Genomic DNA, 72,089 nt, shown 5'->3' on the forward strand with positions numbered 1-72,089 from the left:
TCAGTCCCTCACCTAGATGGCTGTTCTATGTGTCAGTCCCTCACCTAGACGGCTGTTCTATGGGTCAGTCCCTCACCTAGACGGCTGTTCTATGTGTCAGTCCCTCACCTAGATGGCTGTTCTATGTGTCAGTCCTTCACCTAGATGGCTGTTCTATGTGTCAGTCCTTCACCTAGATGGCTGTTCTATGTGTCAGTGCTTCACCTAGATGGCTGTTCTATGTGTCAGTCCTTCACCTAGATGGCTGTTCTATGTGTCAGTCCTTCACTTAGACGGCTGTTCTATCTGTCAGTCCTTCACCTAGATGGCTGTTCTATGTGTCAGTCCCTCACCTAGATGGCTGTTCTATGTGTCAGTCCTTCACCTAGACGGCTGTTCTATGTGTCAGTCCCTCAGCTAGATGGCTGTTCTATGTGTCAGTCCTTCACCTAGATGGCTGTTCTATGTGTCAGTCCCTCACCTAGACGGCTGTTCTATGTGTCAGTCCTTCACCTAGATGGCTGTTCTATGTGTCAGTCCCTCACCTAGACGTCTGTTCTATGTGTCAGTCCCTCACCTAGACGGCTGTTCTATGTGTCAGTCCCTCACCTAGACGGCTGTTCTATGTGTCAGTCCTTCACCTAGATGGCTGTTTTATGTGTCAGTCCTTCACCTAGATGGCTGTTCTATGTGTCAGTGCTTCACCTAGACGGCTGTTCTATGTGTCAGTCCTTCACCTAGATGGCTGTTCTATGTGTCAGTCCCTCACCTAGACGGCTGTTCTATGTGTCAGTCCCTCACCTAGACGGCTGTTCTATGTGTCAGTCCTTCACCTAGATGGCTGTTTTATGTGTCAGTCCTTCACCTAGATGGCTGTTCTATGTGTCAGTGCTTCACCTAGACGGCTGTTCTATGTGTCAGTCCTTCACCTAGATGGCTGTTCTATGTGTCAGTCCCTCACCTAGATGGCTGTTCTATGTGTCAGTCCTTCACCTAGATGGCTGTTCTATGTGTCAGTCCTTCACCTAGATGGCTGTTCTATGTGTCAGTCCTTCACCTAGACGGCTGTTCTATCTGTCAGTCCTTCACCTAGATGGCTGTTCTATGTGTCAGTCCTTCACCTAGACGGCTTTTCTATCTGTCAGTCCTTCATCTAGGTGGCTGTTCTGTAAACTCTGACACAAATCCATCAGAGCTCTATTTTCTATTTCCCTCACTTCTCTCAGTGTTAGAGATAGAAGTGGTGGAGGTTATTATACATGGTAGAGAGGAGAGGGGGTAGAACATATAAGTTATTAGGGGTGATAGAGAAAACCGGCTGTAAATAAAGAGTAATGGATCCTTTTTGAGCTGTAGAAGGGAAAATTGCTCCAGGAATGAAGCAGCGTTGATACATGAGAGATAGAAAAGGCAGCAGCATCCTGGATGTATTACTGCGAGGAACATCTGCTCAACATGAAAATGTGGGATCTGGATCCGGCTGACAACTGATAATCTTGGGGGTCTTAAATTGACAGAAGGACTAAAGATTTAGTGCAATCTTATTTAAATAGTGGCAACCGATAACATATGTAAAAAGGAGTCCATAGCTTTTAATGAGAATATCAGTGTTTTTAATTGTCTCTTTTTTGTATTAACATCTTTTTCCTTGTGTGAATGCCTGTGATCGAGAGGAGTGCTGTGACTACTTTGACGTTCCCTGATTTTCTTTTTTCAGAAGTATAGTTTCTAATTCCCGTTTATTATTCTTATGGCTTCAGAAAAGTGTAATAAATGTAGAGAAGTTTGTCCAAGTAACATCTTCTTTTCAATCAGCTGTTAATCAAATTTTCGACCCAAAGAGTAGAATTTGCCATATTTTACCTATAGAAGCAGCTAAAGTTTGATAATTCGGTTTTATTTTCTTACATACAATATAAATTGCCATTTTTTTTACTTCCTTCAAAAAGGACGTTGTGTCACCACCAGTGTTCGAAAAGCTTCTTAAAAACTAAAGATCTTAATTCTGTAGGTACAATCACATTATTCTTTAGATGCTGCTCTAACGTTAGTCTCTTTACGAAAATATGGACAATTTAATGTTTAGGCTTTTAATCATCTGTGTAGGCTCAGAATTATAGTATTATTATTATTATTAACGGCTTTTTCTCCTATTATTAAAAAATAACTTACATTTTTTTTTCAGGATAAAAAAATATAAACGTATAAATAAACATTACTTGTGCATTCTCAATAGGGGAAATTAATTAAAGAATAACTGTTGTTTTATATTTTTTTTCTCCATGTATAATAATACATGTGAAAATAAGAATCTTTGGAATATATGTGATCAGAGAAAACTTCTTCTGTCTCTGCCAGAACTGATAATTTGTCCTCAAAGTTCTCAATTTAGGGGAAATCTGTCTTTGCAAGACTGTAACCGTCATTTCAGGCAGGATGTCTGTCTCTGCCTCTAGGTCCTGCCTTCTCCATAGAATTTTAAAAACACCAACTGCCATCTCAGTAATGAGAAAATCTGTATAGATTTTAGCTATGAATTGCGAGTAATCAGTCCAAGAGGAAGAATAAAGCAATTATCTCCATTAACATATCATCTAAAGTTTCTTACTTTCATGTGTACTGTTGATTTACAAAATAAAAATTAAAGCAACGGTTACTCTTTAAAATGTGCTTGTAAAAGAAGCTCTCCTCCTATCAAAATTTGTATTCTCTTAATATATTACAGTTATCATATTACATACCACTGAGTACTTACAATTGCCCATTTTGCCTTTCTACCCAGCTAATTCTTCTTTTCCCTATTAGGTCTGTGACATCACGTGATTAAACACTGACTAGCTGAATCCTTCTAAGTGGAAGAGGGGAATGACAAATGGCGAAACTTCCTATAACCCATTTATCATTCCCCTCTTCCACCACTTAGAAGGATTCAGCTGGTCAGTGTTTAATCAGTGATGTCATAGACCTAATAGGGAAAAGAAGAATTAGCTGGGTAGAAAGGCAAAATGGGCAATTGTAAGTACTCAGTGGTATGTAATATGATAACTGTAATATATTAAGAGAATACAAATTTTGGGTTATAGGAAGTTTCGCACCCAGCAGTTCACCCCCAGGTACATTCCGCCTCCGCACATTTCGCCCCTATCATTTGCCAAATGCTGGGGACGAAATGTGCAGGGGCGAAATGGACTCAGGGGCGAACTGCTGGGGGCGAAACATCCAAATCCTGATAAATGAAGGGACAAGAGGCTTCCTGTTTCTACATAGCAGAGCAGAGAAAAGAGAAGAATTATCCAGGTAGAAAGGCAATATGAGCAATTGTAAGTACACAGTGCTATATAATATGACGATTGCAATATATATTGAGGATAAAAACTTTGATGGGAGGCGGAGGGCTTCTTAAAAAGATGGAGCAGTTGCCCATTGCAATCAGCACTTAGAGGTACTTAAAGAGGTTGTTCACTACTTTTTGATTGATGACCTATCCTTTGGATCACTGCAGGTCCGCGTTTGATCAGATATTTGTATCACGCTCCCCATGTTGAAAACATTGGACTGAACTTGGATGACATCTTAGTGCGGTCCAATTTCCACGCACTGACAGAATGGAGAAGATGGAAGCATTTTTTTCTCCATCTTCTCCACATCTGATAGAATCAGAGACACAGAGTGTCATTTCCATAATTGTCCCGAGTCTCTCGGATGAGAAAATCTACCGTCATCAGCACCTGATCTAACAGTAAGAAAAGGAAGTTCTGTCGAGAGGTCGCTGGATCTGTAGGTCTCCAGGCTTCAGGATATTGTTTCTCTGCACAAAATCTTTTTTTGAAGGAAGTTTTTCATCCTTGGTTTAGAACTTTGGGCAAGTGCTGCAAATCCGGACAGCCACCCCAATGTCGTAGGTAGTCCCCGCTCCTTACTGATGGAGAGATCCATGGTGTTTTCTTGAAGGTTTCTTGAAGGTTCCTTCTTGTATCTCACACCTTGAGCATTGGTTCGCATGACCAGGTACCTGCAGGGCTGGAGGGCGCCTTTAATGTGGCCAGAAGCTGGATTTATCACCATAACAAAAAGTGCAGCATAATAAAATCCCCCAAAAATGAAATGATCGATGCCTGCTACATCTGATCGCAAAAAGCCACATCCAAGTAAAGCTAAATTGTAATTGAGACAAAAAAGGTAAAAAAAACAAACTCAAAACACTCTAGAATTACCAGAATTCATCTCCTCCGCTGCTTCTTGTACTTGCTCGCTCTCGGGTTTTCAGTCGTAACATTTCCATGACACTTTTAGCATAAATGTCCCTTAGGTTTACATTGATATCGGACTCAGTGCTGATGTTTTTCATTAGCTTCTTTAAGGCCTCTCTTTGCCTCAGAGCTGCCTCCTTCATTTTTAATGTGAAGTAACAAGCAGCAAATCGGTCGTTGATAATAGCTATTGGCAACGCTAAAACTAAGATCCCCGATAAAATGCACAAAAACGCCACAATTTTACCAAACGTGGTATCCGGTCTGATATCTCCGTAGCCTACTGTGGTCATGGACGTTGTCGCCCACCACCAGGCGCTGGGGACACTGGTGAAAGTCGTGTCAGGGACGTTATGCTCAACAGCGTATTCCAAGGCGGAAAATATGGAAATGCCCACCGACAAGAAGAGGAGTAGAAGGCCGACTTCTTCATAACACTGAGCGATGGTCATTCCTAAAGACTTTAAACCTGAAATGCGAAAAGACAAAAATAATTAATTATCATAAAAAAAAAAAAATCTAAAAAAACCCCCCAAGGACGCTTTGTATCAAAAATGGAGCTAAACTTGTCCATGGGTTGTGTCTAATATTACATTATAGCTGCATAGAAGTAAATGGTGTTGAGCTGCAATACCACCCATAACCAGTGAACAGGGGTGGCGCTGTTTTTTTAACCATGATCATTAATATTTTATGGTCATATTCTTTATGGTTAGTTTTATCATTGCTTTGGACTGGGTGCTGAGAAATAAGGAGGGTGCCAAAAAGCCTCTCTGTGTTGATCAAAAAAGAGGACACCATAATATAGTGGAATAAAGACTAATTCCTGGAGAGAAGAAATTCTGCATTTGTAATAAGCTGAACTAGAAATATGCATAGCCTTACGTCAAGAGCTTTTTTTTTTTAACTTTTTCTTTCATGCTCTGGTGACTATTGATACATATGTATTTCCTTTTGACCGTGTTCTGCCACAGACCTGCTCCTCTGGGAAGATGCGGAGAATCTTAATAACCGAGCGCCGGTGGCATCAGCGCTGCAATAACAGCCAAGGTTAAAGGACGAACAAACGTATTTCATAATAATTAGTTTCTCACGTTTTTAGGCATCGCTTCTACGTAAGACATAGATGAAGATGCTTTAATTATTCATGTTTGGGGCCAGGAGGAATCTAGTAGGGATTAGACTGAATGTCATTGTGCGTTTATTTTTATTAATATCTTATTGATATTTATTGATGTTATGTGAAAGTTATAGTTTTTCTTAGTTTGAAAAATATTAAACAAAATTACGCTTGAATTTCAGATTTCTAGAAGAATCTTCAACTTTGTAATATATCGTAATGACCAATTTTTCCTCCTTAGGCCGAGGTCACACTTGTGAGAAACTCAATCTCAATACCCGACACTGCCGCCGGCACTCGGGACTGGAGTGTGCGGCTGCATGTATTTTTATGCAGCTGCACACTCCGGTCCCGAGTGCCGGTGGCAGTGCGGGGTATTGAGATGTGAGACTTGTTCCGAGTTTCTCGCAAGTGTTATTTCCAGGTCTATTGCTCGTAGTCTCTAAAATCCTGAAATTCAGTACTGGATCCTGACTCCAAACAATCTCCTCCGTAGTCAGATTGTATTATATCGGTAAAAACTCCTCTTACCCCAGCTGATTGTTCTCTGCCATAATTAAAGGGGTTTTCGCCCAATGAATAAATGGAAGACCTGAATATAAATAAATGAAGACTTCTGAATAACTAATGGATCCTGACTACAGTCTTCTCTGTAGTCAGATCGTACAAATAGGTTACCCTTAGTCTCCCATTAGACAGCGCTATTCTGCTGATTAACTGCTCAACGGGGTATTCCCATTTTCAAGATGCTATCCCAATATGTAATGAGTGAAATAATAATAATAATATCAAATAGCTTCAGTTAGACATGTAGTATAGTTCTTCTGATTCGCTATGTCACTTACCCCATGTGCAGGGCATTGCAGTAGCTCAGGTATCCAAGGTTTTGACCACTCATATAAGTTATTTAGTTGTTACCTAGGCTACTGCAGTGGCCTGCACATGGGGTTATGGACATAGCTAATTAGGAGAACTATAGTATGTGTCTAATTGGAGGATTTTGCTAATATTATTATTATTACACCATCTACATCTTGGAATAGGATATTTGAGCTGTAAATACCCCTGTAAGGTCTGCCTTAAAAATTGATAAAAAATGCAGGCTACAAGTCATTTAATGACAGAAATAGTGTTTCTCTACTTGTACATGTGACAACTTATTCTGTAAAGCAGTTTTACCCATAAAATTCAAAATAAAGTATAAATTATGTATAAAGAACTATAAAAAAAGAAAAAGATCTCGCTAATAGCAGCGAATCCGTATTTGGATCTGGAGCCATTTAGGTGATTTTTCCTGTCAATCCTGTATCGGGATCAGTGATCTATATGTGATCACTTTGGCCCCCACTGAACAGAGTAATGGCGGTCCTGAGTTGCTCTTTTCCATGAACTGCAGCGAGTCTGAATGTAGTGCTCGCATACAAATTGCCTCTTCACTGAAAATCAATGGAACGGACAGAAACGGCAAAAATACAAAATCTTGTACAATCAATGTGAGTCATTGCTCTACAGGAATAGTTTGTGCATTCGTATTATACACGGCTACGCCATTGGTGATGCATTGCAGGACTGAATTGAACGTGCTGAAGGCCAGGTCATATGGGTCGAGTTGTGTATAATATTTCGGCTGTAGCCTAAGGCCTCTTTCACACTTCCGTTTTTTACAATCAGTCACAATCCGCCAGGTTTTGGAAAAAACGGATCCGCAATTTTCTTTTGAGGATCCGTTTTTTTCCCCCATTGAATTTCATTAGTGGCGGATCCTGACGGATTGCTGTCCGTTGCATCCGTTTTTGTGAGGATCCGCCGTGATGTTGCTGTCCGTTTCCATCCTCAAAGATTTTGAAACGGAGCTTGTAACGTTTTTTTTCCCAGCGGATCCTGCAGACACTGAATTAACCCGAAATTCTGTCTGGGTGCCGGAGAAAAGAAAAAAAAATCTCTCTCTCTCTCTCTCTCTCGGCTCATACAAGAGCAGAGAGTCTTCCACTGAACTCAACATGACGGCACTAACAATGATCCTCAGCTTATTACTTCTTATAAATCAGCGCATTGGGCGACAAGTAATTTTCGACCACATCATCGCCTGCTTCACTGATCTGCAACTATGGTATCCTTTATTAGCCATAATATCATATAGGGCTGAGGAATTCTGGGAAAACTTTTTTATTTTTGCATTTTGCGGTTTTGACAATTTTAATCTTATGCCATGCAGGGGCGTAACTAAAATTGTTGCAGAGGTTGCCATCGCAACCGGTCCTGGCAGGTGAGGGGTCCGCCGATGCCAACAAATACTTTAGCTGGATGTGCGTCCTCGGACTCACATTCTGGTGAAGTGTATTGTGGCGCACAGACCAGGTGGGTCAGAGGCCAGCAGCTGACGTCGGCATGCATGTGACTGACGGCGCATGGCAGTGACATCATACGCTCCCGTCGCTTGCACGCTAAAGTCAGCTCACGGCTTCAGAAAAGGACGCGGCATGGCAGGGGAGTGGGGTGAAAGTGAGTGTATTTTTTTTTCTATACATTAATGAACAGCAGCAGAATGGTGGACATGTAGCTGGATGGGGAATATATACCAGGATGGGGCCCAGAAAAAGGGACATCTACCAGGATGAGGTGTATATATACCAGGATGGGACCCAGGAAAAAATACATATATACCAGAATTATGGACATATATACCGGGATGGGGCCAGGATGAGGGACATACAGTGGCATGTAAAGGTTTGTGCACCCCTGGTCAAAATTACTGTTATTGTCAACAGTCAAGCAAGTTGAAATGATCTCTAAAAGGCCTAAAGTTAAACATTACACATTTCCTTTGTATTTTAGGCAAAAAAACAATATTTATGTATTGTAATTTTTTACATTTTAAAAATTACAAAAGGAAAATGGGCTGATGCAAAAGTTTGCGCACCTATGGAGATTTGTGTGCTCATATTACTTTGACCAAGGTTTCCGACGTTAATTAGCCTTTTAGGGTTATGTTTTGTTTACTATCATCATTAGGAAAGACCAGGTAATGCAAATTTCCCAGCTTGTGCCAAAAAACAGCAGCCATACATTCTTCTAAGCAGCGATCTAGCACTCTGAAAATGATGGAGGCCCACAAAACAGGAGAAGGGTATAAGAAGATAGCAAAGGGTTTTCAAGCTGCCCTTTCCTCAGTTTGAAATATAATAAAGAAATGGCAGTTAACAGGAACAGTTGGAGGTCAAGATAAGGTCTGGAAGACCAAGCAAAATTTCAGTGAAAGTTGCTCGTAGGGTTGCTAGTGAGGCAAATCAGAACCCTGCTTGACGGAAAAAGACCTTCATAAAGATTTAGCAGACTCTGGAGTTGTGGTACATTGTTCTTCTGTTCAGAGACACCTGCACAAATATGGCCATCATTGAAGAGTCTTCAGAAAAAAACCTCACCTGCATCCTCACCATAAAATTCAGCATCAGAAGTATGCAAAAGATCATCTAAGCAAGCCTGATGCATCTTAGAAACAAGTTCTATGGACTGATGAGGTTAAAATAGCACTCTTCGGCCACGATGATCAAAGGTATGTGTGGAGAAAAAAGGGCACAGAATTTCAGGAAAGAACATCTCGTAAACCATTAAGCATGGGGGCGGATCAATTATTCTTTGGGGTTGTGTTGCAGCCAATGGCACAGGGAACATTTCACAGGTTGATGGAAGAATGGATTCAATGAAATTTCAACAAATTCTTCATGCAAACATAACACGTCTGTAAGAAAAATGAAGTTGAAAATAGGATGGCTTCTACAAATGGATAATGTTTCTAAATACATGACAAAGTCCACAACAGATGACCTCAAAAGTGACAAGTTGAAGGGTTTACAATGACCCTCACAGTCCCCTGAGATGAAAATCATTGAAAATCTGCGGCTAGATCTCAAAATAAGAGTGCATGCAAGCTATCCAGGAATGTCACAGAACTAGAAGAATTTTTTAAGGAAGAATGGATGAAAATCCATCAAAATAGAATTGAAAAACCCTTGTGTGGCTACAATATATATATATATATATATTGTGAGAATCATGTGGGAATAGTGGATGAGAGCAGGTATATCTCGCCCAGATTCCTTTCCTATGTGGCCTAGTCTGGTCAGTATCGCACCTGCTTACTAATGGATAATGGGAGGTGGATATAAAAGGATGCCAGGTGGTTGTGTGAGTGTCTCAGCCTGGGAACACAGAGAGCCTGTCTGTGTGAGAGACACACGTGAGTGAAAGCAGTGTCCACTGCAACTGTGGTTTGGCTGGATGGGAGAAGCCCGCCAGTTGGTAGTTAGGTTGTCCATTGTTTAGTTAGTGCCGGACAGGCAAGGATTTGTTTTATGTTTTATTTCTTTATGCATTGCTTTCACCATTAATAAACCTGACCCAGTGTCAGTTATACCCGAATCCCAGCGCTGCGCCTGAGTTTCATGCTGAACGCACGTGACCTTTGACCCCAGCAAAGGCGATCCCGGAGTGTTTTATCACATTGTGGTGGAGAATGTGGGCATCACGTTGCAAGCATGAGCATGGAGGACGTGGTGAAAGTGCTGGTACAGTCCACAGCCGTCCAGCAAGAAGCTAATCGGGTGATGATGGCCCAGCTGAAGGAGTTGGTGGACATGACAGCTACCGATCGTTCGCTTCTCCAGCAGGTGGCGCAGCGCCTGGCAAGCCTACATGAGGTTAACCTGGAAGCCGAGTCGAGAGTGATTCACGTGAGTCGGTACTGGCAGAAGATGACGACCGAAGATGACGTCGAGGCATACCTGACCACGTTTGAACGGACGGCGGTGCGAGAAAAATGGCCGAAGGCACGATGGGCCGGCCCGATTGCCCCGTTTCTTTCCGGTGAGGCCCAAAAGGCGCATTATGACTTGGAACCTGAAGCTGCGCAGGACTTTGACAAATTGAAAGCCAAGATCTTGGCCCGGCTGGGAGTGACGACCGCTGTCCGTGCACAGAGAGTGCATCAATGGACTTATCAGCCGGATAAACCACCGCGGTCACAGATGTTCGACCTGATCCACGTGACGAAGAAGTGGCTACAACCCGAGGTGCTGACAGCGCCAGAGATAATCCAGAGAGTCGTCATGGACAAGTACCTGAGAGCTCTACCTCCAGCCCTGAGGAAGTGGGTAAGCCATGGAAATCCTACGACGGCAGATCAACTGGTGGATCTGGTTGAACGTTACTCCGTGGCGGAAGGACTCCGAGACGACGCTACCCCACCTCGTTCTTCATCGTCTCCACGTGGAACCGGTAAGACTGTTCCTGGGAGTAGGGGAGATGGAAAAATCCCTAAGACAGTGGGGGAGGAAAACGGGACTGCCCGCACTGCGAGGCCGAGAGTAACGAACTATGGTCTAAGCAAGGGGCCCGTTAGGTGTTTCCGCTGCCAAGAGATGGGACACATTGTTGCGAACTGTCCGCTCACTACTGAACCCATGCAGTGCGACGTCACAGACTCTAAAAACCGCATGTCTATGGTTGCACGGGTAGTGAGTGTGAATGCTGGTCAAAAGGAGGTGGAAAAACACTTGTGTGATTTAACTGTTGATGGAAAAAATGTGGTGGCATTGTTAGACTCGGGAAGTGTGGTGACTCTGGTGAAGGCCAGTCTGGTGTCAGCCCCGACTGGACCATCAGACAAATTTTCTGTAACGTGTGTGCATGGAGACACCTGTTCGTACCTCACCACAGTCATATGCATCACTACTTCCTATGGGTCTGTGCAACATAAAGTGGGACTCGTCCCGGCGTTATTGCATGATGTTATCCTGGGCCGGGATTTTCCCCACTTCTGGCAATTGTGGGAGAATCAGTTGATACCCCAGGGTAATAATGTACATGATTCGTCTCCCCGGGCGCGTGTGGGTCCCGAACCCCTGGAAGAGGTCTCCCCGGAAGACTCGGGGGAAGAGTCTGCTGGAAATGACCTACAGTTCCCGTTTTCAGTCATGGCGGGTGATACGGAGGAGACCGGGGAAGAGGAGGAGGCCGACAGCCGTCCACCTCCCCGTTTGCCGGATTTAGAAGTTCAGAAAGATGACTTCTAAAGCGAGCAAATAAAGGATCCTACCCTTTCTCAGGCTAGGACAAATGTAAAAGTGATAAATGGGGTACCCGTAGAACCTGGCTCTAGGCTGGCATATCCTTACATGGTTCTGGAGAATGATTTACTCTATCAGATAGAGAAAAAGGGGGAAGACACGGTGCAACTATTAGTCGTGCCAAAACCCTACCGGCGGCAGGTGCTAGACCTGGCCCACGGACATGTGATGGGAGGTCACCTGGGTGTCCAGAAAACCACCGAAAGGATATTACACTGTTTTGTTTGGCCCGGCATGCATCACGATGTTCGTGTATATTGTGAGTCTTGTCCTGACTGCCAAGCCTCTGCACCTAAGCCCCGGTTTTGTAGCCCTTTGGTACCCCTACCTATTATTGAAGTCCCGTTTGAGAGGATTGGGATGGATTTAGTTGGGCCCCTTCCACGGTCTGCACGTGGACACCAAGACGATTGCCAAGGAACTGGTGCATGTGTTTAGTCGGGTCGGTATACCAAAACAGATACTAACCGACCAGGGGACCCCCTTTATGTCCAGGGTAATGAAGGAGCTCTGCCGATTGTTACAAATCGAACCGTTACGCACATCCGTGTATCACCCTCAAACAGACGGGTTGGTCGAACGGTTCAATAAAACTCTGAAGCAGATGCTGAGAAAGGCGATAGACAAGGATGAGAAGAACTGGGACTATTTACTTCCGTATTTGCTTTTTGCCATTAAGGAAGTGCCCCAGTCTTCCACGGGGTTCTCGCCTTTCGAGTTATTGTACGCCCGACGTCCTCGCGGACTGTTAGACGTTGCAAAAGAAACCTGGGAGGGTCAGGTAACTCCGTTTAAAACGGTGATAGATCACGTCACACAAATGCAGGACCGTATTGCGGCTGTTATGCCTATCGTCAAAGAACACATGATGCAGGCTTAAAGAGCCCAAAAAAGAATCTATGATAGGGGCGCCAAGATCCGTACGTTTGCACCCGGAGATAGGGTGTTGATCCTGGTCCCCACGGTGGACAGTAAGTTCCTGGCAAAGTGGCAGGGCCCCTTTGAGATTAAGGAAAGAGTTGGTGAAGTAAACTACAAAGTATACCAGGCAGGTAAACGGAAACCTGAACAGATTTATCATGTAAATCTGATAAAACCCTGGAAACATCGGTCTGCCTTGTCAGCGGAGCTGGCCCGTCCCGTCTGCTCGCATACCGTACCGGAGGTACGGGTTGCAGAGACTCTGCCGGAGCGGCAAAAGACTGAGATCAGGCAGTTTCTACTTCACAACCAAAAGTTTTTCTCAGAAAAACCCGGGCAGACTACGCTAATGAAACATGAGGTCGTAACGGAACCTGGTGTCACTGTTCACGTGAAACCCTACAGAATTCCGGAAGCGCGCCGTGAAGCCGTTTCCCGAGAAGTGAAGGCAATGTTAGAGTTAGGTGTCATTGAGGAATCGCACAGTGCTTGGTCCAGCCCGATTGTGTTAATTCCTAAACCAGACGGCACAATCCGGTTCTGTAATGACTTCAGGAAGCTGAATGCGGTCTCAAAATTTGATGCATATCCTATGCCCCGGGTCGACGAGTTAATAGATCGGTTAGGAAAAGCCCGGTATATTACGACCCTAGACCTAACAAAGGGGTATTGGCAGATCCCTTTGGCAGAGGCTGCCAGAGAAAAGACGGCATTTGCTACGCCGGAAGGTCTATTTCAGTATGTGTATATGCCGTTTGGACTGCACGGAGCACCGGCGACCTTCCAGAGACTGATGGATCGAGTCCTGAGGCCGCATAGGCAGTACGCTTCGGCCTATTTGGATGACATTGTCATTTACAGCTTGGACTGGGAGACTCATCTCCAGAAAGTACAAGCTGTGATTGACGACCTGTGGGAGGCAGGTCTAACCGCGAACCCCAAGAAATGTCATATCGGGCTAGAAGAAGCCCGGTATTTGGGGTATGTAATTGGGAGGGGTGTTGTTAAACCCCAGGTTGATAAGATTCAGGCGGTTCAGGACTGGCCACAACCTGTCAACAAGAAGCAGGTGCAAGCCTTCCTGGGGATCGCCGGCTATTATCGCCGGTTCATACCCAATTTTGCAGCCATCGCTACCCCCCTGACGGATCTTACAAAAGGGAAAGACTCCGTCATGATTAAATGGAGTTTAGCGGCTGAAGAAGCCTTCCATGGCCTAAAACGGGCACTTTGCTCTCAGCCCCTACTGGTGACTCCGGACTTCCGCAGCGAGTTTGTGGTACAAACGGATGCCTCTGATACCGGTATCGGGGCCGTACTCTCACAAGTGAGGGACGGAGTGGAACACCCAGTCCTCTATCTCAGCAGGAAGCTGAATAAACACGAGCAAAGGTATGCAGTCGTAGAAAAAGAGTGCCTCGCCATTAAGTGGGCTCTAGAGGCCCTCAAATATTACCTGGTGGGCCGAAAGTTCAGGCTGATCACTGACCATGCCCCTCTCAAGTGGATGCACTTGAACAAGGAACGGAATAGCCCGGTGACCCGGTGGTTCCTTGCCCTGCAGGCCTACACTTTTACGGTGGAGCACCGCCCAGGGGTACAGATGGGGAATGCAGATGCCCTGTCCCGAGTGCACTGTTTGGCGGGTGTCATTGCTCGACCGGAGTGGTCTGAGCAGAGGGGGGGATATGTGAGAATCATGTGGGAATAGTGGATGAGGGCAGGTATATCTCGCCCAGATTCCTTTCCTATGTGGCCTAGTCTGGTCAGTATCGTACCTGCTTACTAATGGATAATGGGAGGTGGATATAAAAGGATGCCAGGTGGTTGTGTGAATGTCTCAGCCTGGGAACACAGAGAGCCTGTCTGTGTGAGAGACACACGTGAGTGAAAGCAGTGTCCACTGCAACTGTGGTTTGGCTGGATGGGAGAAGCCCGCCAGTTGGTAGTTAGGTGGTACCTTGTTTAGTTAGTGCCGGACAGGCAAGGATTTGTTTTATGTTTTATTTCTTTATGCATTGCTTTCACCATTAATAAACCTGACCCAGGGTCAGTTATACCCGAATCCCAGCTCTGCGCCTGAGTTTCATGCTGAACGCACGTGACCTTTGACCCCAGCAAAGCCGATCCCGGAGTGTTTTATCACAATATATACACTGTTCAAAAAAATAGAGGGAACTCTATTTCATTTGCAACAGGCTGTTTGTGTTCCCTTTACTTTTTTGAGCAGTGTATATATATATATATATATATATATATACACACATATCTACATATATATATCTATCAGGATGGTTGTGGGATAGGGTCAAAATCTTGCACCGGAACCCATCAGACTCTAGTTATGCAACTGATTCCATGTCTTTATGAATCTTATGATGAAGAATTTTAGTGGCAAGGAATGTTTCAACAATAGGTACCAGAGACAGACGAGAGAAGAGCACTCAACTTCCTTTCTAATGAAGTTATTCAGGAAGTCAGGCTTCAGAAACACCCATTTATCAGATGTTATCTGTTAGGAAAGCTTCGGGCAGCCATATATTTTTGCAACAGAAAAAATGTTATATTGCATACTATATATTGTAATGAATGACTTGCAATGAATATATGGATTGTTTAGGTTTCTAGAGCAGCAGATGGGCTCCAAGCAGGGAATTTGCTTCTGTAAGAGGCTTGCGGATTGGCCCATTATGGCACTCTGTAAGAGAGTTATGCAGCAACAGTGACAAACTTCATTCTGGGGTTAACCAACTTAAAGGAGATGTCCAATATGTTTACCCCCAGTACAATAATAACACTTATACACGAGGTCAATATTGTTGGTACCCCTCGTTTAATGACAGCAAAACCCACAATAGTCACAGAAATAACTTGAATCTGACAAAAGTAATAATAAATAAAAAATCTATGAAAATAAACAAATGAAAGTCAAACATTGCTTTTCAACCATGCTTCCACGGAATTAAAAAAAAAAAAATAAAACTCATGAAATAGGCCTGGACAGAAGTGATGGTACCCCTGAAAATAATGTGACAAAAGGGACATGTTACATCGCGGTGTGTCCACTAATTACCATCACAGGTGTCTACAATCTTGGAATCAGTGAGTGGCCTGTATAGAGGGCTACATATACTCACTGTGCTGTTTGGTGACATGGTGTGTATCACACTCAACATGGACCAGAGGAAGCGAAGGAAAGAGTTGTCTCAGGGGATTAGAAAGAAAATTATAGACAAACAAGTTAAAGGTAAAAGTTATGAGACCATCTCCAAGCAGCTTGATGTTCCTGTGACTACAGTTGCACATATTAATCAGAAATTTAAGCTCCATGGGACTTTAGCCAACCTCCCTGGACGTGGCCGCAGGAGGAAAATTGATGACAAATCAAAAAGACGGATAATACAAAAATACAAGTGGTAACAAAAGAGCCCAGAAAAACCCCTAAACAGATTAAAGGTGAACTTCAAGCTCAAGGAACATAAGTGTCAGATCGCACAATCCATCACTGTATGAGCCAAAGTGGACTTAATGGGAGACAACCAAGGAGGGCACCATTGTTGAAAAAAAATTATAAAAAAGCCAGACTGGAATTTGCCAAACTACATGTTGACAAGCCACAAAGCTTCTGGGAGAATATCCTATGGATAGATGAGACAAAACTGGAACTTTTGGCAAGGCACATCAGCTCTATGTTCACAGACAGAAAAATGAAGCATATCAAGAAAAGAACACTGTCCCAACTGTGAAACATGGATGAGGCTTGTTATGTTCTGGGGCTGCTTTGCTGCAACTGGCACAGGGTGTTTAGAATCTGTGCAGGGTACAGTGAAATCTCAAGACTATCAAGGGATTCTAGAGAGAAATGTGCTGCCCAGTGACAGAAATCTTGGTCTGAGTCACAGGTCATGGGTCTTGCAACAGTATAATGACCCAAAACACACAACTAATACATCCAAGAATGGCTAAGAGGAAAACACTGGACTATTCTGAAGCGGCGTTCTATGAGCCCTGACCTAAATCCTATTGAGCATCTTTGGAAAGAGCTGAAACATGACATCTGAAAAAGGCAACCTTCAAACACGAGACAACTGGAGCAGTTTGCTCTTGAGGAGTGGGCTAAAATACCTGTTGAGAGGTGCAGAAGTCTCAATGACAGTTACAGGAATCGTTTGATTGCAGTGATTGCCTCAAAAGGTTGTACAAGAAAATGCTAAGCTAAGGGTACCATCATTTCTGTCCAGGCCTATTTCATGAGTTTTATTTTTTACCTCTGGTGCTGCTCCAGTGGTGTTGGCACTTGCTCTCCCAGGACTCTCATGACATAATATTCCCTGGGGCCAATCAGTGTTGGCTTCACTGTCCCTTTCTTTAAACAAATCAAGACATCGAGACAACCTGAGAGCTGCTGCTGCCCTCTCATTTCATCCAAATGTCAATTATGTTCCATAGGAGAGTGAAGCCAGCGATTATTGCCTGCAGTGATCGCATGACATAATAATGTGAGTACTGGGACAGGCAGTGCCAACACTGCTGGAACAGCGCTGGCACTGGAGGTGAGTTTAAGTGTTATTATTTTACTGAGGGAAAACATTGTGATCCAGAAGGGGTTGTCCGAGTAGTGAAAACCATTTAACTTTTACCAGAGAGGACCCAAACCTTTAAGAGTAGCCCTGTGAGCTCTGTTGTTCCCAGAACACCAGTTTATATTTTAGTTACTGTTGTTTCTGAATTTTTTTTGTAGCATCAACTCCTTTGGTCAGCACTGGATAGAGTTATTTCTGTCTCAGCTGGGAAAGGCAAAAATGGAAAAACATTTAATGGTTACAGGTAATAACACTTAGCTTGGCGGTTGCGGTCTGTGGCATACGGCTTATTGTTACAGGGTTTAATGCACAGCTTTGTGGTTAAAACCATTGATCTTCAGTTTGGCCAGACCAGGGGCAACTACGACTCGTGGATCACATCTGGCCCTTTGGACCTCTCTGACCTTTCCCGGCGCCTGCGCACTGCAGTACACTCTGCTTTGCTCTCAACAGGGTAGCGCAGTGCACCTGCACAGGAGCCGCGACGGGAAGCAAAGAAGAGGATGTCATCGTTAGAAGATGGGAGGCGCCGGACCGGACCGCCACACCCTCCGGACCAAAACTGGACCCGAACCGCCCCTGGGAGAGTATAATATAACTCGTTTTTCTTCTCTTTCAGGTTACATCGGGGGCTTATCTATAGCATTACAGAGTGCTGTAGATAAGCCCCTGATGGCGATGCCAGCAGCTGATACTCGAAAAAATAGGTGACAGATTCCCTTTAAAAGAAAGCACCAAAATTAAAAAAAAACAGATGTCTGTCTGGATTTATCACAAATTATTAGCCAAATACAATTAATTGATTCTTATTCAAAATGTTGAGATTTCATAGGGGATTTTCTTTGGGGGAATGAGGGAAACGGAGTGGAGGGTGATGGTGATTGGACAGAGTTGAAGGACTCGCATGACCAGATTACTACTGAATAAGCAGAGGCACGAGTGTATTTCAAGGATGAATTTATTTTCTTTATACATTTGCATATTATTAATGTGAGTTCTGGGTGTTCTGTACGGAGCAAGCTTTAGGATCCTATTCTCTAGAGACGTCTGTATGCTGGATTCTGGGCTCGAGGTTCTCCTGGGAATACAATACACACTTCTCAGGCATTCAGATCACTCCCACAAGGGAGCACTGGCATTATAATCATTTCTAGAAGTAAATGAGTCGCATTCAAAGCATAGAATCTGCTTAAAACCACATTTACAGGCAGAACACCAGTTACGACTGTAATAAGACTAGAGGGAATTCCTCATCAGAAAATAGCCGATTAAAAAGGTGTTTTTTTTTCCTAAAACATATATATATTTTAATATAATTTTCTAGAGTTATTCAACAATAAGTGTTGAAATGTTGCTTTTTACACTTGCCACCATAAGGGTTAAGGGTTTGTGCACATGTTAAAGGGAATCTGTCACCCTTTTATTGCCCTATGAGCTGCCGCCATTGACATCAGGGGTTAATGCTGTAGATAAGCCCCAGATGTAACCTGAAAGAGAAGAAAAACACGTTAGATTATACTCACCGGAGCGATCAATAACGAGCTGACGTTTTTAATGATACCATTTTGGTGCAGATACGTTCTTTTGATCGCCCGTTATTGGGCAAAAAAGGGTGACAGATTCCCTTTAAGTATTTGCTGCAGACATTCTTGCATAAAAAACTTGTCTCTTGGCAGGAGAAATGCTGTAAAAAAATCACAGGTTTTTGAAGTATTTTTGGGGATACATTTTGGATGCATTTTTTCCTTGTCATTAGACTGAGTGAAAAATGCTGCAAAAATGTTGATATAAAACAGTCTCAAGTCTGCAAGAAAAAATAATCATCGTGGGCAGTTTAGAAATCTCATTTACTTTACTGATACAGTAAAATTCTGTTTTTTCGTGGAAAAAATGCTTGGGAAAGAGTGGCAAGAACGCAACATACCCTAGTTATTGGCTAACACTGGGAAAGTGGGAAATTCCTTTTAAAATGCATTTAGAGCCCCTCAAACACCCACAGATGGGGCAATGCATGAAATGACTATTCCTCTTTGCACTTAATAAAAATAATATATTTTATTCGAAAATAATCAAAACCGCACCAGATCCAACAGGAAGTGAAGGTGCACCCCGTATCGATTCGGTGATGGAGGTGAGAACCATATTGAACTGGAGATGAAGCTGCACACTGGATCATATAAGAGGTGAAGGAGCACACCGCATCCAATAGGATGTGGAGATTCACACTAGATCGAATAAGAAATAGATGTGGACAACATATACAATAGAAGGTGGAGGTGCACAATGGATCAATAGGCGATGGAGGTGCATACTGGATCCAATAGGACATGGAGGTAGACGCCTGATCCAATAGGACAATAAGGTGCTCACCGAATATAATAGGCAATGGAGGTGCACGCTGGATCCAGTATGAGATGCAGGTATACACTGGATACAAAAGGATGTTGAGGTTCACATTAGATGTCTTAGGGGTAAAGATGGAGGTGGTGGCGGTTCATACTATAGCCAATAGAAGGTCAAGGAGACCTCGGGCTGTCATGCCAACATACCGTTGACCCAAGATCACATGACGCGGTTCACCGATGTGCATATTTCCGGCACGATTGCCGGAAGCAACATTTAAAAGCCGCTGTCGGCGTTTGACAGCGGCTTTTAAGAAGTTTATAGCCGCGGGTGGATCACGATTCCACCCGCAGCTATTGTGGGCACATGTCAGCTGTTCAAAACAGCTGACATGTCCCGGGAAAGATGTGGGCTCACTGCCGAGCCCACATCAAAGGGAGGGAGTCCGACATTGGCGTAAATATATGCCTGATGTCGGAAAGGGATTAAAAATACAGTTCGTCCTGCAAAGCACAAGACCTCATGTGGGGACATTGATAGAAAAGTGTAATAGTTATGGCCATAAAACTCCAAACATGAACAAATTAAATAATTGCCTTCCCTTTAATAATATCAGTGTCCTAAAGGGGATAGAAAACAAATTGCCTGTAAAAATTGAAAATAATATGTTTTCCTTTATATAAGGTAATTATTTAGAACAGGATTGTCTGAGACCACAAAAAAGTTTTTATTTCTAAAACCAGCACCACTTATGGAGTTGTTGAGGACTCTAAGTTCACACTGGGCATTTTTGCAGCTCTTTTTATGCTAATTTTCAGCTGCGCTTTACAGTACCAGCAAAGCCTATGAGATTTCAGAAATCTCATGCACACAGCTTTGTTTTTTTTGTCGTCAGTGTTTTGTGCTTTGCATGGTTTCTAGGACATAGAGCATGTCACTTCTTTCAGCGCTTTTTCAGTGTTTTTCACCCATTAAAATGAATGGGTGGTTAAAAAACGCTGAAAAAAACACACCAAAAAGGCAGGTATCAGGTTTTGATGCATTTTTTGTGCCAAAACCTCATTCTATAGAATCGGCCTTTTTTTTTTCAGCACTAAACCTTGCTAGAGACAAATCTAGCATGCCAAAACCGCACAAAAAAAGCATAAAAAAGCACAACAAAAAACAAGGAAAACATGCTTTTTTTGCTGCAGCTTCTTTCCTGCCAAGAGATCAGGTTTTGCTGCAAAAAAAACAAACGCTCAAAAAACACCTAGTGTGAACTTACCCAAATATTGACAATAAGTTGTAAATCACAGATTAGTGTCCTAGAGTGACTGATCTCTCCCTTTTCGTGCACACTGGAAGAGACCTGTCACTCCAGGGCGGCGGTCGGGTAGAAGCCTTTGGTGACCCGCCTCTCTGCCTAGTCTTCCATGCTACTTGGTTCTTGGCATATATTGGAGCATGTTTTTCATTTTTCTCTGAAACGCCGCAGCATTTCAGAGTCAAACATACCTGGCTGAGATCATTCAGCCACTGCCCGATACATACTGCCCATGGACCGGTCAGCATGTATCAGCTGTCAGGTTCCCCTGAAGTAGGGAGGCTGGTGCAAGCCACATGTTGCACACCTCTTAAGCAGGATGTTTTAACCCTTTATTCACTTTATTCAGCTCCTTCAGGTGAGCTTTGTATACTATAGAACATCTGCACCACATCCTGAAACAATGGCAATAACTACTATATACCACCTGTGCAATAGATGGGGTATCCTGAATACAGGATCGGTTTGTTACAAATCCATAAATCAAAAAAGGTAACAAATCCCCCAACTTATTGGATGTACTTAGCACCCAACATGGAAAAGGCTATGGTACCAAAACACATCAACCTAAGATCTGCTCATGAAGACCACCTATAATTACTACCATCACAGACTGCAGGAGACAATCTAATAGGTCATAGTTTATCAACATGGCATGTTGTATTCTTTAAGCTTCCTAACAAGGCTTATAAACTTTCCATGATCTAGATATATACAGTCATCCCTCCCCAAGCTTCATTTACATCCCTTCGATGCTCTTCCTGTCTGAATAGACTACTAAATGACTGCTGATGGACCAACATGTTGCCATACACTGGTCACCAGCAGGAAAATCCTGTCATATGTTTAGGACCATTTGACCCTCTTCTTTGAAAATATCTAGCAAAATACTGCAAAATATTAAAATCACACAGTGACAATTATTTACCTATTTTAACAATCGAAGAATTTAGAAAGCAACAGCACAGAGTGCCAAATAGTGTAGTCTATTAGTCAAGCCTCCATGTCCTTCTATCTTACAGTAAGTATTACTTAGATAAGAGGGCCATAAAGTGCCTAAAAAATCAAATCACAGGAGAGGAGTGCCATAGACTGACCAGATAATTGGGATTTATTGAGTGTTGGAGGCATAAGCGCTCTTTGCTGTGAATCCAACAGAGAGTGATAGTGGAGGAATTTGGAGGAGACTCTGGGACCTTTGGACTAAGCTTACTATTGCTTAAAGTGCCACTTATATGGTAAAATTTTTAGTTTTTATGTAAAAATCCTACCTAGGGTATCACACAAAGTGGCCATCTCCATGGGAAACCAGAGGTATAGTGTGTTTCATGCAAAACTGTGATTCTGTGTAAACTGTATGTTGTAACATATTGTGAGACTTGTTAACAGGCAGCAATCAAAGGGTTAATCTCTCTCAGGACCTTGTTTACATGTCACCCGGTATGCAGTAGCTTCTGGAAAAAGCTGGAACAAACTCCCTTGAGCAGTCAGCCAATAACTGCAGCTGTATGAGTCACATGAGAGGTGGAGGCGCTAACTCCTATGAGGTAGTAAGAATTAAGTCGTGTGTAAGGGGTCAGCCAATTTATGTGGGGAATGAGAAGGTTAAGGCAGATTACAGGAGGAGTTTTCTTTCGCTGACTGCTGGCTCTTGAAGGGACCAATAAAAGAAGAGAGCTGAGAACCTTCATATTAGGAAGGTTCCTGTTGCACCTCCAGAAGGGAAAGCTGCCTCAGAGCAGAAGCATACAGTAGCTCAGCCCTAAAAGAGGAAAACATTGATTTGATGAAACAAATAATCCACAGAGATTTGCCTGTCCGCATGTATGAGTCAATCTTCAACTGTGAGTGTAAACCTGAACACCGATTACTAACTGTATATAATTACATTATCATTATTAAAGAAACTGTTCTTAAGAAGTTAATACTGATTCTCCATGATCGGGAATTAGTTGCACAAATCACAATCACCATCACCACCATCATCCTCTTCTTAAAGAGGTAGCTACTGTGTAAATCATTATTCTCCACATTACCTGATGTGCGCAGATTTGGGATTCACAATCTGCCATATGTCCAGGAGCCCATCTCAAAAGGTCTGATATGCATATGGAGCAGCAACAAGCTATGTCCCACTGTTATATCCCTTTTCCTCAGGCCTTCTTCAAACATCCGTTTTTTGTGTCCGCATGTGATCCGTTTTTCAAGGGCCAAAAATACGGACACACAACCATCCATTGAATTCAAGATTGGTACGCACATGTCATGTTTTTAACACGGACCGTGTGTCTGTGTGAAAAGCCTGCACACATGTAAAATTTAAGCGCAGCACAGACAAAATGAGTGCTGCACATGTGCACACTGATGACAAATGAATGACATCCAGGTGTCCATATGACACATACTGGCGCCTGGGAAAAGCGGTACAGTACGCACTGATCCCAGGTGACGGCGGCTGAAGGCAGCTCTCATCATTGTCTCCTTCTTGCGCTGACATGAGTATGACCAGGAAACAATGATAGAAGTTATATTACACAGCAACTATGTAACTCTTGTGTATAATAAAGAATTAAATAAAAAAACGGTGTGGGCTCCCGTGCAATTTTCATAATGAGCAGAGGTAAAACCCATAGCTGGGGGTTGATGTTAATAATCTGGACAAGGGACAATACCCCATAAGGTTTCAGGCTATTAATAACAGCTAACATGTTTGCTTAGCCTTTGCTAGTTAATTTACAGGGGACCCTAGAAAAAAAATGACTTATGGTCCCCTTTTAAATTCAAACCAGCAAAGGCACACAGATAGGGATGGGTTAATATTAATAGCATAGGAAGAGGTCAGAGATATTGCCCCCCGAGGCTACAAACATCAGCCCTCAGCCCCCCCCAGGAATGCCACATCCATAAGATGCCCCAAATCTGGCACTTTGCCTCACTTTTCCCACTTACCCTGTGGCAGTGCTAAGTAGGGTTATAGAGTTGGGGTTGATGTCACTTTTGTATTGTCAAGTGACATCAAGCCCCGTGGTTAGTAATGGAGAAGCATCTATAAGATGCCCCTATTACAAAACCCATAGTATGTTTGGAAATAAGCACACAGCAAGAACATAGTCCTTTATTTGAAATAAAATCAACACTGTGTTACACATTCATTTAAAATTAAAAAACAAAGTTATACTCATTTTATGCCTATTCCATTGAAGCCCATGTCCACTGTAAAAGACAGAAAATAATAAACAACCATTACACTCACCTAATGCCTAATCCACCAACGCTCATGTCCCCTGTAAAAAAACAAAAATAATAAACAACCATATCCATCACCTGTCTGAATATTTTAGAAAGTGAAGTTTTGTTTTTCTTTAAAGAATATCTATATGCGCAGAATTATTGGGCAACTATTTGTGTGCAGAAATATTAAGCTACTAAATGAAAAACCTACATTTTTCCATCTCAATTTTTTAATTTCATCTGTTAAAGTGAGAATAACCAAACAACTCAAAATGTATGAAAATACATTTCTGACATTTCAAGAACTATATCAGTGACAAAAATAGCCACCCTTCTTTTTAATAACAGTGATAATCTGCATCCATGGAGTTTGTCAGTTTCTTGATCTGTTGAGGATCAACTTTTTGGGCAGCAACAACAACAGCCCTAGACACTGAGAGAGTGGACTGTTTCCCTTCACCGTAAATCTCCCTACAAGTTCTCAATAGGGTTTAGGTCAGGTATTAAGGGTCATTATTATTCTTTACTCTTTAAGGCCATTACTGGCAGCCCAGAATTGGAGACTTCAATGCTGCAATTATCCTGCTCAAAGATCATGGTTTTCTGGAAAGATGCTGACTTTTTCCTGTACCTATGCTGGAAGAAAATATCTTCTAAAGATTGGCAGTAGGTTTGGGAATTGATTTTGAGTCCATCTTCAACCCGAAATGGTCCAACTAGCTCATCTTTAATTATTGCAGCCCAAAGCAGTATCCACCTCTACCTTGCTGGCATCTGGGTAAAAGCGGACATTACAGACCCAGCCATGGGCCCATCCATTTGGTCCGTTAAGAGGCACACTCATCTCATTATTCAACAAAACCTTTGATATTTTTTTCTTCAGACATTTATTGGCCCATTCTTGATGTTTCCCCTTCTGTCTCTTGTTCAGTGGTGGTCGGCCTCAGCCTCCTCACCTCGGTCGTGTCTCTGAGCACTGAACACCTTGTACTTGTGTGTCTTGCTCAGTGGTGGTTGGGCTCAGCCTCCTCACCTCAGTCGTGTCTTGGAGCACTGAACACCTTGTACTTCTGTGTCTTGCTCAGTGGTGGTCAGGCTCGGCCTCCTCACCTCGGCCAAGTCTCTGATCACTGAACATCTTGTTTCTGTGTCTTGTTCAGCGGTGGTTGGCCTCAGCTTCCTCACCTCGGCCATGTCCTGAGCACTGAACACCTTGTACTTCTGTGTCTTGCTCACTGATGGTCGGGCTCAGCCTCCTCACCTCGGCCATGTCACTGAGCACTGAACACCTTGTATTTCTGTGTCTTGCTCACTGATGGTCAGGCTCAGCCTCCTCAACTCGGCCGTGTCTCTGAGCACTGAAACCCTTCTACTTCTGCGTCTTGCTCAGTAGTGGTCAGGCTCAGCCTCCTCAACTCGGCCGTGTCTCTGAGCACTGAAACCCTTCTACTTCTGGGCCTCAGGAAGGTCGCAGTTCTGGAATATGACAGCACTGGAGGATAATGGCTTCCTAGTCACTTCACGTTTGACTTATCCCAGTTTTTTGCCCCTGCCTTTTTTTCTCAACATACTTTGTGCAACTTCTGTTGACTATTTAAAAAAACACAAAAATTGAGCTTGACTTGAGTTGGTACACATGCAGAACATAAACGTATGTTCATATTGGCCACAAAACATATAAAACCTACAAGAGAAAAAGTGAGCATAAACCCTGCTGTAACTAAGTAAATAAAAAGCAAAAAGTGCATTTAAATAACACAGAGTTTTTAGTAATACTTTTTTTTTAGATAAAAAAATAGCATAAAATCCATCCCACCACGACAAGGTAACTCTGATCAGGACGGTCCTACACTGTCTAATATTAAAACCTTACCATGTGTCGATGTTGACGTCAGTGTGTGAATAAGGGCAGACAAAAGGACTGGGTCCAACCAGTGAAACACCAGTCTGGTGAAGCCTTATATACATATATTCTATTGACTATTTCCAACAAAAATGTTGATGGTTCTTTGGTCACGCCCTCAAAATCTTAGCAATTCCAAGAGTCCTGCTCTGTAAGACTTGTAACAATTTTTGACTTTTGAGTTAAATCACTTTGATCCTTTTTCCTGAGGAAAACAAGCTGCCAAATAATTCTGTACACCCTGATAAAGGGCGTTGTATTCTTAGGTCTCACCCCCCTCATTACACAAATACACGTCACCTGATCTGCTTCATCCAATAAGCATTCAAGTTTATACAGCATAGAGCTGAAAAATCTGCATAAAAATGATGGATATGGTCAAAATACTCACTAACTAAAAATTCTGCAAAAAGTATATATAACACAAAGACAATAAATGGACAGTCACAGGGAGTAATGATGTCAATGGATCCAATATGTCAGTGACAGCTGTGAATGATCTGAATGACATGCAGAAAATGCTGGGAATATTTACAGGGCAGCTGATGGTATTGTGCTGCTGACACTGAGTAGATATTACTGATGTGATGTAAAAAGACAATGCATCATATTTGTATGTTCAGATGAGGGTTTGGAAACCAATCACTAGAGGAAATCTTGAAACAGGAAGAAAATTGTGTACATATCATAGTAATCAGCTTTAAAGGGTAACCATCATTGTACTTTTTATTACACAAATCAAATCAATAGTATGTGTCAAAATAAGAAACTTTGTAAAATATCGCATCCAAGAAATCTACTTCTTTCTCTTCCTGGACTGATCATTCATTATCAAAATTCTCAATTTACTGGTAAAATCTGTCTTCAGCCAACATAGATTTTTTTCATTACAACAGTTGGTGCTCATGAAGTTCTATGGAAAGCTGTAACTGTCCTTTAAGGAGAACTTGCAGCAGAATGTCTATGCTTTTCTCCTCTTCCCTAAACATAGAACTTTTAAAGCACCAGCTATTATCTGTCTGAGTAAAGGGAGGATCTGTCTTCACTGACTTCATATTTTACAGATTTTACCTATGAATTGACAGTGACAAATCAGTCAGTTAGGTGAAAGTAGCAAATTTCTCTGATAATATATTGCAAAGTTGCTTATTTTCATGCGTCCTTTCCTTTTATGAAATAAAAATTAAAATGACGGTTACTCTTTAATTGGCCCATCCAACTGTGACAAGGTGCACTCAGTCGGGATGGTCCTATCCTTGTAGGTAACAGCAGGTACGCAGGATGCAGTGACGAGATGCGAGACTGAGCTGAATTTTGGGAAGAAAACTTTTATAAATTTAAGCCGCTAGGGCTATGCTAAGCAACCAAAACACAATAACAGCTATTGTCCTCGCAGGGACTCTACACAAACAAACACTTTTAAAGAGAACACAATTAACCCGGCAAAGGCCGGTTGCTATAGGGCCGCGAAATGGCCGACTACGGGTCCTTATTTCCTATAGTGTCACTTATCCGTCCTGACGTCCCTCGGCGTCACTGATGAGGCTGCTTTGGTGTCGCAGCCGCTGGGCCCAGCTGCTGAAGATCTATCGTAGTCTTTGGGTGCCCAAGCGCCCAGGAGGAGTTGGTGCACGACAGGCCTTGAGGGAGTCCTTTGATGAGGTAACCCCCTGTAGAAACAGCGGGGTTTGGTTCGTAAGCAAGTTCAATGAGACTCCAGTCCCCAAGCAGGGTTGTGTCGCAGTTACTTGGAGTGGCGGTTGGCAGGCCACATGCACGGCCTGGACCTAGGCAAAGAGTTTCTCTGTAGACGAGGAGTAGGCCCCAACTGCCGACTGCAGCGGGGTGACGTCAACCGCGGGCGATGATGAATAGGCCGCAGTCGCGGGCTGGAGTGAAGCGGCAGTGGCTGCGAGAGGCGGCGGACAGGCCGCAACAGGCTGGAGCACAGCGGTAACAGCTGCGGACGACCGTGGGCAGGTAGTGACCCCGGATTGGAGTGAAGCGGCAGTATCTTGTTGGTAAGTTAGGCTCTTACTCTCCGCAGGCCACTGTAAGTCTCACCTGTGCCGCTGGTCTCCTCTCTGGTCACTGTCTGTCACTCTGGCTCTCTCAAAGTCCCACAGTCTCTTGCTTCGTGTCTGCCGTTCCGCCGACTGACTCCCCTGTGCGCTCCGTCCCTTTTATACTCGCCCCTCCCCTTGCTGTCCTGTCACTCCCAGCAGTCCACTCTCCTTCTCCGTTTCCCAGGTACAGTTCCCTTAGGAACCTAGATGGCGGTCCCTTTGGTTTCGGCCTGAACACTCTGCGGGGGCCCTCCTCCCTACACTCCCCCATCCAGTATGCTCGCCAGTCCTCGGGCGAGGCCCTCAGTATACTTGGGTCGGTCTGCGGAGATGTCAGTTTTTGTTGCCATATGAACTGGTCCTGTTCGTATCGTTCGGGGGGTTTGCTGGCTGTTGACCGCTTGGAGCGTCTTAGTTCAACTAGGGTGGAGTTTTCTGGGGTTGTGGACGGTGGTGGGCTAGCTTGTTCGGGCAGGCTAATTGTGTCAGTTGGTTTGTCATTGAGTGGAGAGCCCCTGGATATTGTGGGGAAGTCTTCTTCGTCGTCCAGGTCCCAGAACACTAGCAATGGTTCAGAGACCTGAGGAGTAGGTTCAGGTTGTATCGGGTCGGTGGAAGTATATGGGCGTAACATATTATGGTGCACAATGCGAGTAGGCAACGTTCCGTCTTTCTCGGGTCGTATTTCGTACACAGGTTCTTCAGGGTTTATACGGCGTAGGACCCGATAGTGACTCTCTTCCCAGCGTGGCTCTAATTTGTTCTGGGGACGTTGATCTAGTACGAGTACTAGGTCTCCGCTTTGGAGGTTGGGAGCTGGGGATAAATTCTCCCCTGGGTATTCTAAGTCTTGGAGTTTGGTATGTACAATTCGATGGAGAGTTTGCAGCCGGTGATTTCGCACCCCCCGTTTCCCTGAGGGTGGTATGGCGTGGTCTGGGATTTGTCAATACCATAGAGACGGTGTAGTTCCTCCATAATTTTTCCTAAGAAACATGCTCCTTGGTCGGAATGTATCCGTTGAGGGCAGCCGTATACTTGTATGAAGTTTCTACAAATTGCGGAGGCGGCCGACACCGCGGTCTGGTCTCGAGTGGAAGTGACCACAGCGAACTTAGTGAAATGGTCTACCATGACGAGGTAGTGTTCGTACCCCTGGAATGCGGGACCAATGGTCAGGTAATCCACCGTCAGAAGCTCGAGGGGCGCTGAGGTCACGATTGTTTCTTCTGAGGCTCGCTGTGCGGGCGGTTTGGCTAATTCGCATAGGCGGCAGGCCCGGCAAGTCTCATCCGCAACAGCATGTAAGCGTGGATGGTAAATTATCTGCTGTAACCATTGCAAGGACTTTTGAGCTCCGAAATGAGCCCTTTTTCATGGGCTTCTCGAGCCAGTTCGTTAAGTTGGGCTCCGGGCGCAACTACCTGCCAAATCGTCATATATATTGTCCTTGATGTCATTTTACGACACAATAGTCCCTTTCTGATAACCAGCCTCTCCCATTGTCATAACATCAGCGACATGTCCTGAGTCAAAGTCTGTCTTTGGGAGTCAGTGGGCAGTTTGCCAGCAGCTACCCATTTCCGGAGAAGCCCAATTTCTTCGTCTTTTTGCTGCTGTTGGATCCATTTATCACGGGATTGCTTCAGCATGGCCCTTAGGGTCTCCGAGGGGAGTACTTTTTGGGTGGCAGCTGTGAGCATGGCAGTGGTGAGGGCGAACTGTATCTCTTCCCCTTCCAGTTTGTCGTCTCGACTCTTTACTGGGGTTGTATGTTGAATCCTGGAGAGGGCGTCAGTGCGTACATTCTCGGCCACTCTTTTATAGATGATTTTATAGTTGAATTTCTCCGTCCGGGCCACCCGTCTTTGTTCCAGAGCCCCCAGTTTGGCGTTCTCCAAATGAGCCAGCGGGTTATTGTCGGTCCGCACCACTACTTCGGAGTCCGCCAGGTACTCTGCGAACCGCTCCGTCATGGCCCACACTACTGCGAGGAGCTCGAGCTTAAAGGAGCTGTAATTGTCAGGGTTGCGCTCGGAATCATTGGAGTGAGCGGCTTCCATACACGATCACTCTCTCCCGGCCGTCTTGAACTTGTGACAACACAGCCCCCAGCCCGTGAAGACTCCTGTCAGTGTGCAGGATGAACGGTTGCGAGAAATCTACATAAGCTAACACTGGGGCATCCGAGAGCGCAGCCTTAAGGTCTTGGAAGGCCTCTTCTTGGGGTTGTAGCCACTGGATTTTTCGTCCATTTGCCCCAGCGGGAGCCCCCTTCAGCAGGTCATGCAGGGCTCGAGCTCTACATGCAAAATTCTTTACGAAACGACGGTAGTATCCGGCCAACCCCAGGAAGGCCCGCACCTCTTTTATCGTCTCGGGGGTAGGCCATCCCTGAATGGCAGCAACCTTTTCCCGGGACAGCCTTACGCAGTCCGCCGAGACGATATGGCCCAAATATTCGATCTGGGTGCGAAATAGGTGGCATTTTTGGGGGTTTACCTTCAACCCGTACTTTTGCAGCTGGCCGAGTACCTGCTCCAACCGCTTCAGGTGGTCCTCAAACGTGGCAGCATAGATGATGATATCATCTAGGTATATCAACGTGGCCTCAAAATTGAGATCTCACAGACACCGCTCCATCAACCGCTGAAAGGTCACCGGGGTGTTGGCCAGTCAGAACGGCATTTGATTGAACTCAAATAGTCCCTTAGGAAGTATGAATGCCGTCTTAGCCCTGTCTTCTTCTGACATGGGCACCTGCCAGTACCCACTGGCCAGGTCCAAAGTCGAAAAATATGTCGCCTTCCCCAAGGCGGACAAGGATTCTTCTATACGGGGTAGTGGGTACGAGTCTTTGATGGTGCAAGCATTCAGCGTTCGATAGTCCACGCAGAACTGTAGGGGGCCATCCTTTTTGCGGACCAACACAATGGGAGCTGCCCAGGGGCTTTGGTTTTCTCGGATAACTCCCTTCCGTAGCATTTGGGCCAGCAAAGTTTTCACCTCTTGGTAGAGCTGTGGAGGAATCTGTTGATATCGTTCGCGGATGGGGGCCGCTGCTGCCATGGGAATTCCATGGGTGATATCGGTGGTACATCCAAAATCTTCCTCATGACTAGCAAATACCTCGTGGTACTGTCCGAGCAGTGTTTTTATCTGGGAAAGCTGAGCTGAAGTTATTCTGGAGAGCTTGGCCCGCATTTGTTCCAAACTGTCAAGATTTCGGTAGCCTGTAGAGTCTGGATAGTTACTTCCCAAGGGTCCTTGGATTGCACTTTCAATTGAACTGCAGGGGTCAGCAGCAATTCTTCCAAAGGCCTTACTAGCTTGGCCAGTTCGGTCCGGGGCTTCAAGACGATGCCTTGGTCTTCAAGGTTGACACAGCGCACCAGGACGGTCCCCTTTTGCACTGTGGTCAGGGAGCGGGCAACCAGTATGCCAGGAGGCACGCGCTCCGAGTAGCATGGCTCCATCTACATCTTTACGCCCTCCAAGGGTATCGAGGCTCGAATTGGCAGGGCCATCACCGTCTGCCCAGGGGGCAGTACAAGCAGGGGAGCCGCTGGCGTGATGACTTTGTCCAGAGCCTCGCCCTCCCAGCAGTCCTGATGTACTCGCGCTTCCCCCACCAACTGCTGGAATACCTGTCCTTGGGCCGTGCGGGAACCCCACTGCTTCAGGATCTTGTGCGTGGGATCATTGAGGAGCAGATTGCGGAACTCATGTGGTATGTTCATGCCCAGAATGACTGGATGCTGCTTATTGGTTTCCCCTTGGGTCAGAACCACTCCTCTGTGGCCGAGGGATTTACCGCACAGCGTTACCTGTACTCACACCACCCCGGCAACAGTGACCGATAATTGATTGGCGGCTACTAGTCTGATCATGGGGTTCCCACTGGGGTCTCGCTGCCTCGGGGAAATTCTGCCGGAAATAAGTTGCAGGCATAGTAGTCACTTGTGACCCCATGCCCACTAGGCACCAGATGGCACGGCCCTCTACTTCTGTCCATACCACCGTACATTTTGAGACCAAATCTTCGGGACTTCCACCACCCCTAATCGTGGTTTCTGGCTCTGAGCGGCATCCCTCCAGCCCGGAGCGCTCTAGTTTAATGGCCGCCGAGGTGGGTATCTCCCACGTCGCAGGCACACTTGGACGAAGTGTCCCGGCTCCCCACACTCATAGCACCGGGTCTGCGAAGACCGACCGCCCCGGGTGGAGCGGGGCCCCCAGGGGCCGGGATTGAAACTAGGCCATCCAGTCCCGGACTCAGTCCTTCTCTTCACCTCGGCTAACTCGCCCTTCATGTTCTTCAATTCTTGTTTTATCTCCTCCACCCATTGAGGCTCCTCAAATGCGTTCACGGAAGCCTCCACACTCCGGACCTTCCCCATGGGGACCGCCATCCCCTGCTCCTGCTCTCGAACGCGTGCTTGACTTCCCACCTCTGAAAAGTCCATATGGGGATTCATTCTTACCTGCTCCCGTAATGCCTGCTTTATTAATGGGTCCCGCAGTCCAGTCACCAACAGGTCGCGTAGTGTAATGTCAATAGGTCCTACCCCTACGCCGTCCTTCCTTTCGATGGCCGTATGCAACTCTTGGAGGACATTCATATACTGGGTGATGGTCTCCCCCTCTCCCTGCATCCGACTGAACAACCGTGTCCTTAACTCTCCCACATTGGTTGGGTCCCCATGGGTCTGTTCTAAAATGTGTAAAACTTTATCAAAGGTGTTGCGGTGTCCCGGGGGCCTCAACATTACTGAATTCCGAGCCTCCCCGTCTAGCGCCATGAGAGCTACTTCGGCTTCCAGGTCAGGAGTCATCGGGTGCATCCGAAAGAGCCCCCGCATCCGTTCTGTCCAGCTCCATAGCATGGTATTAGAGCCGGAAAACCTAGGCACTTTGCTCAGCATAGCCCCCAATGAAATGCTGGAGCTTGGGCCCTTGCTATCTGTCAAGTTCACGGCCATGCACTGGTCTGGGGCATCGTTGTCCGTGCTCAGAGACTGCATCCTGCTGACTATGCCAAATGTAGGTAACAGCAGGTACGCAGGATACAGTGACGAGACGCAAGACTGAGCTGAACTTTGGGAAGAAAACTTTTATAAATTTAAGCTGCTAGGGCTATGCTAAGCAACCAAAACACAATAACAGCTATTGTCCTCGCAGGGACTCTACACAAACAAACACTTTCAAAGAGAACACGACTATCCCGGCAAAGGCCGGTTGCTATAGGGCGTCTCTGATGAGGCTGCTTTGGTGTCGCAGCCGCTGGGCACAGCTGCTGAAGATGTCGTAGTCTTCAGGCGCCTCAGCGCCCAGGAGGAGTTGGGGCACAACAGGCCTTAAGGGAGTCCTTTGATGAGGTAAACCCCTGTAGAAACAGCGGGGTTTTGCTCGTAAGCGAGTTCAATGAGACTCCAGTCCCCAAGCAGGGTTGTGTTGCAGTTACCAGGAGTGGCGGTTGGCAGGCCATGTGCACGGCCTGGGCCTAAGCAAAGAGTTTCTCTGTCGGCGAGGAGTAGGCCCCAACTGCCGACTGCAGCGGGGTGACGTCAACTGCAGGCTATGATGAACAGGCCACAGCTGCAGGCTGAAGCGGGGCGGTAGCGGGCAGGCCGCAGCCGCGGGCTGGAGTGAAGTGGCAGCAGCTGCAAGAGGCGGCGGCCAGGCCGCAACAGGCTGGAGCACAGCGGTAACAGCTACGGACGACCGTGGGCAGGTAGTGACCCCGGATTGGAGTGAAGCAGCAGTATCTTGTTGGTAAGTTCGGCGCTTACTCTCCGCAGGCCACTGTTAGTCTCCCCTGTGCTGCTGGTTTCCTCTCTGGTCACCGTCTGTCACTCTGGCTCTCTCAAAGTCCCACAGTCTCTTGCTTCGTGTCTGCCGTTCCGCCAACTTACTCCCCTCTGCGCTCCCTGTCCCTTTTATACTCGCCCCTCCCCTTGCTGTCCTGTCACTCCCAGCAGTCCACTCTCCTTCTCCATTCCCTGGGTACAGTTCCCTTAGGAACCTAGATGGCGGTCCCTTTGGTTCCGGCCCGGACACTCTGTGGGGGCCCTCCTCCCTACATCTCTCTAGTGCTAAAAACTCATCTTGTGTCAGCTATATAGATGAAATGCTTCACTCAGAAAGGGGGTCCTCGTCACTGTTTGTACAGAGTACAAGAAACTACAGCAAAACCAAACAAATGAGCCAGAACATAAGTGGAGCATAATTTTTTGATCAAAATATTGTTAACTAAGTACCCTGTTGTGAATTCACTTTCTGGCCTCCCTCTGGTTTTTACTGAAGGTAGTGGAGCTGGTCAGATCGACAGAGGGGTTGCGAGTTCTCGTTCTGGGCTCCCTCTGGTGGTTACTGGAGGTAATGGAGCTGATCTGATTGACAGAGGCTTGCCACCTGATAATGATGATGACGATTGGACATCTGGAGTTTCAGATTGGGATTTAAGACAGCCGACTCCCTCTATCCCTGCTGGTGATTTGCTTCCTGTTCCTCCTGAGGTCTGATTTCTCCAGCTCTATCCCTGCATGTTCAGCTAAGTGGTTTATTTGCTATTCTGTTTGCATTTGATCTGGTCTATCTCTTCTTGGTGCGGGGTCAGCCAGCTCCGGCTGGGGCTGTGCTGAATCACTGCCCATATGTTACTGCTTGTGCCAGTTTGTTTTATTCCCAGTTAGATTGGTCTCTTTTTGCCTTTGCTTTCAGAATATACCAGAGTGCTGATATAGTGGGGGGCAAAGTCGTGTGACTTCAGTGTTTTTTACATCAGACGTGTTGGACTTTTTGCAGGGTTTTTTGCGTGATTGCAGACAGTGTCTTTCCTTTCCTGTCCTGTCTGGTCAGTTTGGGCCCCATCATTTGCTCAGTCTATTTTCCTGCCTGTGTTTGTGTTTTCATCTTGTCTCACCGACAATATATGTTTGAGGACTATCTATTCCTTTGGGGTCTGCTCTGGGGCAGTTTAGATTTCCCCTTTCTTGCTTTAGGCTTAGTTAGCTCTCCGGTTGTGCCTAGGCATCTAGGATCATCGTAGGCATGCTCCACGGCTACTGCTAGTTGTGTGACTAGGATCAGGGGTCTGCAATCCGCTTAGGTACCAACCTCTCTGGTTTTCTGTGGCTTAGCCTGGACCTGCTCTCCTCCTCGGTGACCCATTCATAACAGTACCCCCTATGTTACTTATATGTTCTATTACAATTTACTTATTAGTTTACTGCAGGCTATGTGCTCAATTTGCTTTTTTTTCTTAAGTTTTGTCAGTGAAATGGCCTCAATGTGAACGTGCTCCTACACAGTGCACATATACCAACTTATGCTCTTGCTTATTTTTTTGGTTTTGCTTCTTACATCTGATAAAAGTGAGGACATTGGAGTAGATTAAAACATGATGGCAGACAGAGGCAAACCAACATAGATAGAATCATAGAATCGTAGAGTTGGAAGGGACCTCCTGGGCCATCTGGTCCAACCCCCTGCTCAAAGCAGGATTCGCTAAATCATCCCAGTCAGATGTCTGTCCAGCCTCTGTTTGAAGACTTCCATTGAAGGAGAACTCACCACTTCTCGTGGCAGCCTGTTCCACTCATTGATCACTCTAACTGTCAAAAAGTTTTTTCTAATATCTAATCTGTGTCTCCTCCCATTCAGTTTCATCCCATTGCTTCTAGTCTTTCCTTGTGCAAATGAGAATAAAGTTGATCCTTCTACAATGTGACAGCCCTTTAGATATTTGTAGACAGCTATTAAGTCTCCTCTCAGTCTTCTCTTTTGCAAACTAAACATTCCCAAATCCTGCAACCTTTCCTCATAAGACAGGGTTTGCAGACCGGTCACCATTCTGGTCGCTCTTTTCTGAACTTGCTCCAGTTTGTTGATGTCTTTTTTAAAATGTGGTGCCCAAAACTGGACACAATATTCCAGATGAGGTCTGACCAAAGAGGAGTAGAGGGAAATAATGACTTCACGTGATCTAGACTGTATGCTTCTGTTAATACATCCTAGAATTGCATTTGCCTTTTTTGCTGCTGCATCACACTGTTGACTCATATTCAGTCTGTGATCTATTAGTATTCCCAAGTCTTTTTCACATGTGCTGTCACTTAGCCCTATTCCTCCCATTCTATATATGCTTTTTTCATTTTTATTGCCCAGATGTAGTACTTTGCATTTTTCCCTGTTAAAAACCATTCTGTTTGTTGCTGCCCACTTCTCCAGTTTATTTATATCTTTTTGAATCCTCTCTCTCTCTTCTCTAGTATTAGCTATCCCTCCTAGCTTTGTGTCATCAGCAAATTTAATCAGTTTACCCTCAATTCCTTCAACTAAATCGTTGATAAAGATGTTGAACAATACAGGGCCCAGGACAGAGCCCTGTGGTACCCCACTTGAGACATTCTTCCAACTGGATGTGCAGCCATTTACAACCACTCTTTGGGTCCGATCACTAAGCCAGTTATGAATCCACCTAACAGTTGCCTTGTCCATTCCATACTTAGTCATTTTTTCAATAAGGATTGTATGAGAGACTTTGTCAAATGCTTTGCTGAAGTCAAGATATACTATATCTACAGCATTTCCTTGATCCACCCAATCAGTGATACCGTCATAGAAGGAAATTAAGTTAGTCTGACATGACTTATTAGTTACAAACCCATGCTGACTCTGTTTAATCACTTCATTCTTATCCAGGTATTGACATACATGTTGTTTAATAATTTGTTCAAAGATCTTTCCTGGTATAGAAGTCAGACTCACCGGCCTATAGTTGCCTGGGTCCACCTTCTTCCCCTTTTTGAAGATAGGAACAACATTTGCTCTTCTCCAGTCTTCTGGCACTTCTCCTGTTCTCCAAGAATTTTCAAAGATTATGGAGAGGGGTTCAAAAATTTCTTCTGCTATCTCCTTCAGTACTCTGGGGTGTAATTCATCTGGACCTGGAGACTTGAATTCATTTAGGTTAGCTAAGTGTTTCCTCACAATCTTTCTGTTTATAGATATCCTGGATTCTTCTATTCCCTTAATAGGACAGTGAATAACAGTTGATGTTACATTTCCTTTCTGAGAGAAAACAGATGCAAAATAGGAATTTAAAAGTTCAGCCTTCTCAACATCCTGTCTTACCATTTCATCATTTTCATCCTGTAAAAATCCTATAGCATCTTTGACTTTTCTTTTACTTTTGACATATCCCCAAAATCCTTTATTATTGCTTTTGACATCTCTTGCAAGCCTCAATTCATTGTCAGCTTTAGATAATCTGATTTGTGCCCTGCAGGTTCTGCAGACAGCATTATATTCTTCTTTAGATATGCCTCCCTCTTTCCATTTTATAAACATTTTTTTCTTCCTTTTTAGCATGTGCTTAAGTTCTGTGTTCATCCATCCTGGTTTCCTTAAATGCTTCCTATTCTTCCCTCTTTTCGGAATTGTTAACAACTGTGCTTTGAGAATTTCATTTTCCAAGATTTCCCATCCCTCCTGGACATTTTTGTCTTTTAGGATATCCAGCCATTGGATCCCTCCAATTCTCTTTCTGAATCCCTTAAAATCTGCCTTTCTGAAATCTAACCTTGACGTCTGAGTCTTCACAGGTCTTCCGCCTCTAGTTATCTAAAATTCTAAAATAGCATGGTCGCTACCTCCTAGGGTCCCAGCCACTTTTACCTCCTCAACCATTTCCTCCCTGTTTATAAGGATTAGATCCAAGGTAGCAGTTCCCCTTGTTTTCTCCCTTACCTTTTGGAAGATAAAGTTGTCAGCAAGAGAGGATAAGAATTTCCTTGACCTGTTAGTTTTGCCTGAGAGAGATTCCCAACAAATGTCTGGATAGTTGAAATCTCCCATGACAACTATGTCATATTTTTTGGAGAACTTGGCCATTTGATGCATAAAGAGTTCATCCATATCTTCAGCTTGCACAGGCGGCCTGTAGTAAATGCCTACAATGGTGTCCTTTCCATTGTTCTGTCCTTGTATTCTTACCCAAACAGTTTCCACAGAACTCCCAGTCTCTGAAGCTTCAATCTCTGTGCAGATATACGCGTTTCTAACATACAATGCAACACCTCCTCCTCGTTTATCAAGTCTGTTTCTTGCAAATAAGTTGTATCCTTCTAGTCTTGTATTCCAATCATGTGTATCGTCCCACCAAGTTTCAGTGATTCCAATGACATCATATTTCTTTTCCTTTGTTAGTAGTTCCAATTCTCCTTGTTTGTTGCCCATGCTTTGTGCATTAGTATAGAAACATTTTAGTGTTTGATTGGTTTCTCTTTCTCCAATATTTTTATTGATTAGATTCTTTTGTCTTTGTTCTTCCTTTCCACTTCTAATAGCAGAGTTCTCAATAGCATGTGTCAGGTGTATGGCTTTTTCTGGTCTTTTGCTTCCCTTCCCATGTTGTTCTAGTTTAAAGCTCTCCTTACAAGTGTAGCAAGGCGACTTCCAAATACATGCTTTCCAGTCTTCGTAAGGTGCACCCCATCTCTAGCAAGTAGTCCATCGTAAAGGTAGTTCACTCCGTGATCCAGAAATCCAAATCGTTGCTGACGGCACCATCGACGTAGCCAGTTGTTCACCTGCAGAATCTTATTCCACCTCCTTGTTCCATGGCCATCCACTGTAGCGCCCCATACTGTATTAACTACAGGGTGGGTCATGTATATGGATACAACTAAATAATATGGGAATGACACCCTATGCAAGAAAACTGTCACCATTCCCATTTTATTTAGGTGTATCCATATAAATGGCCCACCCAAAAAAGTTTGCCTCATCACTGAGGATTACAAGTGTCTGCTGTCAGGATATCTATGACTCGTCCTTCAGCATAAGTGACTGCATACCCGCCTCTGCTAAAAGGAGCAACACTACATGATTGTACAGGTCACATACCTCCATGATGTCCATGACTGAAGTTTCAGACTACACACCGGTTTTGTATTCTGTGAACACAGAGACAAAAAACCGTAATGGATTTTACTGGGGATTTTTTTCCAACTAATCTGAGAGCAGGAAGACATAGAGACATAGACCCCGAGTCCAGCGATGTGTCACTTACAGGGCTGTTTGCTGAAGTTCTGGTAAAATCACTTTTATCAACAGGAGATTGTCACTAGAAGACTAATAAACTTGCTGCCATGTAGTCCTCTATATTTATGATCTCTATATAACTATGCCTCCACCACTGATTGGCAGCTTTTTGCCTATGCAATGTGCACCCAGAAAGCTGTCAATCAGTGGTGTGGACAGGGTTATACAGAGCTCAGCATTCAGAGAACTGCTAAATCTTCCGCAGGTAAAACAGGGATTCTATCAAAACTGCGGCAAAAAGCCTAATAAGTGACACATCCCTGAAATTAGGGTCACTGCCCCTACATCAAGCTGCTCCCAGATGGGGTAGCAAAAACATATTGACAGATTTCCTTGAAGACAAGTCTGTTTGGAAAGTTGCTTAATTATTTTTTTACTGGATCGCAAATTTTGGATGAAAAACTGCACATAGCATTTAAAGTTTATGGTAAGATCCAAAAAGATATAGTAGATTAGATTATTAGATTTGGTTGAACCAACTTTTATGTTCTCGCGTTTGGTATTTGGCATTATCGTTATCCCATGTAATATTTACAGAAAACAGAAATAGGAAATGGTCCCATCGACAGAAACACTTCCCAATCTTCACGGAGGTGCGATCACACCACAGTTATAAATACTTGGATATGCTGATCATGTGCACCATAGAGTCGGGAGTTCACGTCGTAAGAGCTCACTTTGTGGTCGTGCTTTTTCACGTGTAAATGTAAGCATTTGTATTGGGGTCTTCCATCCTTCAAAATCCACCTCTCATCCTGTAAGGTTTTCAAGGGTTCTTTACACCTGGTTCGCCAATCCAATTAACCCCTTCACGATATCCGCCATACATGGAAGGCGCAGGTTGGAAGCGGGTGTATGGAGTGGATTCCTGGGGTGAGCTCGCCCCATACTTGGCAGGTAATGGCTGTGTGTTACAGCCAGGTTCTGCTTCTAACAATCGCGGGTGACGTGAAGCACTGTCTGCCATTGTTAGGCCTCTTTTGCACTTCAGTCTTTTGGCGTCAGGCAAAATCCGTCAAAGTGTGAAAAAATGAATCCGTTGAAGATTGGAGACAAACTGATGCAACGGATCCGTTTTCTTGACGGATCCGTCGAAGCCGCAGCTCATGGAATTTAAAGGAACAAGATTTTGGAGAGAGAGAAATTTTCTGTGCCAGAGCGGCTTTTGGGGTTAAATTAAATGAATGGAAATTCTTCCGGCAATGCTCAGTTTAAAAAAAAGGAATCCGTCACTGGATTCTGTCAATGATGGATCTGCCGCCCATAGGCGTCCATTATAGCAGGTGATGGATGGTGACAGATCCGTCACTAGCCGTCTTTTCAACGCAGACAAAAAACGTTACTATGGCTAGTTTCACACTAGCGTTTATTCCACGCAGCGCACGGCGCCGCTGAGCCCCGCCCCTTGCCGGCTCCCTGCACGCCCCATCCGGTCATCGCCGCCTACTATCGCACATGGACGCTTGCGATCTGCGCACCCTATCTTTAGCATAGGGTGCGCAGATCGTGCGCTAGTAGGATTTTGGCGTGCGCTACGCACTTTTGAAGGTGCGCCCGTGTGCGCCGAACGCAGCATGTTGCATTTCGGCGAGCTCGGCGCACCTTCAAAAATGCGCAGCGCACGCCAAAATCCTACTAGCGCACGGCTAGCGCACGATCTGCGCACCCTATGCTAAAGATAGGGTGCGCAGATCGCAAGCGCCCATGTGCGATAGTAGACGGCGATGACCGGATGGGGCGGGCAGGGAGCCGGCAGGGGGCGGGGCTTAGCGGCGCCGTGCGCTGCGTGGAATAAACGCTAGTGTGAAACTAGCCTTAGTCCGTTGTGTCCAGACGACGGACGCTGAAATTCCGATGGATCCGTCAAATGATGGATGCAACGGACGGCCATCCGTTGCAATCCGTCCCTAATGCAAGTCAATGAGAAAAAAACGGATTCCACTAAAACAAAAACGGATCGTTTTTTTTTAGAAAAAGGGCAGATTTCGACTGACATCAAAAGACTGAAGTGTGAAAGAGGCCTTAATCTGTGAAATGCCGCTGTCAAACCCTGTCAGCAGCCCTGCCTCAATTCATCTTCTCAACACGGACTGAGTGATAATGAGGAGGAGGAGAAACTGGAGTTGGTCGCCTGAGCTACAGACAATAGTACCCACACCATCTTCATCCCGTCTGTTCAGCGTGGATGGCCTGAAGATGAAGATGTGAGGGAGAGTGAGGAGGACAATATGGCCAGTCGTCCTCTTGGTGGGGACAGGGAAGTCTTGCCTGTTAGCAGTCTCACACACTTGGCTGAGTTTATGTTCCGCTGTCTTTCCCGTGACCCTCGCATGGTACACATTTTGGCCAACACTAATTACTGGTTGGTCACCCTTCAAGATCCACACTACAAGAAGAACTTTACATCTCTCCTTCCTGTGGCGGAGAGGTCTAATGAAATGTTGCAGTACCAGAAGACCCTAGTTGAAGAATTTTTTAAAAAATTCCCATCTGAAAACGCTGGCGGTAGAGGTTATAGTTCCTTAGACAACCAATGAGTAGAGACTAGGGAGACACACACCAGATGCAACAGAGGCAGGGGAACACCCTCAAAGGTCTGGGACAGTTTTCTCAGACCCTCCCATCACCCATACCCTTATGTGTGGGGTACTCTGACAACGAGGGAAAAGCTTTGGAAGATGCTGACCTTGCCAACCGTACCAGTGTCCTCCGTGATTTCTCTGTGCCTTACTACTATTGGGTATTCAAGCTAGACAAGTGACATGAACTATCTTTCTACCCCTTGGAGGTCCTGGCCTGCCCTGCCGCTAGCGTTTTGTTTGAGCGGGTTTTATAACCAATAGGCACATCTGCCTGTCAACTGAAAATGCTGATAGGCTGACTGTCAGAGACACAGCACTACACTTGCTCATAGAGCCAGTGCGCGTGTCCTGAGTACAGAAGCAGTGCTAAATAAGGTACAGGAGGGATAAACAGACGGGAGGTCAGACAAAGCCAAAGGTCATACACAGGATCACAGTACAGTACCAGGGATGAGACAGAGCGGATAATCAGGGCCAAGCAGAGATCAAAGCCAAACAGACATAGGAGGTACCAGGCAGAATCCAAAGCGATATCCAGGAAACAGACCGAGTCATACACAGAGAATCAAGTAACCAGAACACAGCACAAACACACTCAGGGGTCACCACACTATGCCAAGGGCAAGAGTATAACTGACAGGGATGGGAGCGTCCTGAGGCTATAAGAAGCCTCCCCCAGAACCAAGGAGAGGCCACAATCATAGCCCCAGGTGTGCAGGTAAGCCTGCACTGGGATCACAACCTTTAACCCCAGAAATGCCAGTCATCAGTACTGGTTCCATACATTAACCCCACGTGTGCGAGTCAAACCCGCACTGAGATCATGACAGTACCCCCCTCTCAACGGGGGGCCTCTGGACCCACAGGCTTGCCCGGGTACTTAGCATGGAAAGCCCGCACCAGGCGATCAGCATGCATCAACCGGGCCGGTACCCAGGACCTGTCCTCCGGTCCATACCCCTTCCAATGAACCAGGTACTGTACCGACCGCCGTACCAACCTGGAATCTACGATATGACCAACCTCGTACTCCACCTGCCCCTCGACCAAAACAGGAGGAGCAGCAGGCTCGGAGTCTCCCTGGACTGCTTCAAAAGGTTTCAGTAGAGATTTGTGGAAGACGTTAGGGATCTTGAAAGAGGGTGGAAGGCACAGCCTATACGCCACTGGATTGATTTTTTCCACAATCTTGTACGGGCCAATGAATTTGGGTCCCAACTTGGCTGACGGAATCTTTAACTTAATGTTTCGTGTGGAGAGCCAAACTTTCTCTCCCACCCGAAACATGGGACCAGGTGTTCGTTTCCTGTCCGCGAAAAACTTATACCTGCCTTGAGACCCAGATATACGCCGCTGGACTTCTGCCCATGTATCTTTTAACCGCTGAACAGAGTCCTCAGCCCCGGGACACCCCGAATCCAGACGAGAAAACTCACCGAAATGAGGACTGAACCCATAATTGATCAAAAAAGGAGTCATACCCGTGGATTGACTCACCCGACTATTGAAGGCAAATTCAGCCAACGGCAGTGCATCGCACCAGTCATTCTGTCTAGCAGAGGTTAGACACCTGAGGATCTGTTCCAGGGACTGGTTAGTGCGCTCCGTCTGCCCATTGCTCTCAGGATGGTATGCAGACGAAAAGGACAGAGACATACCTAATTTTTTGCAGAAAGCACGCCAAAACTTAGCCACAAACTGCACACCACGATCAGACACCACATTCAGGGGTACCCCATGCAACCAGATCACATGCTGCACAAACAACCTGGACAACGTCTCAGCTGACGGTAGTGCGGACAGGGGTACGAAATGAGCCTGCTTAGAAAACCTGTCCACCACTACTCATACCACTGTATTACCCTTAGATGGAGGGAGATTGGTAATAAAATCCATGGATAAGTGAGTCCATGGCCTTTCGGGCACTGCCAAGGGTATCAGCTCCCCTGCCGGCCGGCTATGAGAGCTTTTAGAACGAGCGCAGACCCCACAACCAGCAATTAATTTTTTTATGTCCGAACCAAGGGTAGGCCACCAAAAGATCCTAGCCACCGCCAGACGTGTGGCCGAAATACCAGGGTGAGCACTCAGCTTGGATTCATGGAACTCCTGCAAGAGTTTCAGGCGAAGCTGCTCTGGGACAAACAACTTCCCCTCCGGCTTGGCCGCCGGGGCCAGCGATTGGGCTCCCTGAATCTCCCGTTCCAATTCAGATGAGACCTCTGCTATCACAACCCCAGGGTGAAGAATGGAGGACGGTGGCTCAGGGGGCGACACCGGCTGAAAACTGCGTGATAAGGCGTCAGCCTTGACATTCTTAGACCCTGGACGAAATGTAATCGTAAACTGAAAACGGGAAAAAAAAAGTGACCAACGGGCCTGTCTGGGCGTTAGTCTTTTAGCAGACTCAATGTACGACAAATTTTTGTGATCCGTGATCACCGTAACCGGGTGACTGGCCCCCTCCAAAAAGTGCCTCCATTCTTCAAACGCCAATTTGACCGCAAGAAGCTCTCTATTGCCTACGTCGTAATTTCTTTCCGCAGCAGAGAACTTCTTGGAAAAGAAAGCACATGGCCTGAGGTTGGTTAGAGTGGCAGGCCCTTGGGACAACACCGCCCCCACCCCCACCTCAGAGGCGTCCACTTCCACGACGAATGGTTTTGACGGATCTGGCTGCACTAACACAGGAGCAGACATAAAACATTTTTTCAGCGTTGCAAAGGCCTCTTTTGCGAGCGAGGACCAATTTCTCACATCCGTACCTTTGCATGTTAGATCCGTGAGAGGTTTGACCACTTGCGAAAACCCCCGGATAAATTTGCGGTAATAATTGGCGAACCCCAAGAAGCGCTGAAGACCCTTAAGATCTCGGGGTTGCACCCAATCCGCAGTGGCCTGCACCTTCTTGGGGTCCATGCGAAAACCCTCACCGGATACAATTAACCCCAAAAAGGACAACTCTTGTACACAGAATACACATTTCTCCAATTTGGCATACAAATGATTTTCTCTAAGCCTTTGGAGCACAGTTCGTACATGTTCCAAATGAGAATACTTGTCGGGGGAATATATCAAAATATCATCTAAGTAGATAACGACAAAACGACCAATGAGGTCCGAGAATACCACGTTGATGAAATTCTGAAATATGGCAGGGGCATTGGTAAGACCAAACGGCATGACTAAATTTTCAAATAGTCCCTCGGTCGCGAGGAACGCGGTTTTCCATTCATCCCCCTCCCGGACCCTTATCAAATTATATGCCCCCCGAAGGTCCAGTTTAGAAAACCACTTTGCCCCTGATAGTTGGTTACATAAATCGGGAATCAACGGGAGGGGGTACGTATTCCGTACAGTAATTTGATTAAGCTCCCGGAAGTCGAGACAGGGATGTAACCCGCCATCTTTTTTCTTTACAAAAAAGAAACCTGCCACCACAGGTGAGACTGAAGGACGTATGTGTCCTTTGCGCAGACTTTCAGTAATGTACTCCTTCATAGCCAAGCGCTCAGGACCGGACAAATTAAACAGACGGGCTTTGGGTAATTTAGCCCCCGGGACCAGCTCAATAGCGCAGTCAAAGTGTCTATGTGGCGGTAACGTCTCGGCCTCGCTTTCGGAGAATACATCTTCGAAGTCCTTCAGGCATTCCGGAATACCTTCCAGCTCGACAGATGATACAGACACAGATTTAACAGGTTCAACCAGCAGTGCAGATTTATCACATAACTCAAAATCATTAAACCCCCATTGAACAATCTCCCCCGTTTTCCAGTTAATAACTGGGTTATGGCGTTGTAACCAGAGCGTGCCCAACACCAACCCTGCAGGTAGATTGTCCAGCACAAAACAACTTATGCTTTCCACATGAGTAGCGCCCACTCTGAGCGAAAACACATCAGACATAAAGCGAATTCCCTCCTTAATGAGGGGAGATGAGTCAATGGCCATCACCTTGATCGGAACCTTGAGCCTAACTGTCCCTATCTTGCAGTGTGTGACCAATTGGGAGTCAATAAGATTAATAGATGATCCACAGTCCACGAAGGCTGTAGAGGAAAAAGAACTACCATCCACAAACAGTTCCACAGGCAGTACTACTTTAGAAAACGAGGAAAATGGTACCTGAGGGTCTGAGCAGCCTCCCCGTTGACTACCCAGACCTAGTCGTTTCCCGCCGACCGGGTTTGAAGACGGGCAATTCGGGCACTCCCTTTTCCAATGTCCCGTTTTACCGCAGTAAAAGCATAACTGCTTGTCCTTCCGGCGTTTCCTCTCCGTATCCTTCAGGGAGAGGGCGCCTACATCCATGGGCTCAGGGGCAGTCTCTTTTCCACTGGGGAATAATGGAGTATCCACCTGCATCACCCCTCTGGCCCGCAGCCTGCGGTCCATCCGGACGGCCTGGGTCATGGCGTGCTCGAGAGAGTTAGGTGGGGGATGTAACGCCAAGGCATCCTGCAGCCGCTCGGACAAGCCCCTGCGAAAGAGTCCTCAGAGTGCGGCGTCGCTCCAGGAGACCTCTGCCGCCCAGCGGCGGAACTCAGAACAAAACCACTCAGCTGAGTTTCCCCTGACAGACACTCATCAACAGGTCCTCTGCCAATCGCACTCGGTCAGGTTCATCATAAATGTGCCCGAGGGCCTCAAAGAATGCGTTCACTGACATACGTTCAGGAGCAGAGGAAGACAGAGAGAAAGCCCATGCTTGCGGAGCCCCCCGAAGTAGGGAAATAATGACCCCCACCCTCTGGAACTCATCCCCGGAGGAGCGGGGCCTTAGAGAAAAAAAAAGCTTGCATCCTTCTCTGAAAGACCTGAACTCCTTTTTATCCCCTGAGAAAAGGTCTGGCAATTTGACCGGAGATTTGGGGGACGCTAATGACACATCCCTACCCCCAGAACTAGAAGCCCCTGCATCGACAGCCCCCTGCACAGTAACCACCAACTGTAGCTGGGTCTGGGCCATCGTGCGTTGTTCCACATTGAGCTTATGGAACATTTAGGTCAGGTGCTTGACCTGATCAGCCAAGGCTTGTATGGGATCCATGAGGATAACACACACTTTTTTTTTTTTTTTTTTTCCCTTCAGAGAAAAAAAAAACCTGAAATGGTCAGTTATAATGTCAGAGACACAGCACTACACTTGCTCATAGAGCCAGTGCTCGTGTCCTGAGTACAGAAGCAGTGCTAAACAAGGTACAGGAGGGATAAACAGACGGGAGGTCAGACAAAGCCAAAGGTCATACACAGGATCACAGTACAGTACCAGGGATGAGACAGAGCGGATAATCAGGGCCAAGCAGAGATCAAAACCAAACAGACATAGGAGGTACCAGGCAGAATCCAAAGCGATATCCAGAGAACAGACAGAGTCATACACAGAGAATCAAGTAACCAGAACACAGCACAAACACACTCAGGGGTCACCACACAATGCCAAGGGCAAGAGTATAACTGACAGGGATGGGAGCGTCCTGAGGCTATAAGAAGCCTCCCCCAGAACCAGGGAGAGGCCACAATCATAGCCCCAGGTGTGCAGGTAAGACTGCACCGGGATCACAACCTTTAACCCCAGAAATGCCAGTCATCAGTACTGGTTCCATACATTAACCCCACGTGTGCGAGTCAAACCCGCACTGAGATCATGACACTGACTCTTGTCAAAATGAGCAGGGACAGGAGAGTTTGTAATATATTCGCCAGCAGTGTTGATTAAATAACAGTCCTTGATGCTGCTACGTTAAACTAATCACTTTTTTCAGGGCGGAGCCTGCTGAATGAGAAACATCTAATATATAAATCTCAATGTGTGTGTGTATGTATGTATGTATGTCCGGGATTGGCATCTGCACCATCGCAGCTACAGCCACAAAATTTGGCACAGTCACACGTCTGGACCCCGAGAGCATCATAGGCTATGTTGTGAGGCGAAATTTTAACCCCGCGCGTTCCAATTCACCAAACAATTTTGCCCCTATATACATAATGGGGAAAAAGTGAAAAGAAAAGTGTTGGAGGCAAATTGACAGCTGCCAGATGTGAACAAGGGGGACGTAAAGAATGAGAGCGATGGCGCCAAAGAGTATATACTGTACAGTTGCTAAGGTGGGGCCCTGACCTGGGATACTCACCACACACGGGGATATGAACACACACACAAAATGCGCCACACACTACCACGTGCTTCAACACATATACCACCCTCAGCACACATTTCACCACACATACACCAACCTCACCACATAAAAGTCCAAACACAAAAGTCGCCACTCAAAACTCGCCGCGCTGTCCCAGAGCTGTTTAAAAGATGAAAAATGAGCTGTGATTGGTTGCTATCAGCAACAGTTTTCTTTGTAGACAGTTGTGGTAACTGAGGCCTATTATTCTTATCATTTCTATGGTGTTATCGTCCTTCTGTGAAGCTGGAAATAACACAATTTATTACCGTGCCAACACAGACCACCCTCTGACACAGACTGCAGGGGGAGCCCAGTATCACACAGGATAAGATTAGATACACAGCTCAGTAGTCAGTATCACACAGGATAGGAATAGATACACGGCTCAGCAGACAGTATCACACAGGATAGGATTAGATACACGGCTCAGCAGACAGTATCACACAGGATAGGATTAGATACACAGCTCAGCAATCAGTATCACACAGGATAGGATTAGATACATGGCTCAGCAGTCAGTATCACACAGGCGAGGATTAGACACATGGCTCAGCAGTCAGTATCACACAGGATAGGATTAGATACACGGCTCAGCAGTCAGTATCACACAGGATAGGATTAGATACACAGCTCAGCAGTCAGTATCACACAGGATAGGATTAGATACACAGCTCACCAGTCAGTATTACACAGGATAGGATTAGATACACGGCTCAGCAGTCAGTATCACACAGGATAGGATTAGATACACAGCTCAGCAGTCAGTATGACACAGGATAGGAATAGATACACTGCTCAGCAGTCAGTATCACACAGGATAGGATTAGATACACAGCTCAGCAGTCAGTATCACACAGGACAGGATTAGATACACAGCTCAGCACACAGTATCACACAGAATAGTATTAGATACGCGGCTCAGCAGTCATTATCACACAGAATAGGATTAGATGCACAGTTTATATGTGCAATATAATCATTATAATTTGTTATAACTAATCACAGTTGGTTACTGTGCCCAGGCAACGCCGGGCTCTTCAGCTAGTATATAGATATTTTTCAAAACATATTATATTCAGTATGTAAAATAGGGGGCAGGTTACTGAGGGATCTGTGACCTGTCATAAGCCATACAGATGCATATGTAAGCAGAGCAGCACATATAGTCTCACCCACAGCCCTGCCCACAGCTCCATGTAAGCCCCGCCCACAGCCCTGCCCATAGGCCACCCTGCAGCGTGAGAATCTCATTAACTGAAAACTACAAATAAAGAATAAACAAGAACCACAAGACAGATTCCATCACCCCAGGTATCATTGTAATCAGTATAACAGCGCCATCCTGACACTGTCTGTAGGTTACTGTGCACAATCCTGCTGACAGGTTCCCCTTCAAGAAGTGGACAATCTCTTTAACTCTAGATGCTTAGGATGCGTCAACAATATTTGACCGGCAGAGGTCTGTTCCCCAGCACCACATAACTGAAATAAGAAACCAAATTATCTCCCTGGTACTCAGTCACCACCAAGACTAACATTGCGGCTGATGTGGCAGATGACATTAATGGGACCGAGCAGCAAGACGATGGAGTGCCAGACGCAGCTACAACAACAGCCATTGAACGTTTCATTTTTTTTCATATTGCAGAAATGTTACTGATACAGAATTACAATATGGATGCTGTAATATTGTAGAGTGGCTCTGTATTGTGGTTCCATGGTTTTGTCTCTTGCACAGTCATAAAGCAGCAGTATATAATCGTAGGCTGCAGCCTGATTCTTAGATATTCTATATGCCCAGCACAGCACAAATTATAAAAGCACAGTATACCTTAGAAATCATATGGCCCCATAGGAGACGTCTTTATTGGGCACCCTCCCCTGCAACAAAAAAAGGTCTTAGGGCACAGAAGGGGTTTGCCGGAAACATCAGGAAATTCAGCTGCTTATTGGCCAGTTGAATCTGCTGCCGATCCGGTCTACAAGGGACGTCGAGGCCTGGGAGTCAGGATCAGGCTTACAGAACTAGGCGGATGTTGGCGGGGGGCAGGAGCTGCGTGGTCCAGGAGGTATGCCAATGTCTATGAATGCAAGGCAATAAACCAGCTCACCCTCCACCAGCTGCAGCAGGTTCAGGGGCCCGCCGCCGATCAGCGCTGCAGCGAGCGCTCGGCTAGATGCAGGAAAAAAAATTTGATCCAGCTCCTGATATTTTGTGGATATTTCCATTTAAAATGAATAAGATGGACAGGTGCATGGGAATAAAAATGTGTTCAGAATAAGATATGAGCAAAGAAATATATGGATCCTCTTCCCTGCTGAATCCATGTTTTATGCACACAGCTCTGCTACATCCATATAAACCACACACAGAGCTCTTCTACAGCCATAGTACTCACATAGCTCTGCTACATCCATAGAAAACCACACACAGAGCTCTTCTACAGTCATAGTACACACACAGCTCTGCTACATTCATAGAAAACCACACACAGAGCTCTTCTACAGTCATAGTACACACACAGCTCGGCTACATCCACAAAACCACACACAGAGCTCTTCTACAGCCACAGTACACACACAGCCCTGCTACATCCATAGAAAACCACACACAGAGCTCTTCTACAGTCATAGTACACACACAGCTCTGCTACATCCATAGAAAACCACACACAGAGCTCTTCTACAGTCATAGTACACACACAGCTCTGCTACATCCATAGAAAACCACACACAGAGCTCTTCTACAGCCATAGTACACACATAGCTCTGCTACATCCATAGAAAACCACACAAAGAGCTCTTCTACAGTCATAGTACACACACAGCTCTGCTACATCCATAGAAAACCACACACAGAGCTCTTCTACAGCCACAGTACACACACAGCCCTGCTACATCCATATAAACCACTCACAGAGTGCTTCTACAGCCATAGTACACACATAGCTCTGCTACATCCATAGAAAACCACACAGATAGCTCTTCTACAGCCACAGTACACACACAGCCCTGCTACATCCATATAAACCACTTACAGAGCTCTTCTACAGCCATAGTACACACATAGCTCTGCTACATCCATAGAAAACCACTCACAGAGCTCTTCTACAGTCATAGTACTCCCACAGCATGGCTAAATCCACAAAACCACACACAGAGCTCTTCTACAGCCACAGTACACACACAGCCCTGCTACATCCATATAAACGACTCACAGAGCGCTTCTGCAGCCATAGTACACACATAGCTCTGCTACATCCATAGAAAACCACACTCAGAGCTCTTATACAGTCATAGTACTCCCACAGCTCGGCTACATCCGCAAAACCACACACAGAGCTCTTCTACAGCCAAAGTACACACACAGCCCTGCTACATCCATATAAACCACTCACAGAGTGCTTCTACAGCCATAGTACACACATAGCTCTGCTACATCCATAGAAAACCACACACAGAGCTCTTCTACAGCCACAGTACACACACAGCCCTGCTACATCCACACTACAAACACAGTACGTTCAGCTTTGAACAGCAGCTCACCATGCATTCTCATCCAGGACAAGTGATACCCTGGCAGTCTCTAGAGTAAAGAAGAATGGAATTGTATATGATCAATCATTGCCACTAGAACTAGAAGTGGAGGAGGAGGAGGAGGATGCCAGGGGCCACAGGAGACTAAATAGAGCCGAAGGGATGAGTGGCGTGGGGGACGGGAGCTAAGGGGTTAATATCTGCAAATCTGCAAAAATGATCCATATATTAAAATTCCTTGAATTGGCAAACTTGTTTTTAAATATGCATGGAGAAAATGACCAGGTGACAAGTACAGCCAGCTATTAGGTTTCCCCACAGATAACAGCTGGTGACTGGGAGGAACAACACCAGGAAAATGGAAGCTAAAATGAATCATTCAAAGCAGACAATGGCTATAAATCTATCTGTTATTCTAGCTAATATCTATCTATCTATCTATCTATCTATCTATCTATCTATCTATCTATTATCTATTACTTCTATCTATCTATCTCTTTCTATCTATCTCTCTATCTGTCTATCTTCCTCTGTCTCTTATATATCCAATCTTTAGATCAATCATTATATACCCAGTTATGACCTTAGGTAATGACCCCTCCATAATATTGCTAGCAGTGTGTGCTCACATATTTGGAGGGGTGTAATTGCACCTGACCTAGAGCAGCCACATCCATAATTAACAGCCCATTCTCAGGCCCATGAATACTTAATCCGTGCCTTTACCTGTTGAATGCCTTCCCAGCTTCAGCATCCTCAATGATCTCAGGAGCCTCAGGATTTGTACAATCCTCCCCACGTTCTCTAGGTCGGTGCTTTCACCAAAGCAGGATTCCACCACCAATGTAATGTAAAAGGGCAGGATGGCAATAAAGTCTATGATGTTGACCACACTCCTCATGAAACGACATTTATCTCTCACACATAGAAACCTGAGAACTAACTCCACTGTAAACCAGGAGACACAGATATACTCCAACACATTCAGGAGAGGTTGGTCTATGGAGTTGACCTCAGAAGAGATCAGAACCATGTTAGCTATGGAGACCACCACGAAAGTCATAGAGACAGTGCCAAAGGTCTTAGCTGCTACAGAAGATCCAGGCTTCTCCAGGACATCCCACAGATTCTGCCTCAAGCCTTCAAATGCGACCCCTGTGAAGTCGTCCTCTTCAGCCTCAATCTCCTCCTCATCCTTCTTGATGTCGATTGACTCAATCTTTAACTTCTTCCTGAAATATCTGTCCCTGCAGCAGTGGTCAATGCTCAGCTCATCAATGCCCCAGTACTCAATCTCCTGGAGGAAGGACACTGCACACAGCTGGTCCATGACATGCAGATGTCCAGTCTTGTAGTAGTTCATGATGTACTCAAACAATTGGGAGCTCCTGTCAAAGAAATACTCATTGTCCATCAAGTTGGCATCATCACACAGGTCATACACCTCATCCCCTCCTGAAGTTGCCAGCTTGCCCAGGCGAGTATCTGGATGGCTGGATAAGATTTGCTGTGAGACAATGAATCTGCTGCCCCCCACATTGATGGTAAAGTGATCTTGGGGGGCAGCAGAATAGTCGCTGCAGAAGACACTGGAGTCCAGGGAAAGAGCAGAATCTGAATCTCCGTAGGCAGTAAAGGACATCTGCTTCTTCAAGTTACTGCTACCAGAATGTGGGGGCAACCTGAGACTCCCTTCATCATCAGATTGAGATGGGACATCGGAGAAGAACAAATGTGGGAGCATCAGTCCTAGAGCAGGATCAGGCTGTGATCTGCAGATCTCCCTGCTGTCAGCTGCTGCTGCTGCTCTCTGAAGTCGTGACTACCTGAGCAGTGTATCTGCTGCTTGCCTGGCGATCATCGCTCATGGAGACATGGTAATTGCTCCTTCTCTCTTGGCCTCACCCTCCCTTCAGTGTTGAAAACTTCCCTAGGCTCAAGGGAACAAAAGACTCACCCAGCGACGGATCACATTAATGTGGCAAAAGGGTTCTGTGAGATAGGGGACAGGCTGTGAGCTTCTGCACTCTCTGGGTGCTCAGGGGTTCTGGGGCTTTACCACCTACAGAGTAGACAATAGTCTCTGCTTTCAGCACCACCAGAGTGGACAGCGTTCAGCGCTCACAGGGAGGAAAGGGTTTCTGTGCTTTACCACCTTCACAGTGGCAGCCTTCTGTGTTTTCAGCTCTGTAATAATGGTAAGGGTTTCTTTACTATCAGCACCTCCAGAGCTCACAGCGTTATGTACTTTCCTTTCCACATCATAAAAGTGAGTGTGTTCTGTACTTTCAGAACCACCAGAGTGGACACTATTCTATACTTTCAGGACCATCAGTGTGGACAGTGTTCGGTACTTTCAGCACCACCAGAGTGGACAGTGTTCGGTACTTTCAGCACCACCAGAGTGGACAGCGTCCTATACTTTCAGCACCACCAGAGTGGACAGCGTCCTATACTTTCAGCACCACCAGAGTGGACAGCGTCCTGTACTTTCAGCACCACCAGAGTGGACAGTGTCCTGTACTTTCAGCACCACCAGAGTAGACAGTGTCCTGTACTTTCAGCACCACCAGAGTGGACAGTGTCCTGTACTTTCAGCACCACCAGAGTGGACAGTGTCCTGTACTTTCAGCACCACCAGAGTGGACAGTGTCCTGTACTTTCAGCACCACCAGAGTGGACAGTGTCCTGTACTTTCAGCACCACCAAAGTGGACAGCGTCCTGTACTTTCAGCACCACCTGAGTGGACAGCGTCCTGTACTTTCAGCACCACCAGAGTGGACAGTGTCCTGTACATTCAGCACCACCAGAGTGGACAGTGTTCTGTACTTTCAGCACCACCAGAGTGGACAGTGTTCTGTACTTTCAGCACCATTAAAACGGACAGTGCCCTGCAGTTACATCACCACCAGAGTGGACAGTGTTCGGCACTTTTAGCACCACCAGAGTGGATAGCGTTCTGTACTTTCAGGACCATCAGAGAGAACAAGGTTTTCTACTTTCAGCACCACCAGAGTAGACAGTGTTCTGTACTTTCAGGACCATCAGAATGGATAGGGTTCTGTGTACTTTTATTACTAGGGATGAGGGAACTTTTTAAGGTTTGGTTCGGCTGGGATCGGTGAACTTCCTGATGATAGCCAAACATTTCACCGAACTTATCTGATCCCCATTGAATTAAATGGGAGGCAAACTTAAATGCATAACAACACCTTCAGGGAGGCCCAAAAGCTGTCAAAACATCTCAAATTAAGGGCAGACACCAGGAAAAGTACAGAACATGTGAGTGCCATCCGATTTTTGCACACCTTTGTCCTTGAAAACCTGACATTTCATCGACCGCATACAGAAAAGTTACAGCGTGACCTGACAAAATAGAATAGATATATACATATAGAGTAGATAGATATAAAGATGTTAGTCACATATTTAATTAATGCAGTGCTTGCGTAGATTACTGGCCATGTATTTTATAACTAAATAAATTATTTTCTGAAAAAATGGCATGGGATCCACCAAAATTGTATTAACCAGCAGAAGGAAAGCAGATAGCTGGGGGTAGATGTTTATAGCCTGGAAAGGGGGTAATACCCATGTAGCTTCTCAGGCTATTTATATCAGCTCACAGCAGTGTACTAAGCCTTTCCTGGGGGACCCCTCCAAAAAATGATGTAGGGTCCCCCTATAATTAATAATCAGTAAATGCTAGGCAGACAGCTGCGGGCTAATATTAGTAGCCTGGGAAAGGGCCATGAATATTGGCCCTATCCCAGACTAAAAATATCAGCTCTCAGCCCCCCCAGAAATGGTGCATAATAAGATGAGCCAAATCTGGCACTTAGCCTTTCTCTTCCCACTTGCCCTGGTGCAGTGGCAAGTGGGGCGATAGTTGGGAGAGTTGATGTCATCTTTGTATTGTCAGGTGACATCAAGCCCAGAGGTTAGTAATGGAGAGGCATATATAAAACGCCCCCATTGCTAACCCCATAGTAATAGTGTATAAAAAAACACATACCCAGAATAAAGTTCTTTATTCGGACAAAAGACTCCTTTATTGACTCTGAATTAAACCATACTCACATCATCGCCCAGTCCACTGAAGACAACATCCCCTGTAGGTGAATTAAAATAATAAACAACCATACTCCTCTGTTCGAAGTGAAGAGATAATCCATAATGTCCTGCAATGATCCTGATAACTTTAAGAATAGTCACTGATGTAACTGCTCTCAAGGACATCCGGTTACACACTGACAAGAGCGTATAATTGCTCTTGCAGTGTATAGCATTGCATTGCAGTGAGAAAGTTCACCGGAGTTCATCATTTGAAGAACCCCAGTGATCTCACTGACGGTGCTGCTGTGTGAGAACTTTCTCACTCAGCGGTGGAGCCGTGAGATTACTGGGGTTCATCAAATGATGAACTCCGGTGAGCGTTCTCACTGCAAGGCACTGCTACACACTGCAGGAGTGATTATATGCTCTTGTCAGTGTGTCACATCAGTTGATATGACTGCTCTACAAGTGATCTGAATCGTCGTGGGACAGTATGGCTTATGGCGGATAGGTGAGGGATATGGTGGTTTATTATTTTTTCTCTTTCTCTTGATAAGAACCGCCGGTATTTCTTGCGCTGTCACACTTGACAGCGTGGGAAACACCATAGGAAGTCCACAAAAACACACCATGTACACACAGCCTTACACTCTCAAAATGATGCCGATGCCACGTGTCTGCTTTTTATATGGAGCGGACGTGTGACTTTGGCAGCCAAGGACACAAGCCCTTTTGTCTGGACGTTGTGGATGGTGTCTGTGCCCTGATTGGCTGCAAGAATCTCCACATATTAAGTTAATAAAAAAAATAAGAGTCCGCCTCTCCTCTGACCTCTCCCCACTATCCTAGACAAAGTCCTAACAAAAGCATTAGTGCAAATTCGATCATTTATCAAACTTTGGCTGAATTTTGCTGATTTTGAGGAAAATGTTTTAGAATCTGAATCCGAATGTGCAAGATTCGTGCCGACTTTGAGATTGGCAAATGTTTTCCAAACAAGTTCTCTCATCTCTATTCAGGACCATCTGAGTTGACAGTGTTCTCTACTTTCAGCACCACCAGAATGAACAGCACGCTATACTTTCTTTACTATCCAATGGAATATAACTCTGCATTCCCTAAAATTGGAAGGATGTCTATACTTTTGGCCTCTATGTAATAGACAGCAATGTCTGTCTTCGCTACGATTTCCATGGACAAGTTTTCAGCACCTTCAGAGTGGAAACGGTTTCTGTTCTTTCAGTCCCACTTCCATGGATTGCATTGTTTTCAGAACTATTAGCACGGATGCCTCTTTATCACCGTTAAACTGGTCAGCGCTCTTTACTTTCTGTCCCATAAGAGTTCACTGCCCTGGGTGTTTTCCTTTCCTTTAAGGTCAGCATTGCTTCTGTACTTTAAGCCTTAAATCCATGGTCAACACCAGACTTGAACTGGCCTACAGGAGAACAGGAGAATCCTTTGGTGGGCCCTGTACAAGAGTGGGCCATCACCCTCTTTTATGAGCTGTACCTGGCACATTATACTTGAATCACTATATACAGACAAAGGGGACATCTTATTCATTTACCAATCTACTAAGTTCATTCCTATAGAAATTTATAATTGAGGATAAGGTCACATTTGCATGTAGCTGAAAAGTGGGGCTCTGGAGTTGGTTACTGGTGGGCCCTTGGCACCCCAGTCTGACACTGCTCAACACTTTTTGGCACAAATATCATACAACAGTCTGTGCTTTCAGCACTCTCACAGTGGTCAGCAGTCTCTTTTCAAAATTCTTAGAGTGGTCAGGGTTCTTCTGCTTTCAGTCCCATTTTCATGCACAGTCCTTAGTTTTCAGCACCATTACCATGGGTGCCTTTTCAGCACTATCAGTGGTCAGAGCTCTGTGCTGTCAGCGCCATTACCATAGATTGCAGCCTCTGCTTTCACCACCTCCAGAGCTGACAGCTCTGTGCACAGGACTGGATGGAGCCTGTGATCACATTGCAGGAAAGCGGATGCACATACTGTCTCAAAACCAGGTTGAAACCAATAAGATGTATATTTCCTGGCTGTCAGTGTCTATAAGGCAGGCACGTGCCACAAGACATAACTGCTTCATAGCAATAGCTTCTTCTAACCTTGTGCTATTGTTTCTGTGGTACAAAAGACATAGACAAATGGTGATAAAGATAATATTTTTGCTCATGGCTTAAGAACCAAGGGTTAAAAAGGAGATATATAGTGATTTCTTTTTTATGTTTTATGATCAGGTGATACTTACAACCAATTTCAGCAGAAGTGTATCAAGTTATTTTAAAGCATTTATTTCTAGGACATTAGATAGATAGATAATAGAGAGATAATAGATAGATAGACTATAGATAGATAGATAATAGATAGATAGATAATAGATAGATAGATGGATAATAGATAGAGAGATAATAGATAGATAGATGATAGATAGAGAGATAATAGATAGATGGATAATAGATAGATCATAGATAGATAATAGATAGATAGATGGATAATAGATAATAGATGGATAGATAATAGATAATATAAAATACATAGATAATTGATACATAATAGATAGATAGGTAATAGATAGATAATAGTGTGATGCAGTGACCCCTGTGACAGCTAGGGGACGCTGTATGGGTGTCCCAGGACATGCATACAGACGTTTCCTTTATTGTGATGGGGAAATGGTGAGCGGCAGGATTGTAAATGGCCGATATGTATCACAAGGGTGGGTGCCTTATGATGGAAGCTGGAACGTGTATTGATCAGCTGAGGGTTTGTTACTGTGTATAAGGGAAGCTTCCAGGTGACTTGGTGAGATGGGTGGAACCAGTCACTTACAAACCCACCCAGGGGCATGTGTCTGAATGCCCAATGTAAAGCCTGTATGTGTGTGGCTGTGTGTGGAATAGGACCTGTAGTGAGGTCATGACCATGTGATCCATACCTCACCTGTGGGTGTGGCTACGGACCATATAATGTACCTAAGGTCTGGTCACATGGGGAGAGAGTGTGTACCTGAGTGGTTCGGGGTGCAAGGTCCTGGAGGGTCAGTGTTGGGAGAAGGATTGGATCCCTGGAGCACGTGCTGCGACCTTGGACCTGGTGAGGCGTGAGTGTTGGACGGTCTCAGGAGGAGATGGACATCCTGAATAGCACCTGCTGAGGCCCTGCACCTGGTGGCCGGTGTGTTGGGAGACCCTGGGAGGAGGGTTGGATCCCTGAATAGCACCCGGTAAGGCCTGTGTGTTGGACGGTTCCAAAGTGGGGATGGACGCCCTGAATAGCACACAGACAGGCCACGTGTGATTGCAGAGTCAGTGACGGCACTGCATTGGGGGAGCTATTGTCCGTCTGTGGATCTGGACTGTCAGGTGGCCTGGTGAGCAAGGCAATGTCCGGGATGGTGATCCCAGTTCGGCAGCTTCCCTTAGAGGATTACCAAAGAGTCGGCATCTGGAGCAGGAGCTCCTGCGAGGTAACCCCGCCCGGACATGGGGATATAACTGTTGGTGCCTGTGATATTCTATGGACATTCATGAACTGTACAGCGTGCGTGTGGTCGCCCACGGTAACTGGACAAAGAGGTCCAGCGTGTTTAGTGACAGCGTATTAAAGCCGTGTACCAAGGATTGTGATGGCCTATTGTCATGGAAATTTGATTGATATAGATATATACCTCTATGTGTGCTGCGGCCTGTCCTAATTAGACAGAGTCTTATTGAGCGCTCAACAGAAGAGAAGACACTCTAAACATGTTGTTAGCAGCATCTCTTTCTCTCTCTCTGGTTTTATTGCACATACATATATTTATGGATACATGTAGAAAAAGGGTGGTTATCTCATCAACATAAAGGCTGAACTTCTAATCTAATTGGTCAGTTTAAATACTTGAACATATATGGAAGAGTTTACCAAAAAGCTGATTCTAGCAATATAATTTACGGCCCATTGTTCTGTGATGTCAGCAAAACTCCGATATCTGTGGGTACATCTGGCCCAGCTTCCTCATTTCCCATGTCTGGTGGATATTTCTCAAGACTTTCTCAAGACACGAGACAATGCTATCACGTTGGATCTCCAGACGGGAGCATGTGATTAGATCATCTTCAGCAACTGATTACAAAGTTCAAGATAGCTGTGAATATGTACACTATCTATGTGTGCATATGAGTATAGCGAGTATATATGAGTATATAAGTATATAGCCTATAGCAGGCAAGTCAGATCTAGTAGAAATACATAAATATACATATTTCTATCACACTATGTGTAAGCATGTGACGTGTAACATGTTCCTCAGCGGTTTATGAAGGCATAATAAACTGCACTAGACTGTTTAAGTGGAAAGTGTTCCTGTATCGCAGCCAAGTGAGTGTCCCCCAACACTAACAATAAGCGATTCCTTACAATAAATAGATGATAGATAATAGATAGATAATAAATAGATAATAGATAGATAGATGATAGCTATGAGATAGATGATAGATAGATAGATAGATAGATAGATAGATAGATAGATAGATAGATGATAGCTAGTTAATAGATAGATATATTCTGTAATGAAAGAAGGAAAAAAATATAGAAGGAAAAAAAAAAGAAAGAAAAGGACAAAAAAGAAAGATAAACGAGGTAATAGCAGACTTCTGCAAACTAGGAAAGAGATAGATAGATGGATATATAGATAGATAATAGATGATATATAGATAATAGATAGATAGATATATAGATAGATAATAGATAGATTAAATTGTGCAATGATAAAAGCATAGGTGGGACATTCCATTAGATCCATTGGATATATGTTAATTGACTTCTGAGTTACACATTTAGATAGAAAAAACGTAATGTTTTGATAAAGTGTAGAATAATCAGTTTTTGAACTGATTTTTACAGATATATGACTTAGGTACACGGATAAATCCATGTTCTTCAATGCTATGTAGAAAACTGCACGTCGCACATGTACACAACTATCTCTGGTGAATCTGTACATTAAATTACAGAAAAAACAAGAAAGCAGAATTGATAAATGCACTTTACCTGCAAGACGAATGAATGACTAAAATATGCTATTCTACAATCAACATGTAACAAACTAAAGAAAAGTGAAATGCTTACATTTATTCAGTTGTCAATGAAGATACTAGTTAAAGAGGTTGCCCCATTTTTATTATAGCAGGTGTAGTATATTTTATTTATATGTAGGTATGTATGCAACATTCTCTCTACTCTATCAGCCATGGTTGGAGATAACTTTGCCCATATACCTTAAATATCTGTTGGCCAAATGACAGCTGATATAGATTATCAATTGGCCTCACTTATTTTCACAGATTCTGCCGACTTGAACGTGTATGGAGTTCTTTAGATGTCACTGTCTATGATAAAAGTACGGTCTAAGTAGTTGTTACGCACCTGTTTCAGCTCCGCTCCCTTCTCCTATGGTCAACGCCCTTTGCTGTGCTCCACACTAGGTTTCTCAAGTTAATTTTTAAACTTTAGTGACATCACTACCCGAAAGCATTTATCAGAAGACACTCATACAAGCTTTGTGTTCAGTTACCGTGTGCTTTGGAGTCTGGACCCATAAATGTTTTGGCAGCTGCAATCATCTCTGCCACCTCCTGTGGTTTCTACAACTTGGATCTACTTTCTGTCTCAGACCTGCTGCTTAACCCTTCGTCTGCTGTAACCATAACAAACTTTTCTGGACATTTCAAACACGCCAGCTTCAGATGGTGATAGTAAAATATTTGTCTTTTCTTTTTTGCTCACAGGAGCTATTTGTTTGTGAAATAATCATTTATTTTCTGTAAGCCAAAGTCTCCTGTGGAATGGTTCCCATTACAAATGATGCTGGAAATTCCTGGACTGATTGAACTTCTCAAGTTTCTGTGTTTGTCTTCACCCCTGAGGCTGTGCCCTGCTCAGCTTGTCTGCCTGTCATCCAGCTCCGTTGTGCTGCTGCTTGCTGTTTCATGGCCATCTGACAAGTCCTGCCCTCCGTGCTATCGCCTTCTGTCCGTGTGTTCACCCTGACCTGTGGCTTAGTGAATTCACCTCATTTGGTTGCACCAACAGTGATTGACAAAGGGAGGGGGCAAATTATTTCAAATTTTCTCCCCCTGTGGCACACTTGTCATTAGGAGGATGAAAAAAGGCAATTCAAAAGTTCCGTTTTAGCTGTTATGCTAAAAGTCACAATACACAACAGTGCAGAAGTTCCTCCCCCAGTCAGTGAAATAAAATGTTTAAAAAAAATAAAAAAATAAAAAGAGCAAAAAATCTAAAAGTTCATGTATTGCAATTGATCATAATATTTAACCCTTAAGATGAACTATGTGATATAAAAAGACGTAAAAAAACTGTCACAAAATTGTTCAGCTAATTGTCCGCTCTTCCTCCTTGCTGTCCTGTGTGGTGCTGAAAGAAAACCGACTGCAGCAGAATCCTCCCTCTGCCATATGAAGGGGGCATATAATAATTAATGAGCACCATAACAATTGTATTGTAACATAAAACAGCTCATTCAGCTGATGAACACCTACTCCATTACTATCTCACCCCCTCGTTTTCCTTCTCCTGCCAAGTTTGTCACCACCTTTCCGTCAATGCAGCTCCATGCTCTGCACCTTTTACAATCTAGAGATATCATTAGAAAATTTCACCAGATGTTGCATTATATTGTAAGAGGGTAAGGGCTTAGCCCTGTAAATGTTTTGATACTACTGTTTGCTTGCACGTGTTTGTCATATTTAAATGTCTCGCATTTACACATTGGTGCAATATGTGAGCATTGTATATACATTGTATATACGTGTTTATTGCCATATTGTGTTTACAAGTTAGGGACAGTGCAGTTAGCAAAATAGACACAAGATGGGGGCACTGAGCACATTCATATTAGAGCACACTTGTAGGACATTTGGGAGTTAATGTGAGGAGTGGCAGCTGGGGACGAGAGGGAGATTTTCCCGGTTAGAGTCAGTGAGGCGGGGGTAGGCTCTGTGTGCGGTTCAGATGGTGATATACCTGAGCCGTGAAGCTGCCACTTAGACGTGTGAAGTGGAGTATTGCGTCTTCAGCAATGTGTTAGAGAAGCCAGTGGATGAGTCACTGTGGAAGCATCAGCCAAAGTCCGGGAGCTGAAGAATTAGTCAAGTGGGCCACCAGCGAGTACATGGGCAGGATAACCAGAAGGGGGTGGACGACCTAGTAGATAATTCTGTGTCGGGACAAAGTCGGTCCCAGGGAAATAAATCGAGGTGCAGTTTTCACCCGGCTCCTCGTCCCGCTGATACGCTGTGGTCCATTCTGTAGCTGAATAAGCTAGAGGAGCTGAAGAAGATGTATTGCTGGTACCGCGTCAAGTGTGCTAAAGGTATATTGGATGTGCTGTGTCCTGAGGAAAATCAGTCTTTATTGTTTGAAGTTTTACTGGACTCTGTCTCTAGTCCTTTGAACCCCAGGAAGAACGTTGGACGCACCAAGGATGAAGCAGCTGCCGGCACAGTACTGGAAGTGCTGAAGTGTCTACCCCCCGATCGTACTATTACAATATCAGTTTCTCTTTTCGGGCCCCTACAATTGATTCTGTTTGTAGAATAATGGGGGGTCCGATTTGATGGATAAACTGCAGTAATTCTTGAGTAACCAAGATTATCATTCAGATCTTTTCATGAACAAATCTCCATGGCGAGCCAGCGAATCACTAATGAACCTCAATATCCGGAGAGATGGCGTGGGTTTTCATGTATTCAAAGCAGGTGCTGTCTCCGATATGGAGGATGGATTGATTTGCTTACAAATCAACGTGTGGGAATTAGCTTAATGTTTGCAAAATAGACAAACTGGAAACCAGATGTGGTGATAATCCCGGTACTGGGCGGGGTCGCGCGTGTAAGGGATGAACTTTACTTGTCCATGGTAGGAATACAAACCCTATAGTTGCTGTGTTATTATGTATGCAGATACATAGGAGTTCATTATAAAACATGACTTTCCACTGTAAATAATCATATAAACATCACGTTGTCACGGCTGAACCTTCTCATATATATGGAGACCTAAAAGCCCTAGAGCAGCATGGAAGTGTTGGATTCACTTGACGCCACTGTTCCAGCACTTGGTGATATAGTCATGCTAGCTGGGTCCCTACCAAAAGCCCCCAACACCAACATCTTTCTACACCCATGAAGCCAAGGCACAGTCTCTTCCTCTCATACTTCCTCCACACAAAGAAAAAAACAAATCAAAGCATTGTATGCAGCCCAAACGGTATCAATAAAAACGTCAGCAAACAATAAGCCCCCACATATAGGTTCATCAAAGGAAAAATGAAAAACTTACTGGGCTCAGAAAATGGGGACGGAAGCTAAATATTTTTTTTATAAAGTTCTCATTTATCAAAAAAAAAAGCCCTCATTCGGCTAAAAAAAAAATATGGCTCTTGGAAGATGGGGAGGAAAAAACTAAAATGCAAAAAATTGAAAAATGAAAAATCATCACGTCATAAATTGAATAAAAATTGTAGACATTGTACTTTAAAGCCAGTGTGCTGAGCCGCTGCAAAACATCACAGTGCATTCCTCAGATGGCGCAGAACAATTTTAGGATTTCTGCTGCTATCATCCAGTCTTTACTGCTACTTTGTAATAATCTGTGATCATGTGAAGGCCTCACATATACGTTTTTTATTACGTTACATTAATGAGCCATGCACCTATGTATCCATCACATACCGTACTTAGAACAGATTTTTAAATACTAAAATAAAGCAATTAAAAAAAGCTATGAGAAGAAATAACCTATTTTTCAAATCACATATTTATGCTACATCTAATTTTTTTTTAATTAACAATATTTTTATTTTTTGCTATTTTTTTTTAGTAAAATTGCTCTTCTCACAGTGGCCACTGGGGCTCTTTTAAACTCCTACATCCTATCCTTTCAGGTAGAGTTTTCAGCAGGCTCTTTATCAGCAGAGGCAGGATTACAATGACAGATCACACCTCTATACACAGCTGATGAGACAGGGATCCACCAGTCACGATAGGCAATGTCGCAGATCTCCTGCTCCTCATCTCTTCACACTGATCTCACTATAAAAGATAATGTTGGGGTCTGACCATTGCAGACAATGTACATGTGTTGTTTCCTGAAACAACAGGAAGAGAGAGTTTAAAAAAGCCCCAGTGGTTAGTGTGAGAATTGCAAGATTTCTATTTTATATTTTCAACACAAATTGTGATAGCAAAAAAACCCATTGTCTAAAAATCTGCTTTAAACAATAGGTCATTTTTTTATTATGCTAGTGTTGCATCCCCTAAAGATTCCTACTGAGTAATGGCAATCAGAGAGCTTGAAATTGGTGAGGTCCTGGTACAAGAAATATAGTATAAAACTACATAACGTTTCATTATACAGAGAATAAACATTATTAGCCAGAATATCCCTTTAGTAGCAATTAGAGTTGAGCGAAACGGGTCGGTCATATTCAAAAGTCGCCAACTTTCGCTGAAGTCGGGTTTCATGAAACGAAACCCGACCATAGCGTGAGGTCGGCGACCAGAGCACCAAAGTCGCGTATCAAATGATGCTTCCAGCGCCCTTTTTCAGCCAATGATGGAGGACGCACACTGTGGGCAACGCGATGACATAGGCATCAGTCATCACCATCTTTGAGAAGGGCATGCAAGTGATTGGCTGGCTTTGTGTGGCATCACAGGGGCTATAAAAGTACGTGAACGCCGACCGCCATCTTACTTATGCCGATCTTAGCATAGGGAGAGCTGCTGCTCCTGCTGATTCTGTAGGGAGAGCGTTAGGCAGGGAAGAAGAACCAAAAAACTGCTTCTGCTGTTAGCGATTTCCACTTACAACACACAACACTTTGTGTGCAGTGACAGGGGAGGCTCTATTTTTGTGCATCAGCTCTGTTGGTTATTAGGCTGCCTTATAAGGCTCCCTGATAGCTGCATTGCTGTTTGCACACTGCTGTGCAAACTGCTTTTTTAAACGCAAAAATACTTTTCTTCCTCTTTTCAGCACAGTTACCAAGCGTTCATTTCTCCACCCTTATGTGTGCAGCAATCCTGCTTATTAGGCTGCCTGCGTCCATACTTGGACTGAGAGCATCATTGTCAGAGTCCTCAAATCTCTAGTGAGATCCAAATTCTCACCAATCCTATAGACACCCTCCAACCTTGTCATACACCATCCAATTTCAGCCTGTTAGATTGAGGTGTAATCTCTACTGGGCCTGAGACAATAGTTCTGCGTCCTCAAATCTATAGTGAGATTCAAATTCTCACCAATCCTATAGACACCCTACACCTTGTCATACACCATCCAATTTCAGCCTGTTACATTGAGGTGTAATCTCTCCTGGGCCAGAGACAATAGTTCTGCGTCCTCAAATCTATAGTGAGATTCAAATTCTCACCAATCCTATAGACACCCTCCACCTTGTTATTCACCATCCAATTTCAGCCTGTTACATTGAGGTGTAATCTTTACTGGGCCTGAGACAATAGTTCTGCGTCCTCAAATCTATAGTGAGAATCCAATTCTCACCAATCCTATAGACACCCTCCACCTTGTCATACACCATCCAATTTCAGCCTGTTACATTGAGGTGTAATCTCTCCTGGGCCAGAGACAATAGTTCTGCGTCCTCAAATCTATAGTGAGATTCAAATTCTCACCAATCCTATAGACACCCTCCACCTTGTCATTCACCATCCAATTTCAGCCTGTTACATTGAGGTGTAATCTTTACTGGGCCTGAGACAATAGTTCTGCGTCCTCAAATCTATAGTGAGAATCCAATTCTCACCAATCCTATAGACACCCTCCACCTTGTCATACACCATCCAATTTCAGCCTGTTACATTGAGGTTTAATCTCTCCTGGGCCAGAGACAATAGTTCTGCGTCCTCAAATCTATAGTGAGATTCAAAATCTCACCAATCCTATAGACACCCTCCACCTTGTCATTCACCATCCAATTTCAGCCTGTTACATTGAGGTGTAATCTCTACTGGGCCAGAGACAATAGTTCTGCGTCCTCAAATCTATAGTGAGATTCAAAATCTTACCAATCCTATAGACACCCTCCACCTTGTCATTCACCATCCAATTTCAGCCTGTTACATTGAGGTGTAATCTTTACTGGGCCTGAGACAATAGTTCTGTGTCCTCAAATCTATAGTGAGATTCAAAATCTCACCAATCCTATAGACACCCTCCACCTTGTCATTCACCATCCAATTTCAGCCTGTTACATTGAGGTGTAATCTCTACTGGGCCAGAGACAATAGTTCTGCGTCCTCAAATCTCTAGTGAGATTCAAATTCTCACCAATTGTAGATACACCTTCTACCTTCTTTTACAGTACCATAATGCTGGTGGTATTTTGGGTACATTTTCACAAAAATGAGCAAGTATGGTGGAAGACGCCATGGAAGTGGGCGGGGGTTGCCAGCTGGTCCCGATGGTGGTGATGGTGGTGTTGCATCTGTTGGTAGTGGCAAAAGCACAATAGCACCTAAGGCAGGAGGTGTTGAGCCTGCGTCATCATCTGGCTCCACAAGGCATCGAAGGCTCTCTTTCCTGGGAGTAGGTAAACCACTTTTAAAGCCGGAGCTTCAGGAACAAGTTTTGGCTTACATTGCTGACACAGCCTCCAGCTCTCTCGCCTCCTCTTCTGAAGTTTCAAAAAATAGAAGCACTGAGTCGTCATTGGAGGCTCCTGGTCAGGAACAACACCTTTCCTTGTGTCCTTCACCCCTACCAAAAGTGAAGGATGTGGCAGGCCACACTACCGATTACTCCATGGAGCTCTTTTCACATACCATGCCTGGGTTAGCAAGTCAAATCGTGAATTCCCCAGTTCAAGATGAATCTGACATGGAGTGCACTGATGCACAGCCACTGCTAGATTTTTCTGCTGGTACATTCACTCAGAGCACTACATTGTCCTCGCAGTGTACTGAGGCAAAATCAGACCCTGATGAAACTCAGGTGCCCCTTCCCGCATACTATACCACCTTACACGGTGACACAGAGGAAGGTGCACATGAAATTGAAGAGGAGGTGATGGAAGACCCAGTTGTTGACCCAGATTGGCATCCATTGGGGGAAGAGGGTGCCGCTGCCAATAGCTCAGAAGAAGAGGAGGATCCGCAGCAGGCAACGACATTGCAACAGCTGTTATCTGGCAGGACCGTAGCAGTCCAAAAACGTGTTACAAAAACCAAAAGAGATGCAGGACAGCTTGGCCAGACGGTCAAATTAGCACAGCGTGCAAGGTCTCAAAATGTCTTCCATAGTAGGAAGAGTGCAGTGTGGCACTTATTGAACAAAATCCTAATGATCAGGCAAAAGTTATCTGTAAGAAGTGCGCAAAGACCTTTAGCAGAGGGAAAAATCTGAGAAACTTGAATACCAGTTGCATGCTTAGACATTTAACCACCATGCACTTGCAAGCGTGGACAGACTACCAAACCTCACGTACCACATGTGCACCTGCTCCGAATGAAGGTAGTTAGCAACGCTACATCGCTTCCCCCACTGTAAGCCCACCGGTTAGCACACCACCAGCAGCAAATGTCGAGGTGTCGTCGCAAGGGCAAAGCAGTCATGGAATCACAATGTTATTGCTACGAAAGACTGAATCTAGGCCATCAGCAACACCACCAACACCATCACCAACCCTCTCTCAGTCCGCCATGTCCACCGCTAGTTCCACCATATGCAGCTCTCAAGTCTAGCTCACCCTACCAGAGACTCTGAGTAGGACAAAAAAGTACTCATCCTCTCATCCGCGTACACTGGCTTTGAACGCCCATATTGCCAAACTAATCTCGTTAGAGATGATGCCCTACCGGTTGGATGAAAGCAAAGCTTTCTGCGAGCTCATGGCCTACGCAGTAACACGCTATGACCTACCCAGTCTGCACTTCTTTTCGTGAAAAGCCATCCCAGCTCTCCACGTGCATGTGAAAGACCGCATTGTCCATGCACTCAAGCAATCAGTGAGTGGAAAGGTGCACCTCACAACAGATGCATGGTCCAGTAGGCAAGGCCAGGGCCATTACGTGTCCATCACAGCGCACTGAGTTAATGTGGTGGATGCAGGGTCCACAGGGGACAGCGGGGGTGGGACAGTGCTGCCTAGCCCACGGTATAGGAAACAGTTGGCTGTAGGCGTTCGACCCTCCTCCAGAAGCGAAAGCTCGCCCACAGAGTGCAGTCGCACGAGCACTACATCCGCAGCTGCCAGGGTTGCACACGAGGTGTCCCACTATCGAACAGCTAGTGGTAAGCGTCAACAGGCTGTGTTGAAGATGATGTGTTTGGGCGACAACAGACACACCGCGGAGGTACTGACCGACTACTTGCAGCGACAAACTGAGTCATGGCTGGGCAGTCTACATCTTGAGGTAGGCAAGGTAGTTAGTGATAAAGGCCCGAATTTTGTGGCAGCCATAGCCCTTTAAAAACTCAAGGCTCACACCTTGAACCTGGTGTTGAAGTGCTTCCTCACTAATTATCCGGAGTTAACACCCCTTCTCCATAAGGTGCGAAGACTGTGCTCGCACATCCGCCGGTCGCCCGTACACTCCAGTCGTATGCAGAGGCTGCAGCAATTGCTCCACCTTCCCAAGCACCACCTAATTATCGACGTTGCAACAAGGTGGAACTCCACCCTGCACATGGTTCAGAGGCTGTGCGAACAGAGGCAGGCTGTAACTCATTTGTGGGAGGATACACGGGCAGGCAGTCTGCAGGCAGACATGGAGTTGTCTGGTGTGCAGTGGTCAAAGCTGAAAGACCTCTGTAAAGTCCTTGAGTGTTTTGAGGAATGCACACGGCTGGTAAGCGCAGACGACACCATCATAAGCATGAGCATCCCACTTATGCGTCTGCTCATGCAAACTTTGACGCACATTAAGGAGCACGCGTCTGCAGCCGAGGAGGAAGTGGAGGAGGGAAGCCTTGATGACAGTCAGCCATTGTCTGGTCAGGTAAGTCTCGTGGACGAGGTGGAGGAAGAAGAGGAAGAGGAGGAGGAGGATGATGGGGATGATTATTTTGGGGAGGAGGATGCTTCTCAGGGGGCAAGAAAAAATGTTGGCGTGGCAAGGTCAGGTACAGGGTTTGTGCGTGACTGGAGGGATTTGCCAGAAAGTGCTCCTCCACCCAGCAATCGCAGTGCATCATTGACACCTGGAACATTGGCCCACATGTCTGATTATGCCTTACAGATCCTAAAAAGGGACCAGCATCCTGCATCCACGCTATAAAGGCAAATTCCAAAACATCATGCCACAGGAGAACCTAGAGCTAATAATGGCTAACAAACAAGCAACTCTGGTAAACCGTTTGTTTGAGGCATTCCCAGCACACAGCGGTGGTGATGTTTTTCCAACGAGCCATAGGGGGAAACATGGAAGAGGTATTCGTGGTGCACACAGCCGAAGTGGCGTTGGACACAGGGGTTTCATGACCATGTTGTGGACTGATTTTTCAAGTACCTCTCACATGACTGGTAATACTGCATCGATCGAAAGTGACAGGAGACAGCAGTCTTCAACTATGGTAACAAACTACTTCACCTCCCATTTCGATGTTCTCCCTCACCGGTCATTCTCCTTTGACTATTGGGCCAGTAAACTTGACACCTGGCCTGAATTAGCACAATATGCCTTACAGGAGCTCGCTTGCCCTGCTGCTAGCGTGTTATCTGAACGAGTCTTCAGTGCTGCTGGATCAATCCTGACAGAAAAAAGGAACCGCTGTCGACCCAAAATGTTGATGATCTAACCTTCATTAAAATGAACCATGCATGGGTTTCAAAGGATTTTGTCCCACCCTCCCCTGCTGACACGTAGGTTGCCAGAAAAATGGCTTGCTTTTGTCCTCCTCTTCCGCGGACTTCTCCAATTACACCATTTGCAGCTGCTGAATGTCCAACATCAACATATGCCAATTTTTCCACCTCCCTAACTGGGCTGCCTCCCCCCACAGGGTCACCACTTGGCGCGCACACCCGTGCGAGTGCCGTTGCCCTGGACAGGTGGGTGGGCACACTTTGGCAACGGCACTGGCACAAGGTCCCTCATAGTAGAATCAAGTGTCTCTGATGGTGGGGGTGCACACCCGCTGTCAGACACACCAGCGTACTATGAGGGGCCCTGTGCCAGTGCCATCGCCAACGAGTGGGCCCCCCCTGCTTGCTCAGGATCACAGCACTTGCAAAGTTGAAATACTTACCTCTCCCTGCTCCACCGCCGTGACGTATTCCGCGTTTCCGGACAGTGACATTCTGGTCAGAGAGCGCGATGACATCACGTCTGTACGCCCTCTGCCTAAACAGTCCAAGTGCAGTGAGATGGAAGATGGGGACGACGAGGAGTCCAGACTAGTACAGGGATTCCCTAGCGAGGAGACTTATTTAATTGTTTTCAATGTTGGGACAGCTATTTTTGGGGAGCACTATACTCTGGAGATTGATATATGGGGCCCACCATACACTGGAGCATTCCAAAGGTGGACATCAGACACTGGAGCAGCATTTACAGGGCCCATTATGCACTGGAGCATTAGAAATGGGGCCCATTATATATGGAGCATTATTTGGGCCCATAACACAATGGAGCTTCATCCATGGGGGACCAACATATACTGTAGCATTATGTGGAGCTCATCATATACTGTTTCAAACATTATATGGGACCAATGATTCTGTATGGAGAAATATATGGGCCTCATTACTCTGTATGGTGCACTATGCGGTGGCCATAATACTGTATTGAGTAATATACTGTCCGTTTTTGGAGCTATTGGAGAATTTAAAATGGATATCAGTCATGAGATGTAAGAAGTGAAGTATTTTTCATTGTTCTATACCGCTATTTCTCTTCCGTATCAGAGGATCATGAATTGTGGCTTGTGTTAAAGGAGCCCAGTGACACTCTTTGGCCCTGGGCCCACGAAAATCTGGAGCCAGCCCTACCCCCCCACAACTTTAGCCCAATAACCCCCAGTTTTCAATGCCTAACTATTATTATAAAGTAAATTAAGGTTGACAAGCATAAGTAATAAGAATTGATGTTTTTGGCATTAAAATGGGCACTGTAGGTGTGTTTCCTGTCCTCCTCTCACTGCCGACCTTGGTTCCCCATTGACTTGCATTGGGTTTCGTGTTTCAGTCGGCCTTCAACTTTTCACGATAATCGGCCGATTTCGTTCGACCCGACTTTTGAGAAAGTCTGGTTTCATGAAACCCGACTCGACCCGAAAAAAGGCAAAGTCGCTCATCTCTAGTAGTAATATGTGCAGGATAAATAGTATCAGCTCAGTAGGAGAATTCCACAAGTCTGCCAGATGTGCTTACTGTCTGATACATTTATTACCAGGTCGTTGTTCCATTATACAATCTAACTTTGTAGGTTTGTGTTATTTACCGCACCCGGAGAACTAGAAACATTGACAGATTTATAAGCGATGTGACTGGAATAGAAGTAACGCTTTATTAATTGATGTGATTCAGCTGAACCACCGAAGGGCATGATAACGTGCTCCATCATCTGCAGCGCCAGCTTCGCTTTCTGAGATTTCACATAATGCCCTCAGCGCTCAGCGATCAAACAGAATCTTCACTCTTCTATTACAAGAGTTAATTTCTGGCTATAGTCCAGCAAAGTCACATTTACATCACTATCATGTAAGACACCCATAATTTACCATATAGTAGTTCACATATTACCTACAATTA

At 45.1% G+C, this 72,089-nt stretch overlaps 1 protein-coding gene across 1 annotated transcript; it reads right to left on the reverse strand.

Annotated features, from left to right (window-relative positions):
* Nucleotides 1-3,088: 3,088 nt before the first annotated feature.
* Nucleotides 3,089-53,141, reverse strand: KCNV1 (potassium voltage-gated channel modifier subfamily V member 1). Its single transcript, XM_073590204.1, has 2 exons — nucleotides 51,967-53,141; nucleotides 3,089-4,698 (listed from the first exon to the last, which is right to left on the reverse strand). Exons 1-2 carry the CDS (start codon nucleotides 52,982-52,984, stop codon nucleotides 4,190-4,192), a joined length of 1,527 nt encoding a protein of 508 aa, XP_073446305.1. The 5' UTR covers nucleotides 52,985-53,141; the 3' UTR covers nucleotides 3,089-4,189.
* Between the last annotated feature and the right edge of the window lie 18,948 nt (nucleotides 53,142-72,089).

This window comes from Dendrobates tinctorius, unplaced genomic scaffold, assembly GCF_039654945.1.
Source record: "Dendrobates tinctorius isolate UK_male_01 unplaced genomic scaffold, ASM3965494v1 ptg000116l, whole genome shotgun sequence".
NCBI lineage: Eukaryota > Metazoa > Chordata > Amphibia > Anura > Dendrobatidae > Dendrobates > Dendrobates tinctorius.

What these genes read in the sequence shown, in the direction of transcription:
- KCNV1 (XM_073590204.1), bottom strand. Translation starts at nt 52,984, where the DNA reads ATGCTCCCACATTTGTTCTTCTCCGATGTCCCATCTCAATCTGATGAT. An exon ending in GCTGGGAAGGCATTCAACAG is followed by an intron (nt 4,699 to 51,966) that starts GTAAAGGCACGG and finishes TTCGCATTTCAG; the next exon opens with GTTTAAAGTCTTTAGGAATG.